At 39.7% G+C, this 71,758-nt stretch overlaps 1 protein-coding gene across 6 annotated transcripts; it reads left to right on the forward strand.

Moving 5' to 3' along the window:
* Positions 1-7,811: 7,811 nt before the first annotated feature.
* On the forward strand, positions 7,812-59,271 carry NEDD4 (NEDD4 E3 ubiquitin protein ligase). 6 transcript variants are annotated; one of them, XM_063169636.1, is made up of 29 exons: positions 7,812-7,873; positions 18,266-18,339; positions 19,820-19,898; positions 20,997-21,035; positions 21,478-21,531; positions 39,783-39,833; positions 40,641-40,702; positions 41,044-41,146; positions 41,799-41,968; positions 42,527-42,644; positions 42,784-42,951; positions 44,723-44,788; positions 45,377-45,496; positions 45,895-46,101; positions 47,197-47,274; positions 47,534-47,588; positions 47,675-47,733; positions 48,577-48,642; positions 49,885-50,114; positions 50,664-50,785; positions 50,884-50,954; positions 51,993-52,088; positions 53,112-53,185; positions 53,341-53,401; positions 53,971-54,030; positions 54,126-54,233; positions 54,830-54,926; positions 57,339-57,411; positions 57,489-59,271. In XM_063169636.1, the coding sequence occupies exons 1-29, from the start codon at positions 7,829-7,831 to the stop codon at positions 57,589-57,591; spliced, it is 2,709 nt and encodes a 902-aa protein (XP_063025706.1). In that variant the 5' UTR covers positions 7,812-7,828; the 3' UTR covers positions 57,592-59,271. The 6 variants fall into 6 exon arrangements, with proteins under 6 accessions (XP_063025706.1, XP_063025710.1, XP_063025708.1 ...); XM_063169639.1 differs by lacking the exon at positions 7,812-7,873 and adding an exon at positions 8,481-8,501; XM_063169637.1 differs by lacking the exon at positions 7,812-7,873 and adding an exon at positions 18,044-18,062.
* The last annotated feature ends 12,487 nt before the right edge of the window (positions 59,272-71,758 follow it).

Below are 71,758 nucleotides of genomic sequence, written 5' to 3' on the forward strand. Positions count from 1 at the left end.
TGCTTAAGATGTTTCTGAGTTGGGATCCACAAAATAGTTAACAATTAACCTGAGTGTGCCCAGGCCTGGGCTGTGCTGTCCTTGTGCTGTGCTGTGTTTGTCTCTGGCTGCAGGAAACCTTGGCCAGGTAGCCATAACAGGAGCTGCAGGCAGCTCCCCCTCAGTGCTGGCAGTGATGCCACTTGGGTGTCCTTGCCTTTTATCTCAAAGTGCAGCTGGAAGTTCTCATGTGAACATCCTTTCTGACTGACCTTTGAAGTAGTGAGCAGAGGTTGTTTTCTGGTAGGAAAATCCTGTAAAAACTCAAATAAGGTGGCCTTCCATAGGCAAGATGTGTGTGTGGATTGGAGCCCATTCTGTGCTGCACAGCTGAGGGATCTGAAGGGATGTGAGACTGTACTGTCCTCTCTTTGTAGTGCTCACAGCAAATGGCATTTTAAGCATTACTTCACAGGATCTGAGTGCCTTTGTTACTGCTTTTATAACAAACCAACACCTTCTACTGCATAGTTAACATTGCCTGATGAAATTGCAAATCTTTCTTTTGTTCTTCTTACCCAACTTGTTAAAAAAAGAGAAGGGGGTGACATACAAACTCAGGAAAGCCAGATTAATTAAGTCAGAAGTGAACTGAGGATATGGAAAAATTGTTTAGAAAGCATTTAGTGCTAAAAAGACAGCTGTTTCTTGCAGATTACAGTGTATAAATACCCCAAATAAGAGACTGTCTGATATGCAGAATACATAACTGAATTATTCTAATTCGTGATAGGTTATAACATTTCTGCCATGTGCTTTGGATATGTAGGAAATATCCTACCAGTGATGTAAATACTTGAAATGTGTTGGAACATTTGCATATCTATTCTCCAATGGCTTTGTCGTGCCTCCTCCTGAGTCTGTTCTTCCTGGGCCTGCCTACCCTTTTTCTATATCTGGTAATACCTCAGTTCTGAAATCATTAAAAGGCTCCATTTTTGTCCCTGTGGCTCATCTTTTCTCTGCTGTCAGCTTCCTTTTAAATAAACTGCTTTTATATGGATTATGATAAGTTATGTATCATTGGAACTTTGCCTATCCACACTACCTAATTAGATGATGCCTATTAGAATAAAATTGCAGTGGATCTCAGGCTGCTGGTTCAAGCAATGCTAGCAGTATCTACTGATCCAAAGCATGGGCTGCTGTTTGTGTAGGGGGGTTTTGAGTCAAATGTTAAAATTGGACTTGAAAAATTGGCCCAAGGACTGAAATGAGCCTCAGCAGCTTGTGAGCTTCATTTTAACCTACCTATGCATACAAGGAGACACTTTTTGATGGAAGTGTTTTTAAAGTTGCCTATATATTATACCAAATAAGCTAAATGTGCTTTTAAAGCCTTCATATGTGGTGAAGGTAGGAAGAAGAAGATACATGGGAAGCTGGAAATACATTTCTGTTTTTTCAGGAGTTGATAGCCTTATGTTCACTTATTAACTTGTTGTAGTGCATTTTTGTGATGACTAAACAGAACAGGGCATTACCTGCCTGCTGCTGGAGCTGAGTCCATCTGTAGGCTCAGGTTTTTGAAGCACTCTGTGGATGAGGTAGCTAGTGGGAGAACCTGTCCTTCAAGAGAAGCTGTCCCTGCAGCCTTCCTCAGGTAGCCAACCTACCTATGGCTTCAAATCAGTACTTCTCAACACACTTACTTTAGAGAGCTATAGGGCTCTCTTTTTCCAAATATTCTTGTGTTTCTAGTATGGATGGGAAAACACAGCACTGTAACTTATCCTACATTATAAATTAACTGATAAAGACTTGGTCATCTCCTTCACCTATCAAGAATATCCCTGAGTGTTCTATTTGCCTGCTCTCTATCAGTACTTCAAAAGGACACTTGTTCCAAGGGCTATGATAATCATTTCCCAGAGGGATCATGCCCAAATCCTCCTTGCTCTGAGACAAGAAGAGGCATTTTGAAATGTGTTGTTTAAAAAGCTGTGTATAAGCAATGATTAATTCTGACTGGAAAAAAATCTCCTTGATTCTATTTAAAATTGCTTTGAAAAATTAAAACCATCTTTCCTGCTACATATGTATGGATGAGAATGATGATGAAGTGCCTGTGTCTAAGAGGCCCTGCTCAAAGGTTCTTGGTTCTTGCAGCAAAAACATAACAAAAATCTGCTCTGACAAGGATTAATTGTGGACAGCAAAACTAACACAAGGGCCTAAAATGGCTGTCTCTGAAAAACCAAAATAACAGATCTCAGTGCTTATTAATAAGGAATTGCTGGAGACCTGTTATGAATTATCTGAGATTAACCTTTTATCAAAAACAGTAGCTGTATGATAATAGCAGGATATTTGCATTTCCCTTTGCTTTTGGCAGAGGTAATACTCTAATAATTAATAAATATCATTTTACAGCATGTACAAAGCTCTACATTCTTGTCAGTCAGCCTGGTTTTTAGGAGCACCTTCTTGTGGGATTACTGTTTATGCCAGCCAGACCTTAAGATATGTGGACATTTCTTGGATGGTGTGCTATTAAGTGTAGTTTGGTATTATCAGTAATTAATTCCCAGTGACAAAACTTTCAAGATCATTGGAAGCCAATCAGTGGACTGATTTTGGGACATTGAAAATCTGTGTACTCAAAAATATTTGAAATTAAAAACACCTCAGAAGTAATTCAAACCAACCAATAACAGCAATTATTTACTATTGCCATTTTCCTAATGAAATAAGAGAGAAACACTCTAAGAAGGAGCATCTTGTGTGAAACTGAGATGTGGGAAGATGAGAGTGCATTAGTGATGCTCAGTCACACACCATACCAGAACACAGCTTCTCCTGGTCTTAGCAATGTTTTAGGCACTGGCAAAGAGGATACAGCACATACTACTTCATACACATATGGAGAAGGATACTCTCAAGGTATTTAAAGAAGAAAAGCCCAAATATGTAATCCCTGGAAAGTTCTTACTTGTCTAACATTGCGATGGGTTGAGCTGTTAGCAAAAATATCCATAAGTAGTGTGTTAAACATGGGATCACCGGTGGATAATTAATCTGGGAGCAGTTGGCTGGAGCTCATCACTTCAGGGCTTCTGTTCTGGCAGCTCTCCTCCCCCTCAAGCTGAAAATAGAGAGAAGAAGATGACATCTGAGTGGTGGTGATTCAGACAAGTGTTTACCATTTCATTCAAATGCATATGCACAAAATGAGTGTGACATTCCACCTCCACTATAGTTGCTCTTCCTACTATGCAGGTTTGCTCATCAAGACAGAGATCTTTCCAAAAGAAATTGCTCGTAAACTGTTATACAAGTCAGAAAAATTAGGAAAAACATTTTTTATGTATTTCTCTTCTACCCTGTGAGAGTTGGAGAGCTCAGCATCTTTCCTGGGAGGCAGGGAAGAAGGGAGCTGGCCCAGAGCAGGTGTTGGTGCCTGGGGAACACAGGCCCACGCTTGGAGAGCAGTGTGAAATTTTGTCTGCAGGTTGCCCTGGAAAGGAGCTACTTGAGGAGAGAATTTCTGGTTCACATCTGGTCTGTCCCTGGGTGATGGTCGCACCTCGCTGTCATCCTGCAGGAGCTGCAGGGCTTGAGACTGCTGGAGGCAGGGCTTGGCTTCAGGCAAAGCACATGTATCCAAACCAAGGATATGTTTGCTTTTAAGGGAAAGCAGAAAAGCTAAGGAAAACAGAACCTGTGACTTTGGAGAACTGAGAGTGAAAAGGAGTAGGAAGGGGCTGATGAAAACCTGCAAATGAGCTAAAAGCAGCCCAGTTGCAATGCAATGCAGAGACAGCTGCCAGCCTGGAGTGACTACCAGACTGAAGAACTTGCATACAAAACATAAATATAGGCCTTCATGTTTGGATCAGTTTTGCATCTCGTTGTCATGGTGTTTGAAATCAGTATTAATTGCCAGGATCTGCCCTGCATTTAACAGTAAAGCCAACAAGAGTGTTAAGTCTTGGGCTCTTAACTCATCTCTGCATCAGTCTCTTTACTGAAACATTGCCTTAATAGTAAAGAAATTGAGATTATTAGAATAGCAATAGGTGTTTACTTCTCTTAGTCATAGCAATGACTCATGACCAGTATAATGTTTTTCTATGAATTCCCTGTTGTACAGATTTCCATTTACCTATCACTGTGACATTGTGAGTGGTTCATAACATTTTCTATTGTATGACTCAGTAGAACAAAAGACAGTAGGACAAAAATCTGTTTCTGCCATTTGCATCTGTTTTTTTTGTTTTATTTTGATTTGGGGTTTTTTTGTTGTTGGTTTTTTTTGGTTTTTTGGGAGTGGTTTGTTGGGGTTTTTGTTTATTTGTTTAGGTTTTGTTTTATTTTGTTTTGTTGCAGTTAAAATGACTTCTATTCCTTTGGTTTAAAGGAAGAGCAGCAAAGATAATGTATCCAGTTTGATTTAAAATCCTCTGTAGCAAACGTGTATCCTACATTTAATAAGTTAAAACATACTTTGCTGCTACTTGATGTCCTAGCTTTTATCACTTAACCATCACTATAGTTAACATATATTCTTAAATCAAAGGCTTTTGTGATAATCCTTTGGAATTCTGAAACAAATGTCCTTTATCCACATAATTTCCTCCTTTAAAAGCCAACACTGCTTTGTTGATTTTTTTTTCAAAGTAATTCAGTATTATAGTGTAGAGATTCTCTTTGGCCTAGGAAAAGCATTTATGATAAAGAAAGACACAAACCATATTACCATTAAATGTATATAAAATTCAAACCACAAATTGGATCTATCAGGATGAATGCCTTCAGCTTAGAGATGCAATTTTTTAAAAACTTTGTAAATTTTTAATCTTTAATGGGACTGAAGGTTAATTTAGGTGGCAAGAGAAGTCAAATTTGTTACCAGATAAGAACTCACTATTGGGATGGACTAATGAGATAAAATATTAACAGATTTTTAATGGTATGGATATACAAAGTGTTCCATTGCACTTAGATGTCCAAATTCAGGTTATTCTCTGCAACTGAAAATCAATTATTTGCTTTCAGAATATCTCTCTTCCACTAATAGTTTGTAATAGCATAACACCATAAAATATTAAATGCTGGAGATATATATCTAACATAAGAACTGAATGTTTGTTAACAAACATATCGTGGTTTATGTTCCCCCATTTTTAAGTAAAAGGATAATTTGGGTGAAGTGATAGATATCTTGCTGGAATATTGGAGATAATTATTGATCCCACTGAAAGTGCACATAGACCTTACCTTAATGTATGGATGCCTCTGGGTATCAAAGCCAGAAACACAAATTCTGTGTTTCAGACCTGTTCATGGCAGGTCATCTGCTAATGGATTTGGGCATTGACTGACTAATGCCTACTCTCACTAGTGGTCTTTCCACACAAAAAAAGAGTCAGGGCTGTGTTACTCTGCTACTTAAAAAATGTAATATAACAAAATGAGTATGTTAATGTCCTGTTGTAAGTTTCAAAAGGGCATTATTTTAAATTTCAAAGTTATTCAAATTACACATTACTTAAAATTTAATGTTTGAGTTTTGATGTCCTACAAAAAAGCCCAATAACTAAGGCATTAATAAAATATTCACAATAAAGCCTTTATTAAACAGGACTTTGGGATGCTTTTCTTATAGCCCTTACTGTACAGAAAAGCTGAGACTGAGACTGCAGAAAGGCAGGCAGAGTTCTGGATAGTGACAGTAATGTGTAGAAAGATATTTATAGGGAGAAATAGAAGAGTATCTTTTCATAGACTACAATTATGAAAAAAAAATACAAAAAAACTCAGCTGTAAGCTTTTGGGGCTCTGATGCCTTTTCTTTTACTTGCTTTGTACACTCTAGCAGAGCATGAGACAGCACTGCAAAACCCAGTGTTGGTGTTTGACAGCCACAAACCCACATGCCTTTTCTAGCAAGCTGTAACAACAACTTACTAATCATTGTTATAACCAATCCCAGAAAAACCTGGACCTGGAAGTCATGCCTGCTGTAACTTAGGCAGATTTTCCTTCCTTGGCTGTTACCCAGAAACTTCAATTGGGACACACTTCTAAACTTGAAGATTGATATAGGCAAAGCTGAGCCAAAGGAATTGGAAACTTTGGGTGTCCAGAGGATCTATTCAGAAACAGAAGAGGGCTGTTTATTTTGAAATACCCAAAAACTTTTCCAAAGCTTGGTTGGTCTTACAACACACATCTATCAATTCATGAAGCCACTTGCCCAATGCCACTTTTTCTGTTTGTAAGACATTCGCCTGAATTTTCATAGCTAACACCCTACACTGATTTTGGAACATGCACAAACTGACGTTGATATTGAGACTGTGTTTCCTTGGGGTATCTGGTCAGCCTCTGGAAGGAGAACATGAGTGTGTGTGTGTGTGTGTGTGTGTGTGTGTGCTGATGGGCACAGGCTTGCCTGAGTCTTTCTGAGGAGGTGTTACCTGTGTGTTCTGTGGTCTGCTTGGGGCACAGTCCAAAGAGCTGAGCCTGGGTCTGTGTTTGTTTTGGAAAGGGAAGAGTTTCTCATCAGATGATGGCAGAAATAGGTCACTCAGGGCATGAGGGGCCAGGTTGGATCAGTTGAAACGTGATGAAAGACCCTGGTTCCTTGCCAGTACAGGTGCTGCTGCATTTGTTTGCTGTTAGTGACCAGTGATTTTCAGCATGTTCATCCTAAGAGGGAAGTATGTTCTCTGCTCTCCCAGATGGTATTGCCTGGAGGAGTTTGGCCTAAGCTTGTAGTAAGGCTTATGGTTACAAAGCTCAGACTAAACCATTCTATTTACAGCTATTTCAGCACAGCTCTTGCTGTTGTCCTCTGCCTGCTGGAAATATGGGTGGTCAGGGAGGGATTCCTGAGGGATTGAGTCACAGGCTTGCATGGGGGGCAAGCAGATTTTTTTCTCAAGAAAAGTCTTGACAACCTCATTGTTTTGATTTCAGACATAGCTTTTACAGTTTATTTTTTTCTGTGCTCTGGCATCCTCCTCTCTTGGATGTTATGTCAGGTCATCTCCTCACACAGCTGGGACTTCCTTCCTCCTCAGAGCACCCTGGAAGGCAGCACTGCCTCATCCTGGCGGGGAAAGTCCTTTTTTCCTCTCAGTTTTCCCTAAATTTTTGCTGTTTCTAGTTCCCTGAATATGAGGGGTTAGGCAAGAGCTCCATAGTTTGGGCCTGGCCCTCCGGTGTTGCAAAAATAATCTCAAACTGCAGCAGGAGAGGTTTAAGTTAGTCATTTGGAGGAATTTATGTTAGACATTCTGAAGAATCATAAAAAGGGTGATTAGATACTGCCCAGGGAGGTTGGTAGAGCCACCGTCCCTGGAGGTGTTTAAGGAAAGACTGGTCATTTGGTGCCGTGGTCTAGTTGGTACGATGGTGTTGGGTCGTAGGTTGTACCCGATGATCTAAGGGGTCTTTCTCAACATAATCGATTCGGTGATTCTGTAAGCAAAGACCTCGACAGCGTAAAGCACCAGGAAAATTTTTAGAAAGGCGACGTTATCCCGCCGCGGCCCTGGGTAGGGCTGCCGAGGCGGGCAGGGCGGAGCGCGGCGCGGCTCCCCGAGGGGCGCTCGGGCTGAGGGCGGCGGCCGCGCGCCCCCTCAGGCTGCCCGCGCGGCGCGTGTCTCCAGGCGGGGCGCGGTGCGAGAGCCAATCGGAAGGCGCCGCCGGCAACCGGGTGGGCGGAGCCGAGGCTCCCCGAGCCAATCAGACGATGGGGAGAGGCGCGGGGCGGAGCCCGGGGCGGGCCCGGGGCGGGGCGTAGGTAAACACGGCGGCGGGGGGCGCGCGCCGTGCGGCCATGGCGGCGTCTCCTGCGGAGGTGCTCGGGCTGCCGGGCGAGGAGGTGAGCGAGGCCCCGGGCCGCCCCCCGCTGCCCTCTCCGCGGAGCCGGGCGGCGGCTTCTCCGCGAGACTGAACCCCCTGCGGGGCGGGTATTCCCTGCGGACCTGCCGCGGCGTGGCGCGGGGCGGGGGAGCGGGGTGAGGTGATGAGGGGGGTTCCGGCGGATCGGCGCCCCGCTGCCGGCTGCCCTGAGCCCCGGCCCGCCGTAAGGTGGCGGCTGCCGCGCCGTCTAGCACCGGCATTCCCGGCTTCTCCCATTGGAGGCTGTGGAGCCTCCTCTATGGACGGAGGGATCCGCGTGCCCTCGCAACTTCCTTGTGACGGAGTGAAGCGGGATTTCTTCTCCCCCCGCTCCCTTCCCGGTACCGGAGAATCGCGCCTTTGTTCCGGGCTTTGTCACAGCGGTGTGACAGAGCCGTGCGTGCATTAGAGCGGTGCCTGAGCCATGGGGCTCACCCCAGCATTGCCATCAGCGGGAGCGTGCAAACCTGTCTGCGTGTCGGTGTTTTTTGCATTAAACGCGTGGGTGACTGACTGAAAGTGACTCGTGCAGTGGCCTCTGTCCTCAGGTCGTAGTTCCTGAGCACGTGGATCTTTGGAAGGTGGCTGGGGCTGTACCTGTACTGGGTGTAAGTGGCAGACAGGTGGGGGTGGCTGTTGCGTTGTAACCGAGGCTTGTGCGTGGGCCGGATTATTATGGAATGGTTCACTTTATCAAGAAGAAGGAGAGTCAGGGGTTTTTTTTAAATTGCAGATGCAGGAAGACTAAAAGCAGCACCTCTGAAAGCTGTTTGGTGACCTGTGTGAAATGTCAGTAGTGTTGTCTTTGAGCCAACAGGATATTTTACCAAGATTGTCTTTGATCAGCTCTTTTTTGTGTTCAGGCAGTGATGAGCTCTGTGTCGATGTGTACTTGTTGCATCCATAATAGGAATTCGGTTTGTTAAAGCTCTAAAATACTTTTCCTTTTCTTGTTAGCATAGCTCTCTTTCTCAAGTTGTGCTTTATTTCTGGAGAAGTAACTTAAAAAGCTCTTGAATGACTTTTTTTTCTTTATATTTGAATTACCTAGGATTTCTAATACCAAATTAGCGCTCCATACTGCAAGGGTTGCATAACACTTCCTATTGCAAGATCCTGTTTTTGTTTGCTAGTAACTTTCTGAGGCTATGTAGCTCTACCAAAAGATTCCATGCCTTAGGCTCTCTACTTCTACATTGTTAAGCTCTGTTCAGTTTAGCTGCTTTGTAGCTTTCATTGCTATGGTGAAAATTTTTTGAAATCTGCTTAAAATTTAACAATTCTGATCTTCCATCAATCTTTTTGAGCATAAATGTGTTCCTTTGGAACTGGGGGAAGGGAGGAAAAAGCATGTACAAAATCCATTAGATCTAACAACTTCTGTAATTCAAAAGCTTAGCCAAACTTTTTCAAGTGACATATGTGAAAAGTGCAGTTTGTTTATGCTCAGAAACTTTAATACTCAGTGAGTACATACTGATTTGTGTGAAAAGTACTTGCTCAGTTGTCTCCATAGTTTTTGTGTGAGATTCTGCATGCGCAAATAACAAAACAAATGATCTTAGGGTTACAAGAAAACTACTTTGCTAACTGCTCTTGCCGAGGATACAAGAATGGAAAATTCTTTTGTCCTCACAGAGTTTAAGACTGTGTACACAGAAGCAGAAAAACACAGCCAGAAACCCAAGTCATATTGAAAGTATCATCAAGGACTTTTCTGTTGTCCCCCACGTTGTTTTGCAGTCTTGTCATAGTTGTCTGCACGCTGCTGCTTTCCCAGGGCTGCTCTGGGACCTCTTCTGCAAGATGGATTTGCTTTGCATGTAAATCAGAATTGTCTGAGAAAAGAAAGCAATGTTATCTGCAAAACCTCTGCAGTTTTTGGATATGATCCTATGGTAAATATAATAATTATAAATAAATTGTCATTCAGGAAGGCAAGTGAGGAGAAGTTGGTGTAATTGTTGAGGGAGTTGAATGCAGTATTAGTGTGGATTCCATCAAACTCAGGTTGGGCATTTATGATAGATTTCTTTGTTAAAGGAGTATTAATCACTTGGACTCAATAAAGGATTGCTAATATGGTGTTGCTGACACAAAAAGAAGCTGGGATAGAAAAGGTGTAATTGAGGTTATTGTGTATACAGTGGGTTTGTGTCAATGCTGTGTGTAGGTATCTGAGTTGAAGTGCCTGAATCTAGCAGGTGCAGTTTTCCTTAATTTCTCTGGTTCAGTTTTTCCTCTGTAAAAGTCTCTTGTCACCCACAGGACTTATGGCTTAGTTGAATATTGCAATAATGAGCACTAGTAAGGTCAACGTGGAAAAAACAATAGTTCTGTATTCAGAGCAAGGTCTTAGCAGTAGAGAAGTAAATCTCAAATGGTTTGGAAATAAGAACAACATGTTGCTTTTTATCACCCTAGTAACTTTTTTTAGAGGGGAAAGGAATGCGATAAAATGTACTTCCTCCTTCCCAGCAGGTCGGGCTCCTCAGGCAGCGCTCTCTGCCGCCGGCTCCCTGGAGCCCTGAGGGAGCGCTCCGTGCTGGGGCCCGAGGCGAGCCCGTGATGGGCGTGCCCCTGCCCCTGCCCTGCCCCTGCCCTGCCCGTGCCCCTGCCCCTCCCTGCCCCACCCTGCCCTGCTCAGCCCCTCCCTGCCCCTCCCTGCCCCTGCCCTGCCCCTGCCCCTCCCTGCCCCTCCCTGCCCCTCCCTGCCCGTGCCCCTGCCCGTGCCCCTGCCCGTGCCCCTGCCCGTGCCCCTGCCCGTGCCCCTGCCCCTGCCCCTCCCTGCCCCTCCCTGCCCCTCCCTGCCCGTGCCCGTGCCCCTGCCCCTCCCTGCCCTGCCCCTGCCCCTGCCCCTCCCTGCCCCTCCCTGCCCCTCCCTGCCCGTGCCCCTGCCCCTCCCTGCCCTGCCCCTGCCCCTGCCCCTCCCTGCCCCTCCCTGCCCCTCCCTGCCCGTGCCCCTGCCCCTCCCTGCCCCACCCTGCCCTGCTCAGCCCCTCCCTGCCCGTGCCCCTGCCCCTCCCTGCCCCTGCCCTGCCTCCCCCTGCCCCGCCCTGCTCCGCCCTGCCCTCCCTGCTCGGGTACACCTTCCTCTGGATGCAGGGCCGGTGATGGTTCGCACCCGCAGGAGCGGGCTGACACTGCTGCTGCTGCTTTGTCACAGCAGGCTTTTGGAAGAGGGGCTTTTCGAGTTAGTGTGGGGTCATCGACAGAGAACCCACCTCAGGCTCATTCGACTCGCGTTTGTCCGATGTAGGGGATGGCTGAGAATGGGTTTGTGGTTACAGTAGCCCCTCAGAATGATATTTCACCTCATGGCAGGACATACCCTACAAAGGCAGTTGCTATGAGGGTCAAGAGTAGGATGACTCCGACGGTTCAGGTTTCTTTGAAAGTTCAAAACTTTCAAGTTGTTAAGACTTGGATTTCTGTAGGTTAATCACTTTAATCAAGCATTTTCTAACGAGGTATTCACTTCCATATACTGTATTTTTGTGACAATTGACTGCAGTACCAAATAAAGTATTTTCTAACAGCAATTGTGGAATGCTCCTTCAAAGATGGAAGGAAGAATTGTTGGTATCTTAGCCAATGCACTGTTATTTCTTTGGTTACAGGAGGAATAATTTTTTTTTTAGAAATGTAATTTTTAGAGAGTTGTCCAGTATCTATTTCTGTTTTCTATTATAATACCTGCTTGCACGGTAGGGCTTTGGAATGGCATTCAATAAAACACTGTCTATATACATGTCTTTCATAGTTTAATATACAGATGTCTGTATGTCAGAGTTCCTGTACTCCCAGACTGAATCAAAGACTTCTTATTTTTTTTAGCTCTTTTTATGTTGCCCAGATAACATTCTAAGTTAGATAGGCTTTTAGATCTTTTGTATCTATTATGTGCAGTTGCTTTCAGGGATGAAACTAGAAATGGGAACTTCTCACAGGCAAAAATGCACTTCCTACTTGCATGCATTTGCCATTTCAGCTTGCTCAGTCAGTTGAGACCTGTCCTGTGTAGAACAAGCATTCTTGTTTACTGCAGCTTGCCTAAGATTTCTCATAGGCATATGGTATTTCATTCTGGAAAGCTTTAGATATATTATTATGTTCCTTTAGGATCTCCTGCTAGAGTAGGTTGTTTATGGTTATTTAGCTTGTATTTGGTGAGCTGAATGTCCAGGATACATTGTTTGTCTTCTCAGCTTCTGCACACCTTACCCCTCAACTCTTCCCATATTGCTGTCTTTTGAAGGTGATGCTGATGAGTTAAAACATTTCAGACATGACTTCAGACACTGGCATGGACTAATCTTCTTTTGGATTGCCTCTGACCAAACCAGTAATGTTGTTTGGCTCTTTGTGCTTGAGCAGCCCAGTGCTTCCATTCCTGTTCAAAGCCTGTGGTCTCCCCAGTGCCTCTGTTCAAGGTGTGTGCAATGTCTGACTGTTCTTATACAGGCACTCAGACAGAAAAAACAGACATTCGTGTCTCTGGGCTGTAGAAAGGCTCTCAGTTTTTTCTAGGCTGTGAGGAACTACCATTGCAAGGCATAGCCTAGAGTCCCACATATCTGGGTTAGTTGAGGCTCTTGTAATAGTGAAGCTTGCTGGCCTGTAGTCTTGAGAGGTTTCCTCATTTTGTTTGGAGTTTGCTTGCATTTTTTTGAACAGCAGTGTAATTTGTGTAGATCTGGTGGTTCCCAGAAGTTATTTTATGTCCCCCTGCTTGTTTTGTGTTGTTTTTTTTAAACCATTTCCTTTACACGGAACTAATAAACACTGGTATGGATACTGGGTTGCACATAGTGAAAAAGTGTTTGGGGATTGGTTGGGGGGTTTTGGATTTTTTAAAATTCTGTTGACAAATTGGGAACTCCATTAGTGGACTTCTGTTGTCTTGAATCTCTTTAATTTGTAGTCAAATGCAGATTGTAGTTAAATACAATCTGTAGTAACAGCCAGCATTTCTTAATGGATGAGACTTTTGTATTTATGAGCACAAAATGCTCACATGGTACATTTAAATTCTTCTAGTGAATTACTAAGACTGATCTGTAACTGGCAGAGGAAGTTAATGACTTTCATTATGTTTAAAAGATCAATTAATGTAGTTTTGTAATAGGAATCTTTGTGAATCTAAAACTTTGTTTTGAAATAATTTCTTTTAAAAAAATGGTTCAGCTCTGTTGGTCACTGTAGAGGGGACAGTGTTCTCTGGGTTGTGAAGCAATGGTCAGATGGGAAAGTCTCCCTCCCATTTTCCATCTCCTGGTGAAATGAAGTGATGATGCTAAAAAGGACTTGCTATCATTTGGATGTCACCTAACATGTGTGGCTCACTTGAGAGGTCTGATTATTGCAGGAAGTTCTTTTCTCCTAAGGCTCCCCATTCTGTGGAAAATGCTTTCTTTCAAATGAAGACTATATGCAGACATGATATGAATCTTAAGAAAACTTTAATATGTAGTTCCTGATATTGGCAGAATCTTTCAAGCTGATGCTGCTGTGCTGTTTTATTGTTGTAATAAGCTTTGGTGCTCTTATCTTGGCTTCAGTGGTAGTTGATTCTTGACCTATCTAACAGGAACAAAAGAATAACAGGATGTTATTGCCTAGAGGAATTGTTTACTACCAAGTGTTCCCTGTTAGACCACTCAGTCATTTTTATATTGGCTTCCTCAAAAAAAAGCTCTCTAGTAGTCCAGCAGATACTACCATTTTATGTTTTACATTAAATTAACCATCCTGGCTTTGGCTATAGTTACCAACATGTCACCATTTCTTGATCTGTGCCTTTTTTCCCACCCTTTCTTCCTGCTTGTATTTTTCTTCTGTCTTCTGCTCTCTCTTGGACTTCTATCACTAAGGCAGGACTCGTTCTCCCAGTTGTCTTTGGTGTTATTATTTTTCTGCCATGTGAATTTGGAAAGGATGGGATGAGGATGAACAGTTTGTTAATAGCTGTCCTTTGTAATTATTGACTGCAAACAATGTAAGGCAGGCAAGACCATTCCAAGGTTGTGAACAGGTTTTGAACTCCTTATAAAGTTGAAGTTTCTTTCCAAGTGCTGTTTTCATGTCCAAAATGAACAGTTCAAGAATGCCTCATCTTGATGTGCATTCATTGAACATAGGTAGTTTCATAGTGACTTTTTGTGGAATTAAACTGTCTTCTTCTACAAGTGCCACTTGATTAGTTTGACACTTGCTTTGCTACTCTGAGAACACATTGTACAACTATTTTAAGGCATACATAAAAAGGATTTCTGTTTTATTATCTGTTCAGAGAATCACAAGCTGGAAAGCATTGCCTTTAAACCTTTAAGTTACTGATTGTCAACATAGTGGCTCAGAAACCTTTTATTTAATCCCTTGTTACACAGTATCTGTTAGTAAATAGAGTCATTATTAGAGATGGTGAAAATGGTGTGGTTTAGTAGTCACAGCTATTTTGTCTAGCATCGTGAGCATGTACTTTAGAATATACCACTATGATTAACAATAAAGTAATGATAAAACCTGGAAGTTGATAGTAAGATAACTATCTTGCTGACTCAGCTCGGAAAAGGATGTTTTGTCTCACTTAATCAGACCAAGACATTTTGAATAGTTTAGTCTCTGTAATGTGTCTTAACCTTATTCCCCATCCCCATAGCTTTAAAATACTATATAACCCCTAAAAACAATTTAAGCCTGAATTTGTTGGGAGCAGCCTAACTCATACAGACTGTGTGCAACCACTCCTTGGCAGATTCAGTAGTTTAAACAATATTTCTTCGATTTGCTGTTTTTGCCTGATTCATATTGGATTACTTACATTCTCAGAGGGAACAGCTTAACAGTTCAGTTTTGACATTGTATTCTTTTTTTGTTTGTTTTTTTGCCTCCAGCCTGTGGAATGGCTGGCAGTCAGAAGTTGTCAAAAGCTGAAGGTCCTTGTTCCATCTGTACAAACAATCCCTGTGCAAGGCTGTGCCCAGAGCTGCTGCCTTTGAGGGCTGCTGTGTGCATGTCTGTGTTACAGAGCAGCTGGGTACAAGGGCACTAAACCTGGACAACTCCCTGTGTGTGCAAAGCAGCAGAGGATGCTCAGTTTCTTTAGCTGTACAGGCAGGATAAATTCAGATTGACCCATTCAGGTTAATGTCAGAAGCTTGAGTAGACAGTTATATCCAGGAAGAGACTCTTGAGGAGATAAATAGGGCTGAGAGAGCAGTCTCTTAGATAAACAGCAGTGCTGCTAGGCATTGCTGGTGTGTTCCTGTTTACTGGCTAGGTGCCTGTCCCCTCCTCTGCCACCAGAACCCCTTGAAGCATGGCAGTGGTGTAAAGGAGAAGCAAGGCAAGCTTGAGAGTGTCTGTAGTCATATGGAAGAGTCAAGGTACAGGCTGCAGCCTGTGTACTTTTTGGTCTACAAAAACACTCATATTGCAGCTGCCTGTGAATCTACAGGAGTTACTGATCCACAGTTTCTTGTATATAGCTATGAAAGAGCAAATAAGGATCTCCAGAGCAAAGGTGAATGAAGAGGATGAGATTCAAAATTGTTTTTCAAACCATGAAATTTTGATTTTGAATCTGTTCCCGGTGGGTGCCAGAATCAAGTATCAGATGCTTTGTCTCTGTGCAGAGCTTGCATGGCCTAATTTTTATCTGCATGAAATGATCTTCAAAAGGTGCTGGAGCTCTTTGGCTGTTCTCTGCTTTGTGGGAGCAGTGTGTTTGTGGCAGCTTTTCTGAGCTGTGGCAGCAGTTGCTCAGTAATTCTGCCATCAGTGAGTGAGGAGGAGAGGTTGTAGGGTCACAGTGCTGTATCCTGTAGCAGCTTTGCCTCTTCAGGATGTGTGGGGTCACAGCACAGTGGCTCCTTCCACTGTCAGGCCCTTCTGCCTGTGTTTGCATCAAGCTGGCTGAATTTCCCCTGATGCTCATGGCACACTGGCCTGACCAGAGACTGGGGAACCTCATGTGCTGTGATTGTGTATTGCCCTTGCTTGTCTGCATGGGTTTTTTTCCTGGAGTTTCTAGTCACCATAGCTTGGGAAAGGAAGTGGACTCTTCAGTGTCGCCTATCAGTTTAAAAAAGCCAAAAAGGGGTGTGGTGGCTTTTGGCAGTGAGAGTTGTTATTCGAAAAAGTGAAAGTGAAAATGGAGATCTGTTGGCAAGGTTGTTGTGAACAATTCAGGAATTTGTTTTAACTGTTTCTGTTAATGTAGGAAGTTATTTCTACCTTTTCATTCCTTCATGATGGTTTGGTTGGTTGTTCTGCTCAGCTAACTAAAATGCTGTAGCTGTCCTAGTTTGGCACTGACCCCAAATAAATAATAACCTTTCTTTCAGCAAGGCGTTTTTCAATCAACCTTCAGCATGCCAGCATTAGGTTTGTGGCTTCTAGTTTCCTAAGGCTATGTGCAAAGCAAATTGTCTTTTTGTAAAATAGCTTTCATATCTCTATTATGATACAAGTAAACAAACCACGTGATTAAGCCAACTTTAAAATCTCAGGGGCGTGGATCCTATTCTGGGATCACCCCTGTGTGGACTGCATTGATGCACTATTAAGGCTGACTCTGGGATGCCTTTGCCCAAAAGCATCTAATTGTCTTTGCTTTTCTCATGCTTGAATAATGGAGCAAACCTCGTGGTCTAAGCAACTGAATGCAGAGACAAGAAAACCTATTTGTCTTTTAGGGCCGTGTGTCCCACATCAGCCTTGGCTCTTGGTCTTTTTCTGAGAAGGAAAAGGTGGGGTTGATTGCCAGACTGGTTTCTGTCATTTGGGTCCCATGGGCTGTGACTGAGGACCATCCTCCTGTTGGAAGGGGGGTCAGGGTGCTCTGGTGCAGTGCAGAGGTGCTCAGGGAGAGGGGAAATGCACACATGGGACTCTGGAATCATCCCAGAAACTCACTGATGTTGAATGTCACTGAGGCCAAGTAATTGGTAGAAGATAAATTGGACATTGTTTTAGAATGTAAGATGGGTGGATATGTTAGGATATTTGTTATATATAAAAATGTTAACAAATAGCTCTTCTTAATTTGATGCCAACATAGTTTTTTACTTATGTTTTCTTAAATCTGGTCAGTTCTATTATCATAAAACACTTGATAATGTTATGTGCCTTAGAAGCCTGGTCATGACTAAGGATTTTGAAAGCTTAGGCCACTTTCAAGTGGTCAGTGCTGGGAGGGGCTGTCTGTTGGTCTTCCTTTTCTGAGCTCCTAGAGTTTCTAGTAGGAGACAATGTCCTTGGAGGTGAAGGCTGAAGATAGACTTGTGACTTGGCTGGAATTGACTTGGAAAATTGATTGTTTTGTCATTGGACCTTGTAGATGTTCATCTCAGTTCCCAGGCAATCACCTCTAACTGTAGAGAGTGGGAGAAACTCACTCACTTCATTATTTTATTTTTATTTAGGGGTCTGTTCTCAGTTGTACATTTTTAGCCAGTAATTCCTGCCTCAGTATTAGGATGCAGTTCTCTCCATTGGCTTTAAGAACCATTCCAGATGGGGTTGGTTAGGGAGTCTAACCCTGTGGTTATATGGGAGACATGATGGAGCATTCCTAGAGCTTGCTGGGACTGTCCTTTAGAAAGCACTTTGAATAGTGTGTGGAATTCAGGAAGGCCCCAGGGAGAGCATCTCCTGCTTCACCCATTGCTCTTGTATCTGTTTAACTCCTTAACCTAGATTGGATCAGCTTTCCTCGCAAGTGTCTCTGGCCCACCATCTCCTGCAAACAGCCCTTCATCTGGAAAGCTTTTTGCTTTCCAGAGAAACAACGATCATTTGTATTCCTCCTCTGATACTGTCACAGCTGTTGGGAATTTTATTCCCCTCTTGAATTCAGTTCCCTATCAGATGTTAGGGATATGTATAATGTGTAATTAAAATATTTTTTTATTTCTTATAAAACTCGTACCCTGCTGGCAGGTGATATCAGTAATCCTGATATTTTAAGTGTGACCTCTCTGTGCTGTTTACTAAAAATAGATGCAAGATTTTTTTTGTTACTACATTTCTTTCCAGAGTTTATTACTGTTTTATTAACCTATTTTGATAAATTTTTGATAAATTTACCCTTTTTGTTCTTCCCAGGAAATAAATATTGTCAGAGTCTATTTCCCTCCCTCTGATGCATGCCAAGATACCATCAGGTGAAAACTTCTGTGGTCCATGCAGATTTATCTGAGTGTTACTGATAGAGCTGTTTCTGTCAGACAAAGTAACTGTGTCATTAGTCTGTAGTTTTCAGTGGGAATTCAAAATTCTGCCCATAATTTCTTTTAGCTTTATTAATTGAAAATAGACCTGAAAAAGAAATCTGAATGCATCTTGAATATGTTCCTTTGTTTTTAAGGAGGACACACGAATCGTCCGGGTGAAGGTCATAGCTGGAATCGGCCTGGCCAAGAAGGATATCTTAGGAGCCAGGTAAGAATATGTTGTTAATGTATTAAGGGACAGCTGCTTCTTTATTGTCCTTCTACAGCTCTTTAGCTCTCAGTAAATTCTTCTGTGCCTTGTGGAAAAAAAGAATCTGAACTCCTTCAACTGGCAACTTTATAAAACTATTAGAGCCTATATAAACATGAAGATATCTGCTTTCATATCCAAGAGTGACTTGGACAGATCTTAAGTGTTGGCAAAACAAAGTAGAGCAATGTTTCATTCTCTGCATAACAGAATAGCTCTGCCATGGAGGATAGATCCAGGTCTGTGTTTCACTTCAGGTAGGCTGCAGCTCAAATAACTACAGTTAAAATAACTAGAGTTTAATTGTGGTCAGAGTTCTCATCTGTGCTTGAAAGACTTGGAATGAGCACAGTACTAAACACTGGTGGCTATGAGACTGTTTCAGCTCAAATTATATGCAGTGGCTTAAAATTTAGCAAAGAAATGATCAGACCTGTGAGTTGGTAATTGAAATGCTTTTAGGATCTTGTAGAGTTGGCAAGTGGCAGAATGCATTTAGTGCTAAAGCCACTTTTTCTTCTGGCCTTTGTACAAAGGGTCTAGAAAAGTATTGATGAGTTTAGTACAAGTTCTGCTGTCAGCTGCCTTGGCATATGTGCAGGAATGTTGTTATTTTAGCACAAAATTGCTGTGTGTGACATCAGTTTAGCAATAGAAAAAATTCTCTTGTGAAATTTGTATTTTTCCTAAAGCTAGACAGTCTTCCTTAAATTTTTGTTCACGTACAATTTTTATTTCGAGCACAAATTGATCAGCTTTTCTCATCATAACTTAAATATGTGAAAACCATATGCTCTTTTACTGTATGGCAGACAGTCTTGGTCACCTTTTGTTACTACTCTGAGCAATTGAGTGCTTTGATTGTTCATGAAAAGTAGAAATTCACATAATATGTTGGGTTTTAGTACCACAGGAAAGGAAAAGGCAGTAGGACATTTTAAGCAGAAATATTGGGACATCTTCTTTAACAGAAAAATTCAGGTTCAACTCAAACTCTGTCAAAATGATAGAACATTTAGTAAAATTGTTGCATGTTCTAGGAAGTACCTCAAATTCCAGGTGTTCTAAAGTTAAGATACTTTGAGATTTTTCAGTCATAACTGATTTTTTTCATGCTTGCTTGTTGAAATGTGAGAAGTTTTATTCAATCTGTTATCTTGAAATAACTATGAAAGAGGACAGAGTCAAATTGTACTGATACACAGAATGGCATAGCTAATATGATCATTATCACTACTGGTGTTTATATTAGTTTTATCTCTGAAACTCTGCAGGAAATGATTGTAATTACAAATCTCTGTGGTATTTGTAAAGTAATTGTGACCCCTTGATTACATAACTGCTATTAATTTAAGCCTTTCAAAACCTGACTGCTGATAATGGTGACCAAGAAGGGCATAGAGCAGTGTACTACTTGTTTGGTTTTTTTCCCTCCCAGTGACCCATATGTGAAAGTGACATTGTATGATCCAGTGAATGGAGCCCTTACCAGTATTCAGACAAAAACTATTAGAAAGGTTAGTCATCTTATCTGTGTGGGTGTGGTGGGGTTTGGTTGGGCTTTCTGGTATTGTGTTGAGGTTTTTTTTAAAACAGACTCCAGAGGAAAAGTGAAAGCTAGGGGAAATGTGAGAATTCATGTATTAGAGTGAATGGACGTGGGGAAAGGAGTGTTCCATGGTCTGCTCAGTTTCTCTGTTTGTGGCATTATTGTGAGATTTTCTCTTTAAAAATTTTATTGCAAAGTAGAGGAAAAACTGAAGAATATAAGGTGAGTACTGATTGAAAACTACATAATTAATGGAAGTACTGGATTGTTCTGATTTTTCTGAGACCTTTAATGATAGAAGAATCTTTCTTGTTTTACAACTTTTTATCTTTTTATGTTAAAAACACAAACCCACTTTGTTCTGTTTAAACATCAAATTGCACCATTCACCTGAATCATTGTTTTTCTAGAATTCATGCAGGAAAAAGTACTGCTAACTCAGTGTAACTAAAAATGAAGAACTGTATATATGAGAGGGAAAGCACCCTTCCAAATTGATGTACTTGGATAGTGGCTCGAACTTATGTTATGAGATCACTCATGCATATTTTTCATTCCATTTTGATAATTGCTACATTAAACTATCTGTAGTATTTTTTAAAATAATCCCAGTTCAAAGATGAGCTGAGCTGAGTGAGTTGTGCTGTGTTTGGCCCATCTGTTCCTGGTCTGTGTAGTTGATGTTGCTTAGAGATTTGGCATTTGCTAAGAGCTTGCATGTAAGTAATGTGGGTGTTGAACTGAGAGGAAGGCAGTGATTATTACTGAAGGGACATACTCTAAATTAACTATTTTCAGTGTCTCATGCACTTTCTCTGCATCCATGGCATAGACAATAGCTCACAATACCTGCACAAATTGTCTCCATTCTGCCCTGCATTAAACAGTACAAGATTCCTTTGATTTTTACCAGCAATATCAAGCTTAAAGGTACTTTTTTCTTAAGTGGATTGTTACATGGAATATAATGTGTAATACATCAAAAATTGTATATAATTGTACAGAATTATCAGTATAACTAATGCTCTCTCTTTTTTTTTTTTTTTTTTTGTTCCTCTGCACATAGTCTTTAAACCCAAAATGGAATGAAGAACTCTTATTTAGAGTAAGTTTTGTTTATAGCTTTATTACATGTTGGATATATTCCACATTGGGAAAAACTACTCACTACTCTCCCCACTTCAGAACTCTTCCCTAATTCAGAAAGAACTCCACAATTAATGTTCTAAAGGGCTCAAAAACTGCTTTCCTTAGAAATACTTTTGTTAACTCTGGGACAAATGTCAGATTTTCAGTCTTGGCGTTGCCTTCTTTATTCTGTGAATGTTTGAAAGCATGTGCATGGATTTAGAAATAGTTTGGGATAGTACCAGTTATGGTTTATTGGTTCTAGTAGAAATGCATTGCATAGTAGAATGGCAGCAGGGTATAAATTTGCTGTTTAATAAAGACCTTTGGTATTTCTTTCCAAAACACAGAGATTTTGCTAAAGACAAGTGCTGGAATTCAGTACCTATGTTAATTATCACTATACTTCTTTTTCATAGGTTAATCCTCAGAAACACAGACTGCTTTTTGAAGTATTTGATGAAAACCGTTTGGTAGGTCTTTTTGTGTTAATTTTGCAGTGTATTAAAGACTTGAATGAAAGCAAGTCCACCACGATTCAGTGTGGATAAAAAACCCACTCCAAACAACCTTAATTTCTATAATGAAACCTAAAACTCAAGGCAGACCTGATTATTGATCTGACATTGCCACACTCTTGAAGCTCTGAAGCACTTACATTATTACTGTAAACTTCTAATGTGCTTTAACTCATGAAAGCATCATTCTTTCTTAGTGCTGTTCACATGACAGGACCAAATTCTTTGGTGATATTGCAAGCTCTGCATTGGATGTTTATTTTTCCTTACAAACAAAGCAGTATTGAGAATGTGGTGTGAGAATCTTCTTCAGTGTGTGAGAAGTAGCATCAAAGAAAGCATACATGGATTTTCTTTGGAAAGCTCAAGAAGTGAACAATGGATTGTGATCTTGTGTCACTCTGAATGGAAGGTCACTGGTGAGATAGAGCTAGCTTGTGCTTTTATCTCAGTGAAATCAAAATTCCTCCTCTGACCCAGGCTCTCATTTTGTGTCCAGATGTCTGATTGCCTGTATTTGTTTGTGTGTTTCATTGTGAGTAAGCTTGTAGCAGTACAGTCATGACACTTGCATCTGTTTCACCGATGTTCCTTGTCACTAAGATAGGTACCTTTCCCCTCTGCAGGAGTCTGGAACTAATGGAAGGGGTTGAGTGCTCTTGCAGGCCAAACACAGTTTCATTCCAAATAAGGGATCTCTTTGTGCTTTGTGCTTTAGTAGTGTGTTGGCCATGAAAAACATTCTTTCCTAAAATGCACGTGTTCAGTAAACCATATCAAAGTGCTGCTCTTCTGAGGTTGGGAAGAGTGAAAATGTGTGTAAATATAAGTACAAACTGCCTAGAATAATGAGATTTAAGAAGGAGGAGGCTTGTTTCTTGGTTACAGGCATTACACAGTCCCCAGGCTGTTTACTGTTTAACTGATGATATTACCTGTCCCAAGTATTCAAAATATGAATGTCTCTTTGATTTATTTAAAAGCAGTGTTAAAGGGAATCACAAGCACTTGTCCCTACATGGGAGGTTAAATGTGGTTTTTCAGGATGCTCAGATTTTCATCTGCACATAGTATTATGGGCTGGAGCATATTCCTCAGCACGGCCAAGTACTCTGTCCATTGCATGTCTCGTTAGAGCATTGCTGCCACCACCTGGAGGCCACGAGGCGTGATCAGAAAGTAGGATTCTTGATTTTTTGGGGGAGAAGGCCAGTGTTTTCTTTGTGTTTTCCAATAGAACTCCTTCACATTCTTTCTATATCTAAATATATGAGTTGTTTGATCTGTTTACTTATGGAGAGGAACCAGGTAAACATTTTGTTGGTATCAGCTGGGAAAGGGTGCTTTGTTTCCCATGCATGATTATATTTGGAGATCAAAGTGTCATGACCTCATCAGTCACTCTATCGTTCTGTAATCAAATCCCTATATTTTCATTGTCTCCATCTCATTTGGTGAATGGAACACCCCATCTCCCTGTTCCTTTTCAGCTGGCTCTCAGAAACCATTTTTATCCCAAATGTCTTGGGTTGTTTTAAGTAAGACAAATTGTTGCCTTAGCTATGATTGTTATTTAGTGTTGACAAGCTCCCCCACTTTTAATTCATCCTCACATGTCACAAATAGGTGCCTTGCTAAGTAGCTATGATCAGAAGGTGTTTCATCTTCTGCTATTTTAGTATTTTATTCTGTTATTTTCAGTGTTCTTTCATCTGCCTATTGGATGAGTGTATAAAGTCTAAATGTGAGCAATCTGGTAAAACTAAAATATTCTTATATTTGTGTCTACCAATGGTTAATTTCCTCTTTACAAAATTTTCTCTCAAGTGCTTTTATTCCCTTTGACTTTTAGGGATAAATGGAAGCCAGAAATACCTGCTTGTTTTTAAGAAATGCTGTGTTCTTGAATACCAGCCTCAAAACCTTTCTTCAGAGTTTAGGTTAAATTTCAGGTCTTGCTGCATTGGTTATATCACCAGTAGTCAGAGTTTTGAAATCTTGTAATAGCTATAAAATTTTCAAAAATCACTTGTCTTGGATTTGGTAAAGGAGTGCTAAATCTAGTTTGTTCTTCTGACTTGCAAACCTGTGATAGAATAAAGGGCTTGAGTGATTTGCAGAGTCTTTAATTAAGATTATCTTTAAAAACACACTAGAGAAATGTCAAGAACATGGAGATCACTTAGGAGATGAATCAGTGAAGTGACCACACCTCTTGCTATCTGTCTTACAGTACCTTGCCACAATATAGGTATCTTGCAAAGTGCCTAAATCTGTTATTGATACTGAAAAAATCAATGATATTAAGCTTTGAATGGAACTATTGGTATATTTAAAAATACTGACTTTTAGTTTATATTTATGCCAACTCTAATTCAGCAACATTGAATTTAACACTTTAAAAGCCATTTGACATTGCCTGAGAAAGCTGCAGTTGGCTGGCAACACCTAATCAGGGATAGCTGAGGAAGAGAGACATGTTGAGAAATTTTGCTGGAATCTTAAGCCTTGAGTTACCAAATTATGTCAGTTTATTGGGTTTTTTAGGATTTCTTTAGTAAAATGGAACAAAACATTTCAGATCATCCACTGTGGGAGATGGTAATGCTTTTACTGAAAGAAACCAGCACCTCCAATGGTTGCCCTTCACATCACACCAACATGTTACAAACTGTCCACTAATATATTTGTTACTGGGGAGAGAAGAAGCCTTAAGAAATGCATTTTTTACTTTTTGCTCACATATCTTAGGGTCACTCGCTGATGTTTTTGGTTTGTGTTTGGTTTGTTTGATTTTATGGGTATTTTTTACTGTATTGCTTGAAGTACAAATGTAACTTTTTGAAACTGACCAAAAGAACCTTTCATGGTATTTTCCTTTCCTCTTCTTTCCCTATCCCAGTCCCCACCAACATATAACTTTAGAAGGAGTCCTGTTGGTTATAATGAAATAAATGAAGTGTTGTATTTGTTGGCTTTTTATGAATAAGCTAGTATTCATTTATTGCTGCATTCTAATAATGGAATTCAGGTAATGGAGGTTAAGTAAGCCCTGGAGTATAATTAGAAAACAAATTTGTTTCTTGCAAACAAGGTACTGTGAATTTGATTCTTGGCTCTTTTTTGGGAAGGAGGTATAAATGTTAATTTTACTGCCTTCTGGCTTAAAATACAGTAAAGGTTAAATAAATATGAAGCAGAAAAAACTCCTAGTAGTATGACCTATAAAAGTACAAATGGCCTAGTGTTCTCTTCTGTTTGTACTCTTTGAGCGGCACTAAGTAACTCCATGTTAGAGCAGTAGCATTCAGTACTACATCATAGATGGCTTATGTATTCAAAAGTACATTCATGGCCAAATGTTGGTGTTTTTCAAAACAAAACCCACAACAAAAATCCCACTTAACAGCAGGATTCAAGATTGTCTTTTATCAAAAGTCCCACTAGGTGCCAGCAAAGGGCCTCTACAGATTACATGAGCCAGTGAAACATTTTGTAGGAATTCTCAATCCCTTTACTCTTGGAAGAATTTACAGTATATTAATTTCTTGACATGCTGATCATTTTCTTTAAAAAATGAACATGAAAAAAATTAGTTATGAATCTATGAGGCAGTTTATGTGTACTTATAGAGAATAGCTTTCTTCTGTAATTCTGTTTGGTAATGCTTTTTATCTCTGTGCATACTTAGTTCAGTGTTCTGAAGTTTGTGTAGCTGGTCAGATATCTGCAAATCAAATTGAACTGTAATGAATGTGTCCTTACTCTGGGCTTCCAGCAAATAAGATGAGGTAGTTAGATTTGTAAGAGTAATTTTGTTTCTTTCTACCTTTAACAGCTGTAGTTAGAAAAGGTCAAACTAGAAATAAAAACAAATGCCAAATTATTAACCAGCAAAACTTTTTTTTGGCCCCTTTTCAGTTGCACCTCATTTAAAATTATGAATTAATAAGCACAGAGGGTTCTACTATGTGCAGATCTTTAGAAAGTGTGATTGCTTAGCAGCATTTGGATTGCAAGATAATGCCAGATTGCTTTCAAGTTTTATTTAAATAGTGCAGAAAAACATTTTCTTAAGGGGGAGGAGGCTTATTTCACTAGTTTGTGCATAATTCAGACCTCAGCAGTTTGCTAGCATGGTTACTATTTGGAAATTCAATCCTGGACTTGATACTCAATTATATGGGACTTCATTCCTACCAACTTCCTGTAATTCTAAACCTATGGGTAAAAATATTAGTAGTCATACGCTGCTGAGGAAAGTGCGGACACATTGACTCAGCTCGTGCAGCCGCAGCAGGCGTTGCTGCTTGCAGCCTGCAAGTTCTGGAAGCCTATTCTAGCATTCATTTATGCAAATTCCAGGAGGTGTAATTGCAACAAGGTCAGTAGTGTTTGTCAGTGTGTCGCAGCTGAGATCCTTGGAACATAAGAGCTTTTTAAATGAAGCCTTTCTGACTGCAAGCAATCAACGACGGTCCAGAAACTACAGTTCAAGGAATGGCTGGCTTATTTCAAGAGGTACTTTCTTTTAAAATGCTAGTATCTTGTAGAAATTAGGACAAAGACTGCAACTTTTATGGGCTTTTACTGTTGCAATGTACCAGCTCTGGGTTCTGTGCAGCTGCCTGTGGCCTTTCTGCTGAAGGATCTTTGTGGTTTTCATTTGCTAACATGCGTGGAAATGAGAACAAATGGCACGACGGTTAAGATTGCATTTTGCTACCCAAAGAAGCAACACAGACCCATTATCAGAAACCTCTGAAGATTTTTTGGATAGGAATAATTGTATGTACTTCAAAAAATCGCAGAGTTCTGCACCTAGCTTTACACAAGTGAAACTAATTCCTAGACAAGCTGCTTATGCACCTGTAGTGCAACAAGTAATTAATCCAGAGAAAAGCACGACTATTTCTTCACTGCAAATCAAAAAGAGCAGTTCACTGCACATTTCCTTGCAGTCTAGGAAGCAGAGTGGATGTTCTAGGTTTGGTGATGCCGTGGCTGCTGGTGAAGACACTTCATTCATTGGTGTTGGTAGCGAAGGGAGCTGCGGTGCTGGAGCCGTGTCTGACCATCGATGCAATGACAGCCTTCTGAGCAGTGCTGCTCTGGGCAGAGGCAGCCTCAGCAGCATTGCAGCAAGTGACAGTGGCTCGTTCAGCAGTGCTGGCAGTGACTACGGATCATGTGCAAGTACCACAAGTGATGGAGGTTCATATGCTAACAGTGTCATCAGTGACAGTGGCAGTGGCACTCTTTGGACAAGTGACAGTACTTTCTGTGGTAGTGCTGCACATGGTGACTCTTCATATAGAAGCACTGGAAACAAATGTAATCCCTCCAGGAGCAACTCATCTCAGGAAACACTGTACAGAAGTAATACTACTTTTGACCAAGATGCTTTGTCAGTGAGGAAGAAAACTAAAATTCCATTGCGACGTTGTTCATCACTGGTTATTTTTCCTAGGAGTCCTTCCAGTACTCCTCCAGCTTCTCCAGTAAGCTCAGGTCAGCTACCACACAGAGGCACCTATCAAACATCTCATAAATTAATAATTTCTCCTAGTGAGCTGGCACAAAAAGATGATCAGACCATTTCCAAGGGATTCCTTTCAACAGCAGTCAATGGACTTAGGCTGTCTAAAACAGTTTGCTCTTCTGGCGAGGTCAGAGATATCCGCCCACTTTATTTGAATGCATCATTACAGGACAAAAGTCAAATTTTGAGTGGTCCTCAGCAGGCAACTTGTGAAGAAGTACCTGATGGCTTCCCATGTGTTTCAGTTCATCTTAATCAAAGAGCATTTGCATCAAGCAGTGAAATGGTTAATGGCTCTTGCAGTCCAGAGTTAAATCTGAACTCTGGTACAAAATACCCTCATTTAAGACTGGAGCGTAGCACATCTGCTTGTCTGCCCTCAAAAACAGATTCAGAATATCAGATTAATATAAATGAACTAGGAGGACCCAATGCACAGATGAGCAAAACTCCCCATATTTTGCAAAGAAGTGTTTCCTTGGAAGGATCACGTCAAAAAGTTTCTTGCTGCTTATCCAGCCTTAAATACAAGTGTCATAGTGCAAGGACGTCTCAGTTGCACATACAGTTCAAAGCTGGGAATGAAGGAAAAACAACTGGTGTTAGGAAAAGATATGGAACCTCTAAAAGGGAAATGTCTAGCGCTTTGTGGAGGCCCCAGAAGGTGAGTGATGTGGTTTATAGAAAAATGTGATGCTATCTTAGAGTTGAAATTTAGCTGGAAAGTAGTAAAAGTGTGCAACCAAGGCTTAAGTGCAGTGATTTCAGAGTTTCCTAATGGTGTCAAATTGTCACCATTAGGAAGTTAATTTTTTAATTATCTGTAACATTTGGGTTTTAGATTAGTTTCTTAGAATATGGGGCATAGGTAAATAGGTGTTGCTGTGAAATAAATGCCTTTAATAGATTTTAAAACAATAGTTTGCTGTTTACATGAGCTCAGAGGGATTTTCTTGTCTACTTATGGAGACATGGGAGTCATTTGAACTTCAGATGAAATTTTGTAGTTATAAACACCTAAATTTTCAGTAAATTAATAGCAGTTACTGAAGTTTGCATATAAAATGGGTAAAAATGAGTGATCTTTTAGTTTTATTTCAGGTAGGCTTTGTTTTACAGAACAGTTTGTTGTATGTAGAATTAAAGATAAGTCGTATTTGAGCAGAGAAACTGTAAATACCATTTGTTTCTGTATACACCCTGAACCACAGGAATTTTCAGTTTCCTCTCACTCTTTTTTTCCTCCTTCCAACTACTATTTCAGCCTGAGCAGTACTGAGTAACTTAATACCTCTTCCAACAACATTGCTGTTCAAATTACAGTACTTGGGTCTAGAAGGCTTATATTAAATATTTTTTTTTTTTGTAATGAAATTCATGTCCAGCTAAACTGCTGGTAGAGGTGTCTACTCTTATTAGCTCTTGAGGCAGTTAGTAAAGCATAGGCCACATGGAAGGTAGATTTTAAGCCTTTAAGGTAGTTTAAATAACATTGTGAGGATTTAAATTATCTGAATATTTTTAGTTATGAATGCTGATAAAAGTGCAACAATTGATGGTTAGTAAAATTGTTTTAAGAACTCATTCTCATTGATTTGACACTACTACCATGTAACTAATGTGTTTATTTAGGCAAAGGGCTTTTTGCCAAAGACCTTACAGTTATGACACTCCCTATCTAAACTAGTAATTTACCTTGGAGGTGTTAGCCTGGAATTTTCAGTCTTTTTTTGCCCTTAGAGCAGTGCTTGATGATTTTACACTTTGACTTTCCTTCTTGGGAAACTGTGATTTATGCTTAAAATTCTTTATAAAACTCAGAGTGGAATAGATAATCATTATATATACTGTTTGGTGATTCTTTTTCCCAAAATCTCACTGTAAAGTGAGGGGTAAAATCCACAATAAGCACAAACACATTAGATCCAGACTAATTGAATTGTGTCAGTTATTTTGAAAGTATATTGTGAAAACGGAGTTGAGTCATGCACTTCAATTATATTTCTCATCAACTTGCACTGCTGGTCTCTGTGTTTAATGGCAGCTGATATGAAAGATAATCTGTATTTTAATCCAAGTTCAGGATTGGATTGTTAGCTAACATTTCCAGCAAACCTCCTAGGACACTGGGCAGGCAGTAGTTTGTTTCAGTTCCCAGGAGCAGTGTTTACAATGGATTGACACAAACATCGGGTACAGAAAATTTTCAGTTCTCAAATGGCTAGTTTCAGTTTTTATGTAAAACCAGTAAATAGGTAAATATTCTATAAAACATGTTATCAAAAAATGTAAAAGCTTCCTCCACCAAACCAAGCAAAAACCATAGCTGACTTCACAGCAGTTCAGTAATTGACTGGAATAAAATAGATAAATACCATTGTATTTGTTATTAGTCTTTGTGACCAATACAACAGATTCTATGGCAATCATTTATTTACGTAGTCCACTTAATTATCATGGTGTATTGTGACTCATTTAAAAATAAACAACTCCAAAAATATTTCTCTTGACTCCAGTTAGTCTGGCCTAGTATATTGATATGCTGAGTCTGGGTTCAAATTTAACAAGTTGATACTGGAGTAGCATTTAGTAATGTCAGCTATCTGTACAGGGCAGCCATGAAATCAAATCAGTGCTGTGGTCAGAGACTCCAGAGGCTGAAGCAGCAAAAGGTCTATGCATTCTTTTCTTCCATGCCTTGCTACCAGCCTTCAGCCACCTCAGATCACATTTGCTGCTTTCCATAATCAACAGCTTGTTAAAGGCTGGCTTAAAAAAAATCAACACCATTTCTATGACAACTGGCTTTGGATTCATTTTAATTAAGTTACAAAATGGGGAATGGTGGTGGCCAGTGTGTGACTGCTGATCTTTACTGGGAACTTATTGAAGAGGTTCTCTTACAGATACTGGAATTTCATTTATGTGAAGCAGGAGAAAGAAAGAAGTCCATGGTTACAGCATTGAAGGTTGTCCTTGACTATGTATTTCTACTTTAATGTTTTGAGGTTTTTCATTATTGTTTTGGGGATTTTTTTAGTGCATCTGTCTCTGCTTGGGGTAGAAATAAATCTGCAACTAAAGCATTTTCACATCAGAGATGTGGATTGGGAGGGTAGGAGTGAGAAAGGGAACAGGTTATTTGTCATCATACATACATAAAGTCCAGGAGGTACAGAGGAAGGCAGAAATAGTGGATACAGTTCCAGTCCTTGTAGAACATTAGCTTCTAAAAAATTACAAGTTCTGTTAATCTCTTCTACAAGTATAAGATCATGTTGACATCCCTGTTGACATTAGTTATTCCTTCCCCATTAGTATCACTCTCTATTGGATATGTGAATATTGTAAATGTACTTGCAAATCTATTTCAGCAGCTGTATACCATTAAAATAATTTCTTATACAATTGAGGGAATAAATTGTGTTATAGTCCTTACAAGTAATTTTGCTTGAGTTTTGTCTCTAGTTATTGAAATTACATGTTTTGAAGCAGAAAAATCCCCCAAACTTCAGAGATGGTGTAAAATAACCAAATTGTTTTTCTACTGTCAGATTCACGTAAGAGAAACCTTTTAGTTGGAACTCTTGAGCTTTTTTCACTGAACTCTTGCCTTCATAAAAGATGCTATTTGAATCTTGCTGTACTAAATTTAAATTTAGTAAAACAGTAATTTGAGGGGGCTGTGTGTGAGGATTTCTCTCTGGAGCAACTTCCCAGCTGATCTGAACATGCTGAGGAGACCAGAACCTGTGTCTGGAAGATTGTGATTCCCTTGATAAATGCTGCACCACAAGTTAGTGCTGGGTAGTCTGAGGTTGTTTTGTCTCTTGCATTCTGCTTAGGTGTAGAGCTTCTGTCATGGCATAACTCCCTCCCAGAAAACATTTATCCAGGCAGGGAGAAGTGCCAGGAGAAGAGAAGGACAGCTGTGGCTCAGCTCCAGCTTTGCACATGGAGCAAAGGGTGCATGTGTATCAGTGTCCCAAATCTGTGCAAGGAGGTGAGGTGGAAAAGGAGCAGCAAAAGCAGAAGATTATGGAGCCAATACAAAGCAAAGCACAAATTGGCAACACTTTATGCTACTGTGCTATGGTAACCTCATAACCTAACACTTTCATATTGTTCAGTATTGCATATCTGGGAGGATCACATTACAGGAGCATGTGGTGCATTGCTGTGTCATGGTCTGTCAGTTCAGTCAGGGAGAGTTGGGCTTGAAGGGAAGGTTGTGTCTTTCTGAGGAATTGTGGGGGTGATTAAGTTAGACTTCAGTCACATAGGAGTGTATGTGCTGTGTCTCAGACAAATTTTGGAAGCTGAAATATACATCAATACATTGAAGGGAAGACAGTACAAACTGTATTAATCACAATAACGAACAATTTATAATTAGTTGTAGGTAATTTCCTGCTTCTGTGCTTTAATCACCTGTGGTGCTTTAATAGCTGGTACTAATTTCTTCTGGTTTTTGTCTTCCTCAAATGCAGAGTTAGTTACTTCTTCTCTACCTTTCTTTATGCTTCAGCTTTTGATTAGCAGTCCTCCTTCAGGGGCACAAAAAGATGGCACACAAAGGATGGGATAGATATTAGAGCCTGCTATGTGGATGCATTAGGAAAGTGATGGAAAGGAAGTGATCAAATAACATTATTAGGTAATAACTTGATCCCTGAAGTTTTTCAGGTTTCACAGGTTGCATTTGTCAACTCTGAGCCATATGTAACTTTCAGAATATCATCATACTCTAGGGAAGCAGATATTTGAATATACCAGTATATTAAAGCTCTAGCAATTTGCAGTCCTCAGCAAACGTTACATGTACATATTAAGAAGTTTTATTTGATTGTGCTCTGTGGAGATTATGATTAGCCTAATTCTGTTTATAGTCTGCAGCTGAACTGAATTTGGGCAGGTTTCTCTTGCCAGAAAAAAATGGGGAAACTAAAACTGCAAAACCATGCAGAGCAGGCCTCCTGAAACAGCTTATGTAAATATGTAATTATCCAGCCTTCAGGGTGATTCATGTCCTTTTAATCTTCCATGAGAGAGTGGGTAGTGTTGATGCTGTGGCTTCTTTAATGTTGCCACAAGCTATAGTTACTCTGTTTTTTTGAAATGTGGTATCCCTTCAAGAATCCGTTAAAGTAAAACATGTTCACAGGGCAAGCTAGAGACATTTTTCCTTTACTCCTCATTACCTGAAGAACTTGCAGGCTTTTAGATATGAGACAGGATCATTGCTTTAATTTAATTTTTTTTTTCCAAATAGGCAATTTGGAAATCAGTGTCAAAAAATGCCAAGTATTGCACACATGAAAAGCAGCTAATGATGTACCCTTGGTGATGGCCTGCAATACTGGTCAGGAAATGGTTTGTGTCATGGGGAAAGACTTGCTGAAAATGCCAGCTCAGATCTTATTGACAGGCAAATAAAAGCTTAGGATTTAATAGGGAAGAAATAAACTAAAAAAATTAAAACCACCATTATGGAATTGTACAAATCATAAGGGCATGGCATGTATTTTTCTAGTGGTCCTTTTTCAGGAAGCATGGATAACAGAACTAAAAAAAGGTGTGCAAGATTGGGGTGAGCTTTATGTGAGGGGAAACACTAAGTAGGCCAGGGGTTTTTCAGCTTTGGAAAAATAAGGTGGTATAGAGGGAATTTATAAAACTATACTTTAGAGGAGGTGAATTTTTCCATTCCACTTTTTTAGGAAGATATTCTTCTATATATTACTGAGCAAATTGTCTCAAGATCTGCATATCAAAGTAGAAATGGATTTTAAGAAGTTAGGTAAGTTGAAGAAAGGTCCATCAAAGGGTATTTCCAATATGTATTTTAATGTCAGGATCAAGAGGTCCATGACCACTTATTTATTGGAAACTGGGGGTTGTATCAAAGGAAGTACTGTTCTTAATTGCCACTGTAATTATTATTCCTTAAGCATCTGCTCTTGGCCATTCTGTGGAAAGGATACAAGGCTAGGCAGAGTGTTAATCTGACCCCCAGGCTCTCTGGTGCCTGCTCAGCCCTTGCAGCCACAGAGGATCAAGTTGTAGAAGTGCTCTCCCCTCACCCTTGGCAGAGTGCTCTTCTGCTCTTCCAACACATGTTTTCTCATCTTCCAGAAGTGGATGAATTTCACAGATTAAGCAAGTAAGCAAAACTGAGTGGCCTTTTCAGTCATTTGCTTATGACTGACTTTCACCCTTGTCTGAAGGGGACTGCCCTGCATTTCTGTGAAGTGTCTCTGTTTCAAGTGTACTTTTTTCCTTACTCCCTGTGACAAACAGAACATGCTGATTTGGGAATGCAGCCAGCAAAATGTTTGTAGCTCATTGCAGTGTTAGTTTATGGATCTATAATCATCTCTGTTTCAACAGAGTGCATAATTCTTTTTTTCTGTCATGATAGTTTACAATAAACTGAAAACTCTACAGATAGCTGCAATTATTGTTTGAGACCTTGGGCTGCTTTCAGCTGTATCAACTGTAACATAAGCAAACAGGATTTAAGAAGGACATCAGCAAGTTCCTGGCTGAAATTACATACAAACTTGAATTGGAGTCATTGAAGTTAGGGCGTATTAAAATGCAAATGAGACACTCCAGCTACTCAGTGAGAGGAATGTGGTAAGAAACATAGAACTAGATTCTTTCAGGCCTGGATGATTTCTCTGGCAATCAGGGATTTTCCTAGCATAAGGGAGATGGCCTCTTTGGTAATGTCAAAGTGCAAGGGCTTTTTAAGGAAAAGGAATAACAGCATTTATTATGACCATTACTTATTTTTTCAAAAGAGTTTCTGCATTAGCCAGTTATTCTACTATTCATTGTTGCTAAGTTTGTTTTGGGGCAAATATTTAGCTTATTAATGAGAAATCTAAAGTGGCTAGCATCTGGCAAATTATAGGCTAATAAAACAATGTCTGAGGTGGGAAGTGTAATATAACTTTGGTAGTGTTGTTGAACTTGTCTGAAATAAACTGTAATACTGTTTTGTTGGAAAAGTGATTGTAGTTGGATTATTTGTGTTGTGGTCACCTTTTTTTGTTAGAGGTTGAGGCATCCAAGGTCAGTTCATGCAGACTGATTTTGGATGGGTGGGATTTATAGCCTGAGCACAGCAGGCTTTAAAACAAACCCAACCACTGAGTTCTGCTCTGGCCAGGTGCTGTGTCTGCCCTTACACCTGGCAGCAAGAGGCAAGGTCTGAGGCCTGAGTTGGTGTTGATGCTGCATTTGCATCCACAGTAGACTTAGGAATGCTTTTAAAAACTGCTGGACTGACTTTGGAGCAGGGTGAGGCCATGGAGGCTGCATCCAGGCCTGCTCTGGGCTCATGCACTAAGAAGTGGCCAGGTACCTGTAGATCCCTGATAAAGTGATTTAATTTAGGGCTGAAAAGCAGCTTCCAGGTTCAGCCTGACTTTGTGGCTCTGTGTGATCCTGAACTGGGTCAGCGAACTTCATAGGAGTGAGACCAGGATGCAGACATGCTCCAATTGTCTCCATTTTGGAGAAAAGTAGTTTATCTTATTTTTAATTCTACTTCTTCCCTCTTGCTCTGAAAAGCAAAAAGTTGATTGACTGTATGAAGTCCTTCAGCTGACTGTGTTAATAAGCCACTGCAGTAAACATCTGCTATATCTGGTTTATATGTTGTTACTTCTGGGAGCAAATTACAGATGCAGTTTTAACATTTGATAGAGTTTGACATTTCTGTGTTTTAAGCTTTATAGTCTTAAATGGAGAAGGTGAAAGTGCAGCTGGAATTGTTACTACGAGAGTGTTTTTCAAACTTTCTTTGAAGTCTTAAGATATGGCAAAAGAGCTTTCACAAACAAATGCAGGAGTTTTATGCTTTAATACTATTATGAAGATAACTGATTTGATGTCAGAAATGACTTGTTGAAATAGTACCTAATTAAATATTTGGTACTGTTTTCTAATTTTTTTGTGGTGAATATTGGCAGATTTAACACAGGAGAGCAAGTCTGGATTGGCTTTTGACTTTTCATAAAATGTAATGTATCTGTTTTTTATATGGTAGCTTGTTTGACACATGCATACATCAAACCAAAGGAACTCAAAGTTCTGATGAATAAAATCAATACATTAATAACTTTTGATATATTCTCTGTTTATGTTGTTCTGAAGTATGCTTTGGTTATATTAGACAATTTGCCTTCCTGTGAACTGTGTGGGAAAAAAAAAACTATCTTAAATTTCATTGTTAATAAACTTTTAACGACAAGGCAGCCCACATTGAGTGGACTGATATATGAATGTTGTTGTAAAAGTACTGTAAACTAAATATGAACTTTTAAGGAAGTGGTAAGATTTTGGTGCCATATAAAATGTGTAAGCTTTAAAAGAAGAAACAGATGATGCTTTTACTCTGGTCTTTAGATAAGCAGTTGTCTGAAAGTATCTTTGGAAGTGAGAGAGAGAATTAATGAAAATAACCTCAGTGTCATTTCTAAATGCTGTCTGTTAAGCAGATGGTAAAACTGCTGAAGCATGTTGTGCTGACACCTTGCTGTTGAAACAGCCAGCAGGCTGAAGGGCCTGCACAAGCACATGTTGTGTAATAACCCTTGACCTAACAGTATGTATTCTCCCTATTTTGAAAATGCTGATAGGGTCTTATATCTCTCTGTCATAGATGCCAGCTCTAAAGAAATGCCTACGTGTCACAAAAAAAAAAAAAAATCTCCTCACAATCCTCAGGTCCCCCTTAAAAATACAAGAGACTGGGACTGTAATGAATTCCATGCAACCAAGTATTTATTGCATTGCAAGATAGAGAAAACATTACTCGTGGAATCTGTGAATTTGGTACAATCTTCATGTCATAATTGAATCTTGTTTTTTTGAAACAGTAACTTTTTCATGATGAATAGCATATGCTGGCAGTATTTTATGGAAGAAAAAAATGCTCTCATTTTTTCAATTTAGAGTTTAAGAGAACCAAATAATACACTCAGTGCAGCATGAAAAGAAAAATACTTGAATTTGTTAGTGTAGCTCAGGAGAGTTTTTTTCATTCTCATCAAGCTTGTAACTAATGTTGATGTTTGGGTGTTTAAGCAAGAAGAATGTTGGTTTTATAAGGCATCTATTGAGCTCATGTTTTCTTAAGCAGCGATAGTCCAGATCACTGTTTGTTTTTTCAATTTGAATTGATACTTATGTTCCCTCCAATAAAAGCTGTATGCTTTCTTGTTTTGCCATACAGCTGTGGATTTCTGTGCAGAGACCAACCTGTGCACAACTAGCTGCCTGTTTATTCAGAAAAAGACTGGGAATATGCTTGGATTCTAATTAATGCACTAATACCTCCAGACATTTGGTACAAAAACTGGTAGAGAAAATACTTGTTATTTCAACACCCTGGTCTTATACAAGAGCTGTTTCAAAAGGCTGTGTGGTGAATCCAGTAATTAAGAAAGGCATTACATTCAGTGACCCATTTTCAAACACACTAAATTTTGGGATATGTTCTCAGTACTGCTGTTAAATGTGTGACTCAGATAAGCATGTCTGTTTAAAATCTACGTCAGTTTCTGATGGGAGTTGCAGAAAAAAAAGTCCAAAACCTAAAACTCAGTAAGCGTATATTCATAAAATAGATGAAAATCAGTTTTGAACAGAATTACTGTCTTTTGGTGCTTTTCCTTGAATGCTTTGGCATTGCACTGGAGTTCTTCAGATGAATTGTGTACAGCAGCTGTCTGTCCTCACCTGTTTTTAATAACTTTCTATAGACTAAACCAGTGAATCAGTAAAATACAAGGCCTCTCTGTTAGTGCAGTATATCATTAATTGAGGTTTATGCCAAGCAGAAAGTTTGAGTTCTCTGGCTGTTAAGAAATTAGAAGTTGACAAGAACAACTGACCCACTTGTGTGTGTTGCCTGCTCTGATGAAACAGAGATCCAAACAGTTTCAGCTCGGCTGGCATTTAGTTGTTCCTGTGTGCAGTGTCTGTTGCTGCTCTGGCACCTCTTGGCAGGCAGTTAGTCAGCTTGTCATGGGGGACACATTGCTGGAGATCATTCCTGCTATCTGATTTATGTCTTAGTTGTTTGGAGGTCAACAAAAATCTCCACTAAGGGTTGTGCTTTCTGGCTGGAGGAGAAAGTACTGTTAAAGAGTTGGTTATCGAGGCTAACTCTGCTAAAAATAGGAGAGACAGCAGAATAATAAAGTGAATAGCAGGAGCCCACACTCAAATTATGCTGGTAACAAACACAATGTTCTGAGGGTTTCTAAAATAGAGCAAACTTTTGTCCCACATTCCAATAATTTATTTGGAAGGCATGTTCCACTTGAGGATTGCCAAGAACTTTACAAATACTAAGCCTTTTAACATGTCTAAGGTATGTGCTGTGCCATTTAAAAAAGAACCTCATAGGCAAAAATGATAACTAATTTTTTCCAGAGTCCTGTGGTCTATAAAGCACAGAAAGTGTTCCTTCAGTAGTTCAGGGAAGCCTCCACAGGTATGAAACCTGTTGTAGCTTTCTGTCTCAAATAAGTTTGTGGACTAAAACAGTGGATGTTTTGTATATATTTTCATTTTTGTCCCCTTCAGATCTGAACATGGCATCCACACTGCAAACTGAATTTGAAATGACATAGCTCCAAATTTCTACATTTTATCACCTATGACAATCTAGTTGTGCTTTTTGCAGGTGAGAGAGACACTGATTCTCCAAATACATGTATAACTCAAAAGGTTAAATGGATGAGCTTAGGACAACAGAGATAAGGAAAAAAGGTACCAGAATTACTAAAGCAAAAAGAACTGCTTCAAGAAATACCTGTACTTTGATGTCAGAGGGAACAAAAAACTGATAGGATTGGGCTGGAGTTTTAAGGCTGTAAAACATTTGAATTGAAAATTAAAGTAAGTTTTCCAGAAGAAAATTGGAACACATGGTTTTGCCCTGAGGTGAAGGAAATAGATGTCAGCAAGCTGCAGAGCCTTGTGGTGAAAAGTTTTATGGACAAACATTAAAATTCTGGAGTGATTGGTTTGAATAAATGCAACAACAGATTTAGGAAAGAATGGGCACCAAATTTTTTGTTAGCTAGAAAAACCAGGAAGCCTGGAATTTCAGAGGTTGCACGAGGCACAGAGTTGAAGACTTTTACAGCTCCTTACTCAGTCTGTACAAAAAAATGTAGTCTTATTGTAGTGTAGGGCTTTTTTTTTTTTTTTTTTTAAGCCATAAGCTTATATATACCTTCAAAAAATTCCATGCTGACCTGACTTTATTCCACAGGCACTGATATGTCTTCATGTTAAATGACCCTTATATTTTTCCTGCTTTTGTGGAGGTTCACAAAGGTTTTCAAATCACGAATTAATTTGAAGCAACTTAGCACGTGCTCCAGTAATCCAGCAAGAAGTCAAGTACTGCTGGTGGTGATTATTGGTGAATACAGTGAATACTGAAATTGCCTGTGTAGATTTCTGAAATTGTAATTTCTTTGGCAAGCAAAAATCCTTGATGAAAAGTCAAGTGTGCAGTGATACTGTGTGTTGTCAGTCCCTGCCCTGGCCTGACAGCTGCTGTGTTCATAGTCTGGTCCCAGCTGGACAGTCCAGACATCCATGTCAGGTAAAATCTTGTGGATGGTCACTGTTAAAACTAAACTCTGCAAAATGTGTAGACAGAAGGCATTTTTTCATAGTTCTGACAGATTTTCATGCCAAGCTTGGGATCACTGGAATTGCTGGGACTTCCAAAGCACTTACCACAGATTGCACTTACTTTTGCTTCTTGTTAGCTTAGACAGTAGCTGTATGATTTGGAAAAGAAGAAAATGTTTATACATGCCTGTTTGAAACAGCTGCCTAGGTTTATGGAAATTGTTGGGCTCTCCTAGGAGGAGGGTCCTTTAGGACAATGTTTCTACTGGAGATACTGACAGTCTCAGTCTTGATGCTGACCAATTCTCCTGTTTTGGTAACATTAGCCTGTATAATTTATTAAACAGCCTAGATCTCCCCTTCCAGATCCCTCAAATTTTGTTTTGAGGAAGGCAGAACTGTCCAAGGCTCAGAGTGTTGGGTCAATCAGAACTTGCTTATAGTAAACAAGGTGACCCTTGAGCAGGGAATGATTGGCATCTGACTCCATTGATTCACAACCCTGAGCAATTGCTTTATTAAACTATATTATATTACATTATACTATACTACATTAAAGAGGGACTATACTACAAAGAATACTAAAGAAAAACTTGTGACTGTCTTCAGACAGCCAGGACACAGCTTTGAGAGTGGCTGAGGAAACAAAACAATCTTCAGCAGAAACTAATTGACAAATCACTTCAGGTAAACAATCCTCCTAACACATTCCACACATGCAAAAACAACAGGAGCAGCAAGTAGAGATAAGAATTGTTTTCTGTTCTTCTCTTTCTGCTTCTCCAGGAAAAAAAACTGTGAGAGAGAATTATCTCTCTGTTCAGAGAATGTGAATGCCACACTTGCTCTGTACAGAACAAGTTATTGCCTATAATTCAAAAGTGCCTTCAGGTTCTAAGAAAGCATTGGTGTGCTATCAGGGTGTGGGGGACAATGGTGTTAAAACACTTTGCAGCTTCCAACTTTCTGTGGTGTTTGTTTTTGTTTTCTGTAGACTCGAGATGATTTTCTTGGACAAGTGGATATTCCTCTTTATCAGTTACCGGTTTGTATTTTTTGTTTGTTTTTAAAACTATGAAAGGGAAAAAATATTTCTATATGCACTCTACTAGTCATCTAAGGAAGTTAACAATACTGTTAATAAAGTAAATAAATTCTCCTGCTCTGTGGGTTCCTTGTTTTATTTTGTAGATCTGTTTGGAGTTTTTCAGTGCTGATATTTATAAAACTGTGTAGGTTACTTTGTTTTTCAATACTGCAGTGCTTTTAGCTTTTCCATAGTTCTACAGTCTTAAAGATAAGAAGAGATTGTAATTATTGTCATGTCTTAAAATATTTCTTTAAAGTCTGTAAATTTATTTTTACTGTTCCTTATTCACATAAACAGATACAAAAAGGAGGGTAAGTGGGAAATAGAGCAACTGTTGCTTTGGTCAATTTTTGTCTGTTTCTTGTAATCCTTTTGCAAGGCAGATAATCAGTTTTTAAGAAATATCACTAAGAACATTGAAATAAATAAGCTTGTCCATTTTCTTCTGAAGTTTCAAAACATAAGCAGATACTAACAGATTTATCAGAAACTGTCTTAAAAACAGGGTAGCAACCATGGCAAACCCTTTCCAAGAGCAGGTGTTTCCTTCTGTAATGTGCATAGACACTGAAAGGTAATTGTTGTTTTCTTGAACCAGTCTTACTGCTAAGATTAAAGCTGTTATTGCTGTTACTGTACCTGAACCTGTAATTTAAGTTTTAAGATGTTGTAAGGCCTTTAAAGAAATCAACTGGAAATTTCTGATAGTTTGATTTCAACTGCTTGATAAAGATTTTTCTTGAAAAAAAACTCTTATTCCAGACAGAAAATCCAAGTATGGAGAGACCATATACATTTAAGGATTTTGTTCTTCATCCAAGAAGGTCAGTAAATACAACATGGAAATTCTAATTTTTATATCTAAACAATGCTCTTAGGTAATTAGTTGTAACTACATATGCATTTTCTAAGTTTTTCTGTTTCCATCAAAGAAATTTGAGTAGCCATTTCTAAGATATTGATGTTCTACTAAAAAGTCAGCATTACTTTATACTTACTCTATTCAGAAGTCTGAAGCCTTAATGCTATTATAGAACTTTATGAATGTAAATTATAGAAAGTCAAGTTTGTGTTGGAGCACTTAAGAATAATCCTCTTGCTGTGCTTTTTCAGCTATTTTGTTCTACAAGTGCACAATAAGATCATTATGTTTTCTCTTCTGCAGTCATAAATCAAGAGTCAAAGGCCACCTTAGATTAAAAATGACTTACTTACCTAAAAACAATGGGTCTGAAGAAGAAACCACAGAACAAGCTGAAGAATTAGAGGTGGGAAAAAATGTGTTTATTGCTGAAAAACGCATGTTAGGAATCACTAAGCTATAAATAGTGTTTTAGAAACAAACAGTTAAAAGTGATTGCTTGTATTGTGCATATAATTGAAGGTGTTGAAGTTTCTGTTGTAGGTACTGTTGAATTTTTTTTGACTCCAGGCAGACACTAACTTCTCTCTGGTTTTAGAATTTCAACTCTCTCCAATCCAGAGGGACATTTTGATCTTACCCACCATGTATATATGATCTTTTTAAGCACATCCACTGTAGATTAATGGATTTCCTTTCCAGAGTTAACTCTATTTAGCATTGCCGGCTTTGCTGTAATTGCACTTTGTTCCAGAAGAATGTGTTCACCTGCCTCATACATTTGCAGCATGTTATGAAATGACAACATTTAAGCTTTTAATGTATTCTGTGACTGCTGTTTATTTTCCTGGAATTAACAACCTCTGGTACTAATGTATTTAAAGATCTTGAGTTAAAAATAAGATTTCTGCATGCGTAATATGCCCTGTCATTTTTTAGAAATAAATACACTAAGACCAGAGTCAAATTTACTGGCTTAAGATGAACTACACCTTAAAAGGGGGAGTGGCTTGAAAAATTAAGATATGTTTTTTCAACAGTTCTATTATATCTTTCAGCCTGGGTGGATTATATTGGACCAACCAGAGGCTGCTAGCCAGCCACAGCAGCAGCAGCAAGAATCTCCTCCACTGCCTTCAGGCTGGGAAGAGAGACAAGACATCCTTGGCAGGACCTACTATGTCAATCATGAATTCAGAAGAACACAGTGGAAAAGACCAACTGCACAGTAAGTCTTTTAGCCTGCTAATTCAAGTCTTTTATTAGCTAGTGTAATACACCCTAGTTACATTGAAAGCAAGGAGAAATAAAATGTGAACAGATTGAAAATTAAGTAGAGAGCTTTCTCTCACTTCACTTGGAAGCCCTCATGCAGTGGTCACTGGCTAGTGATCACTGTGACTGTACTGTGCTCTGGAAGTATGTGTTCAAATAGGAACTGGTTGTAGCTGGAGAGATAACAACTATAGGAATGGAAGCTAAATAATTTTTCAGTTTTCAGCCTGTTTTCTTCCTTCCATCAGGGCTTTTTAAAATTGTTTGCCTTTTTTTTTTTTTTTTTTGTTCCCCCCCCACCCCAGAATGCTACCTGTTTCTTCAGCTTACACTTCACATTGACATAAATGCTTATTCATCTTAAACAGTTTACATTAATTTATATCGTCCAGACTGTTTCTTTTTCTTCTGCCAGAATGACTGTGATGTATGCTTTTGCTGTTAGCCTGGCTTACTGTTGAAAGACAGACTCAGGCTGCTGTGAGCTGACTTGTCCCACGCTGCCCTGCAGGGACAGCGTGGCTGTTGCAGACCTTGGCAGCGTGCAGCTGGAGGCGCAGCACGTGTTCACTCACCGGCGACAGATATCCGAGGATACCGAGAGCACCGACAACAGGGATTCCCCTGAGGTACAGCAGTACAGCTCAGCTGATGTGCTTCTGAAATGCAGCTGCTGCTTTCATCTAGCCTACTCAGAAAGCTTGTCTTAAATAATTGTAACTTGCAACTACTTGTTAAAAATGTTTTCCCTTTGTTTTCCTTTTAAAGAGCTGGGAAATTATAACTGAAGATGAGGCAACAATGTACAGCAATCAGAATGTTCCAATACCTCTCTCACAGAGTAGCTGTGATATACAGAGTCATCTTGCAGAAGAATTGAGTAACAGACTTACTACCTCTGGAAGTCCAGCTACTGGCCAGTCAACAGCCTACACTGTAAATTATTTTTCTACTTGTTCTGATAGAATTAGATCCATAAATACTTTATTTAGGAATTATATTTTTAATTTCATCTCAAATGCACACACTTTAAGAATAGTCTCTTTGCTGTAGAATCCCGTCTAAGCAAGCATTTTCTTCGTCTCTGCTTTGCTTATATGGAATTCTGTCTGAGGTTAAAACAGATGTGTGTGAACTATTTTTCAGTCTGTAAATCTACCTCTTGGTCTAGTGTTGTAGAGTGCTGAAAACTACGAATGAAAAATCTGTTTCTTGAAAGCTTATTTCTAAGGGAGTTGTACTATGTGAGTTACTTTTCCAATTAGAAAAAGTTCAAAGATTGACCATTTTTCATTCTGAATATTGGGATAAGGTTTTATGATTGGGTTGTGTAAATCTGCTGCTTCCTTAGCAGCAAAACAGGGAGCTTGCTCATACAGTTCCACAGCCCTTGTGCCAGCTGTGGAACTTGCCAGACCTCTGCATGAGACTGTTCAGCTTGCTAACCCAGCAGGAAACTGCTCTCTTTTCCCCAGCGCTGCTTTTTTGCAGTTTGAACAAGTGAAACAGCATGCTAGATTGTCTGACAAATGCTACAGTAGCAGAGGGAAAACAGCAGGAGCATGTAGCCAGGGTGAAAACTCGACTTTTTGGTGGTGTGGTAGCAAGCAATTAAATAAGCTCAGCTGTCCTGTGAAACCCGAGCTCCACAAACAGCCTTGTAACCTGATATGTGACGTGAGAAATCCACTGTCCATTGAGGAAAGCCTTTAGAGGTGACCCAGGCCATCTAGTCTGTTAGATTTTGGTATTGAAATAATCATTAGCTTGTGTGATGTTAAGAATGCCCTTCCAGGTGTAAATTTGGAATTGACAATGTTTATCTGAGTTTGTACAAATGTATCACTAGTGTTGCTGGAAACAGTCAAGTGAAAGTAACAACACTTTACTTCACCTCTGCTGTTCAGCATTCAATGGGTAGCAAAGAAACTGTTATTTCAGCTTGCTTGGGTGGCCTGAGCAAAGAAAGAAGCAGATGTTCAAATTATTTGCAAGAGTCAGCTAGAATGGTAGTGTTGCCTTTTTTCACCTGCATTACACCACTCCACCACCAAAAACCCTTTAAAAGTTAATAATGTTTTTTCTTTGAAGTACTTCAGTAGTATGTGGATAGGGAGAAATCCTTCAAGTAGCTGTGGAAATTCTGGAGCAAAATGAAATACAGGTGTCTAATGAAGTAGCAAATGAGATCTAAATTCAGCTGTGGGCAGGAAGATGGGCACTTAGGCAAAGTCTAGGGATTTAATTGCTCTTGTCAAACTGATTATCTCAGACTCTCATGCTTTTTCATTATTGACTTAATTTACTCTCTGGAAAGTTGTGTTAGCTCTCTGGAAAGTTGTGGTAGCTCTGCTCTATGATAGACTTTACTGACTACACAAAAAGTTCTATACTGTAAATTCAATTGTTCTGTAACTATTTGTAATTAATGTTTTACATGCCAAAACATCTATTGCAAGAGTAGTCTGAACTTTCACAAGCCTCTGTCATTCTAAGATTATAATAGACTCTGTGAACTTGATGTTTCTAGCTGTTAAAACAAGAGGTTGAAAAATACGATATTAAATAGTGTTTTGAAATAAATACAACACTTTGCTCAGGATGGAAGCTGTACTAGCTTCAAGTGTGATAACCATTGCTGGCTGTTTGCTGCCATCCTTAAAACTGCAGTAATAGCTAATGTGTCATTCCTCTCCACTCCTTCAAGAACCATTCCAGCAGAAGAGGTAGTCTGCAGACATACAGACTTGAAGAGCAGCCTGCACATCCAGTGGTAAGTCATTTTTCAAAAAACACGGGCTTTTAGCTGTGTTAGCTGCTGACATCTCAAATGAGGTTTGGCCTTCCTTGCCCAGCAGCTGTCCTGACAAAATGGCCATTATGGGTCTGGTTCAGCTGTAAAGCTTCCACGCTTCAGCTTTGTTTAGCATTATCTTGATGCATAGCCTGCAGAAGGAAGTAGCCTTGCCCTGATGATATGAGTTTCATTTTTCAAATGGCTTGCCTTCTAATTGTTTACTTCTAATTAAAAGCTATACCACATTCCATTTTGCTTTTATGGTGACACTGCAAACTGATCTCATAGCCAGAAGTACCAGGCTGGATCAGCCTAAACCAGGTATATAAATGAATCCTTTAACATGAGGAGTTTGAATTTTGTATAAACAAAAAAATAAAAATCTGTTACTTCATACTATTTAGAAAGGACTTAAATACTTCTTATCTATTTTATCCAGCTCATAAAAGTCATGAACCTTCTGAAATATAGTTTTGTTGTTTTAAATTAACAGAGGAAAACCTTTTCACAGTAAGGTTCATAGTTTGCTTAATTGTTTTTTGTCTTGTTATCACTAATATTTAGTTACTGCCTACTTCATCTGGATTACCCCCAGGCTGGGAAGAACGACAAGATGAAAAAGGAAGGTCATATTATATAGATCACAATTCTAGAACCACTACCTGGATAAAACCAGTTGTACAGGTACTGCCTGTCTTCAATTTGCTGATGTTTTTATTCATTGAGCCTTTTAAACATCTTGTGTAATAGAAGTGGGGATGGCTTTGAAATAGAACGTGCAAAAGGCATAGACTGTAAAGTACCACATAAAATAGCTGAGAGACTGCGCAGAGTTAGCAACAGTAATGTTCATGGCAGTCATTCTCCCTTCTGGAGAGAGGTAGCTGACTGAGGAGGCTGGAAAGCTTCTGTAAACCTTCACCACAATCAGTGATTGTTAGTCAGTGTGGTTGATATCATGGAATCTCTCAGGGACTTGCTTTATGAACCTGCTTTCATCAGTCAAAATACAGGCTAATGGAAAAAAGATATTGCTTTACAGGGCTTTGATTTGATAGGATGCTTTTGATCATTTACCTTAGATCGCTGCGGAAACAAGTCAGGCATCAGCTGCACAAAGTATTTCTGTAGCAAGACAGCCACAAGCAACAGCAAGTGATTCATCACAACAGTCTTCTCAGCAGCAGCCTGAAATGGAGCAAGGATTTCTCCCTAAAGGCTGGGAAGTTCGACATGCACCCAATGGGAGACCATTCTTTATTGACCACAATACCAAAACTACAACATGGGTAATGCAAAACTATTCTCATGAACTGGAATTCTAGTTCCTCTTGAAGCAAACTTGGCTGCTTTCAGCAAGCTTCCACATGTTTCTTTAGTGCCAAGATAGCTGTGTCTGTCTGTTCAGGAGCATGGTCAGATCATGGTGCTAATAAACAGTCCCTGTACAGGCCATGGAGATGGACTCCATGTTCCTTGAGGGTCCCTTCCAACCCAAAATATTCTGTGTGAGTCTGAGTGATCTATAATAAAAATGCCAAGTTATAATACTTGTCATGGATAGAAGATTATCAATTTTACTAATTGTATTGGTACTTGAAAGTTTAGCTTGGAAGGAGGAAAACAGGAATCTGCTTTGCAGATCTAAGCCCCTCCTAAATGTCATTGCAGAACTATGGTAGCTTATAGGTGGTCACAGAAATGAGTTCAGTAAATATACCTTCAACAGGAAATCCATTACCTTGAATTTATCACAGGGCACAACAGAAATTTCTGTGAATGCTTAAGAGAGCAGAGCAGGTGCAAGTGCCATATGGATGAGGCAGCTGTACAGCTGCACTTCCACAGAGGGGCACTGCACACCACTGGCAGTGCTGCTACATGGGCTTAAGCATCTCCAGAATCAGTCAGTGTTACTGGCAGGGGAAAGGGAAAGAGAAATGCATGAAATTGATTCAAAATGGGTATTCTTTTCTCCAGGCAGACAAAAAGAACTCATATAACACAACCACCTTCACCCTGGCTCCCACAAAAAACCCCAACCTATCAACCAAACAACAAAAAACCTCACCAAACCCAAAAAGTGTAAGGTGTGTCAGAAATGGTGTGGAAAGAGTAATTCAACTCAATTACACAAAAATTGAGTTGAATGAAGGATTTATATGTATGTAAATAAAATAAAGTGAGAGGTTACTAGAAGATGATTGTAAATTACTGGAGGATTGAGAATCCACAAGGATTCCTCTGGCTGCAAAATAGATAACCATTACCTAATTAGTACTAGACATATTCTTGACAAAATTATTAATAAAAACAAAACAAAAATTAAAAGCAAAACAAAACAGCAAAAAGATTTTAACATGCTGCTTGTTTTCTTTTCAAAGGAAGATCCAAGACTGAAAATTTCTGCTCATCCAAGGAGAAAGACTTCCCTAGATCCAGTTGACCTGGGCCCATTACCAGTAAGTAAACCATTTTGTACTTGTTTTGCAGATGAAACAGTTTAACTATTAAAGTTAGCATTATTGAAATTTGCACATGAGAAAATGCAGCCTGCTTTTTTCCTACAAAAGATACTGTTTTGAATTTCAGTGCTGACAGTAGATGGGAGAGGAATACCCTCAACTGCTCATCATGTTTAGTTCTATGCAAACTATATGACCAGAAATTTATAATAAAAATGTAATAAAAAAGCGTAACAAAAATGTTGTCTTTTTACAGCCAGGGTGGGAAGAGAGAACTCACACAGATGGAAGAATATTCTTCATAAACCACAGTATGTACAATGTAGTGTTCTTCCCTACTTATTTTATTTGTGACCATTATTTGAATTAATGGAACTAATTAAAACATCTCTTGCAGATACAAAGAGAACCCAGTGGGAGGATCCTCGACTGCAGAATGTGGCAATAACTGGACCAGTAAGATTTCCTAATGCACATTTTCATATTTTGCAGAAATAATGTTAATAGAATCCAAATAAACTCTTGTCATTTATCAGTTAGTCTAGAAAGTGAAACTTTCAGGGTGTCTGAACAAAGCATTTTTATTTTATTTCTTTTTAAAAACTGTTTAGAGAGCTTTCTAGGGAAATGGTCTTTAAATGCCAGAAAGAAAAAGCAGTTCCCATGGTAGTAAGAAAGTTTCCTTATAGACTGGGGGGAGGGCTTTGAAGTCTGTAAGGAAGTCTTATTTATTTCTTGTCCACACTAGCTCAATTCATGATGTAAATTTGAGAAAGAAGAAAAAGGGAAAAAAAAAGGGCTTCAAAAGGAATTAAATTGATTTTCAACTGGAAAATAATTATCCAGCCTCAATACTTAATCTGTAGTGTGAAATTACCAGAACTAATTGCAAAGATGGTTTACATTTTAATTATAGATGGGTTTTAGTGTTCAGCTGATATCTGTGTTTATTAATAGCCTGCATTTGTAAACAACCTTCCCTGTCCATGGAAAATAGAGGTGTTTGTAGCCAGGTCTCTCATGATCCAGCAGGGAAATGGACGTCACCAAAGGCATTTTGGTCACTTTGATCTGGGCCACTCAGGGATCTCAGTGGTTCCATCAGCTAATGGGGAAGTACAGCAGGAATTCTGTGGATCTGATCTGAACAGAGAGGTGCTTTTCATTCCTGGTGTTTATAAACTGGAAGTTTCCCCTGGCACTCAGTAAAACATGTATTCCTGTTATCTCAGAGTTTAAACGGCTTGTCTGTGTTTCACAAGACACACAAGACTTTTTTTCTTTTTCCCCCCCCCAAAGGCTGTGCCTTACTCCAGGGACTATAAGCGGAAGTATGAATTCTTCAGAAAGAAATTGAAGAAACAGGTCAGTAATCAGTAGGAATCCAGCAGAAGGTTATGAAACTTAGGCCCCTAAACAAATTTACAGGGAAGATAAATTTACTGTCTGATCACAAATACATTTGTGAAGCACCAACTTCATAACAATTAGCATTTGCTCTAGCAGCAGGGTTTGTGATTTTATGCACTGATGAAGACTGTAAGCAATCTAATTTAAAAAGCAGAAATTCTCAAAGATTAAAATGTCATGACCCTAAAAGTAAGACTGCCAACAGAAAAGTTTGGAAATCACTAATCATGCATGGAATAGTTTTTGAAAGTCAGAATATGGAAAGTTCTCAGAATAGATTTTAGTCTGTCTATGTAGAAATCTCTACTGTCATCATGATCATTCTGGATGACTGCAATAAATTGTTACAGCCTTAAAATCTGAAGTTTATGGGTCTTGTTTCCAAACTCTAGTTTGAAGTGGCAGTGCCAGGTATATTTATAACATGTAGCATAAAAGACTGTAAATAGCATCTGGACAGCCAGTTAACAATGAGTCTGCACAAGTTCAATCAAATTTACATCCTTGGGAGGTATTTTACATATATAATAACCTTTGGGTTTAGATCCATGCTTTGCTTTCTACCTGCCAAGTCTGCCTGTGCACTTTGAGCTGCATGTAAGTTGCACACAATTATACATGCACCTCGATTTTTGTGTTCCTAGTAAAACAAGATTGACATTCATTCAAATGTCAGTATCTTAATCTGAGATAGAGAGCTCAGCCACACAAAACAATTGTGGTAGTGTAAGAATTAAATACAACTGTAGATTTTGTCTCAAGTGAGAGAACAGGATACCTAGGCTCATAGGATATAGAACTACAAGGTGAAATAAGTCAGGTAAAATGGTTCCAGATAATTTTATGTGTCAACTGTGAGCTGTTTTTAATCAAGTGTGTAATATGATAAATGTCCAGTGTCAGAAGAGACTCCATGCCTCGCTGCATGCAGAGCAACTGCCCATATGCTGTTACTAGTGAGAATTTTAACTGTATTTTCTTAGCATGAAATAGAAGTTAGCATCTAAAACTCTTTGCTAGTTGAATTGTAGATAAATGGAGCCTGTTTTCTATCATACTCTGTTTTGTTTCCAAGTGAAGTAAGGAAACAATTTCTGTGCTCTCTTGGTCTATTTTCAGAATTTGCATGTACTGCAAAACTCTTAAGATGCTGGGGTTTGTTTCATTATTCTTTGTTTTCATATTTCTCTTTTTTAGAGTGATATTCCAAATAGGTTTGAAATGAAAATTCATCGCACAACAATCCTTGAAGATTCTTACAGAAGAATCATAGCTGTAAAGAGAGCAGACTTCCTTAAAGCAAGACTTTGGATTGAATTTGATGGTGAAAAAGGTTTAGACTATGGAGGAGTTGCCAGGGAATGGTTCTTCCTTCTCTCTAAAGAAATGTTTAATCCTTATTATGGATTGTTTGAATATTCAGCTACGTAAGTAATACTGCTCTGGATGATGTGAAAACTTATGAGAAGAAATTGTATTTCTTGTACCTTCTTTAAAAATGGGGTTCCTGCTGTCCTTGCAAATGTACCAGAGGGTTTAGTTGATAATAACTGCAATAATCTGCACCCAGTTGCTTGCCAGAAGAGTAATGTGGAGACAATATTGTGGGGTTTTTGTACAGCAATCCGAACATAAGCCATGGCATTTTTGCATGGACAAGCATGTGCTTGCAACCATCTCCTGCATGCAGAAGAGACACTATATAACTATAATGCAGAGAATGTTACTCTGCTTTAAAATGAATGGGAGTTAATCCCTTCTCTTTGGTTTATCTCCAGTTTACTGAGGTAGTTCCTGGTGGTTGTTTCTGACACACTAATAGTCTTCTATTGTGTATTGTTTAATATTAGATATCATGATGAAAAGCAATAACTGATTTCATAAGTGATGTCTTTCAGATCTTCAAATGTGAGATTGATCCAATAGTACATTTTTGTTTTTCTTTCTCTTCCCTGTTCCCTCCTTCAACTCTTCAGAGATAACTATACTCTGCAGATCAATCCGAACTCTGGCCTTTGCAATGAAGATCATCTCTCTTATTTCAAGTTTATAGGTCGTGTGGCTGGAATGGCTGTTTACCATGGCAAACTTTTGGATGGTTAGTATTTATCTTATGTAATGGGATATTCAGATTAATTTTGCATGTGTTTTGAGTCCTAAGTTATATCTGTTAAATTTATTTCTTCTTCTTTAAAGCCTTTTTTATTCGCCCTTTTTACAAGATGATGCTCCAAAAACCAATAACACTACATGATATGGAGTCTGTGGTATGTAATTTGCTTTATCATGTTGACAAATCTAATGTTAATTTATAATTTTTATGGATATATCTGTTTATAATATCTACATATCTATAATCTACATTTTGAAGGTTGAAAATGCACAATTCAAAGATGTTTTAGGCTACATCTTTTATAAGTCTGTAAGTTGTGTAAGAATTAAAACTTCTAATGAAAATCCAAGACCTAGACTCAGGTTCAAGTCAGTTAAGCTGTATTGGAAACTGGAACCTAAACTTTCTGTGATGTTTCCTTAAAGTGTTTTAGACAGTGAGATTGTTAAAATGGAATATAAATACTTTCAGGATTCCTATCTTAAGCTGTTTTTTATTTTTTTTCTTTGATTATAAAAATTAATAATTTTCAGGGACTGAAAATTGAGTGATACAATGTAACATTTTTAGAGGAAAAACACGTCCATTTTCTTGTTTGGTTGGTTCCCTGATAATGGCTCTTATCTAGAATGCTCATGGGCAAAGTGATTTTTATTTTGTCTTTTTAATCTGTTACTGGTTTTGCTGCCCTTTAAGATTACTGCGTGTAATTGCTGTCTGAGTAATAGATTTATAGATGTGTCCAGATTTTTTTTGTTTTGATTTGGTTTTGTTTGGTGCTCTAGAATGATTGGAATGGTTTGGGTTCAAGGCAGGGACACCTTCCACTAGAAGGGTGTAGCACCAAGCCCTGTCCAACCTGTCCTTGGACGCTTCCAGGGATGGGGCAGCCCCAGCTTCTCTGGGCACCCTGTGCCAGTGGCTCACCATACTCACAGGGAAGAATTTCTTAATATCTAAGCTAGATCTGCCCTCCTCATCCTTCACTTCACTCCCTGATAGAAGGACATTTACATAGATTGCTGAGCAATCAGGTTTTAAAGGTCTTCAGAGCTTTGTACCACTGCAGTGTCTCTGTGTCCAGTATAGGATTACCCTAGGCAGAAGGGTTCACTGGGCTGTCATGGAACCTCTTGCAGTTTATAGGGTGGCTACTTTATTTAGCACTTACTCTTTTGTAATTTTCTCTCAGGATAGTGAATATTACAATTCTCTGAGATGGATTCTTGAAAATGATCCAACAGAACTGGACCTCAGATTCATAGTTGATGAAGAACTTTTTGGTCAGGTTAGTATGTTTATGTAATGTGGAATAGAAAAAACATGGAAGAAAATACTTGTCCTGTGGATTTAGGGGATTTTATGTGTATGGTGTTAAGAAAACTCCTTCACTCACTCAGCTCTTTCCACTCATGTGGTGAGTGCATTTCAGCCTGCTGTGATAAAGGACTTGGAAATAAGCAGAGCTTTAAAAAATTGCTTTTGCTTTTTTGCTGAATACTACTTGCATTGAAATGTAGCTGTTGCTGTGAAGGCAACCAAAACTAAGATATCCATAGTCCATGATTTGATCTGCAGTAGAGGTTGGGTTTATGTGATTGGCTGGAAAGGATGAGTTTCTCTGGAAAATGCAGGAATTGCTGAGATGTAACATGTTTCCTTTCTCTTAAGATGTACTAGAAACCTATAGAATAAACAAGTTTGTTAGTGCATACAAAGCTGTTTAAGATAAGTCATATAGAAATACTACAGATCTTGAATAAAATTTCCAAACTGCAGTTGCCAGCTAGATCTAAGGATAATAACCTTTATGGTCTTGTGCAACAGCAGTGAGCCTGAGAAGAAGCAATGAGAATGTACATCAGTGATAACTGAAAGTGAGATATTTGTGTTCTGAGGTTCTAGCAGTATAAGTCACTTTGTAACAGAGATGTGTATTGATTCACTTACTGGGATGATTGCTGAAGTGGTTTCTGTAATTCTTTTTCCTTGAGCTTTGGAGTGAGGGCTGGGTCATGGAATATGCATTTAGAGAAGTGTGCCTTACTGTGAACCTGTGTGCAGTCTTGGGTGGTGTGCTGTAGCAGATCAGACAAAATGGAGGTTTCCCATTGCACCCCTCAATAATACATCTTTTTTTTTTTTTTAATGTACCACATTCTATTTATTAGGTGACCTGTATGGCTGGATCTGTTTCTCATAGTTCTCAAATTCTGCAGTCTTCAAGAGTTGTATGAATTATCTAATATTAACATAGGAATTCTGTTATATATTCACCTTGTTTAAGACCTGTTCTGTGCATTGCATTTAGACCCATCAACATGAACTGAAAAGTGGTGGATCAGAAATAGTTGTCACCAACAAGAACAAGAGAGACTACATTCAGTGAGTAGTGGCTGCTGTGTGCAATGTACCTCACTGGATTGCCCTCTAGCACAGGGGCTCTGTGTTAGCTTTATTTACAAAAGGAAGTTGTTGCTTTGTATGTAAATCACTTTTATTTTAAATGTCATTTTGTTTGGGTTTTTATTTTTTTGCAGTCTTGTAATTCAGTGGAGATTTGTGAGCCGAGTACAGAAACAAATGACAGCCTTTAAAGAGGTACAGTTCTAATTACAAAATGCATTCTTCTAAGGGTTTGTTGCGTCTGATATTTTTTGGACACCCTGAAGACTCACTAATCATTTTGTTTAAAGTATTAGAAAAGACAGTGATACTGTTTGTAGTGTCAGCTTTGAATTATTTCAGAGTTAAAAATATTTTGGTATGTTCTTACTGAAGTCTTTAATTCATCTTGAAAAATTGCTTATTTCTCAATCCTGACTGACAGCTTTAGCTGCAGAGCAAACCATTTAATGACCTCTGCAGAAATTAAACTTAATTTAATTATATTAGTTTGATTTTAAACTAGGCAATTTACCCTTTTCTGTACCAATTGTATTACATAGATGATATTCAGACTTCATACTCATCACTCAGTGTTGCACAATAAAGATGTGAGAAATCAATTAAAAGTACTGTAATGAAACTGAGGACTACTGGTGTCCAAACATCTGTCTTTGATATATTGCTTTGGCTGTGTTTACCAAAGCCTCTCAATATCCTTCTTCTTAACTAAAAACTATAATAATGTTGCCTTGATTTTTACAAACTTCCCTCATCTTTTTTAGGGCTTTTTTGAACTAATACCACAGGATCTGATTAAAATTTTTGATGAAAATGAGCTAGAGGTAGGTGTATCATGGAAAAGAGAACAAATTATGTTGAAACTTTAGTTTACTGACTTAAACTTTGGTGTTGTTTGTTTGGTTTTTTATCTGTGTAGTTATTAATGTGTGGATTGGGAGATGTGGACGTGGCTGATTGGAAACTACACACAAAATACAAAAATGGCTACAACATAAACCATCAAGTAATACAGTGGTTCTGGAAGGTACGTGAAGTTCTAATATTTTCTTCTCGAAAATGTGTTCAAAAGCTGCTGCTTTTCTGCTAGTTTATAGTTTGATTCATTAAAAGGTTAGGTAAATATTATCTGACCATTAAAATTCCTGAGAAAGTAAGAAAACTAAAGGTGAGATGCATGGTAAGAATGTAAATGCAATACTGATGATTGCTTTTTCAAAAATATCCCTGTCTGGCTGGGGTTAAAAATATATTTGTGTAGGTTTTCCTGGCATGGTTACACTAAAGAGGTGTTAAACTGTTCTGTTTAATAAATTACAGGAATTTGGCTTCTAGTTCATAACATAAGAAACTTCAAAGAAAGTAGGGGGCCAAATCTTCAAGGGAAGCATTTTAACAGCCTGCTAAGCCAGTAACCATACTCTTGTTACAGTGCCATTAAAAAATTGTTGACTTCATAGCTTTAAGCAATAGGCAATGAATTAGACTGTGTGTGTCTCTAAGAAAAATGCATATGTGTTTCATAGATAATGATTTAGAGGTAGATACTATTTTGCATAAATCTATTAGCTTAAAGCCTTAATTTAAAAAGAAATATTTAATTGTATTCATTGTCATACATAGGCAGTCTTAATGATGGACTCTGAAAAGAGAATAAGATTACTTCAGTTTGTTACTGGCACATCACGTGTTCCCATGAATGGGTTTGCTGAGCTCTATGGTGAGTACTTAAGATTATCTTCACAATTAAGTAACAAAGAACCCGGTTCCAACATTGTCCTGATGCTTGACTTCAGACATTGTCAATTTTTTTTCAAATTTTGCTTTAAAATTTAGTATGTACTGGCAGTTATAAGAAACAAAGTTAGAGAAGAGTCACTTACATCACGTTTCCCATGTACTATATGGGAGCATATTGGTCTAATTCTGGTTTTGAAGTTTTTAAATGTATAGGAGTTCTCAAATGAATGTGGATTTTTAAAGTTCTCAAGAGCTGCAAAAATCCCTGTTTAACACATGATTGAGCTTGAAGAAAATTCTCAGTTATCCAAGATCTGATTACAAAGACATGCTGGCATCAGCAGTTAACTTCAGTTCCACAACTGCTTTTATCTGCTCACAAGCCATGGTTGTACAGATGCAGTTGTTTGTAAGGATATACTCCAAAAGGGACCACTGAAATGTCACGAGTTAAGCATAAAGTCAGAAGAAAAGTACTGAACCTACAATGCTGAGACTGAGACAAGCAGAGGACAGCAGGGAGCAAATTTCAATAGCAAAGCCAGAAAAGCCACTGTGGGCAGGCAGATAGAGCAGCCCACAAAGGGTGGGGATGCTTGGCTTAGGGGAGGTCTGTTCTCAGCTGCCATCAGCTATTATGTTTTCTGCTAGACTACTTTATTAAGGCCAAAAGTGCTTGAGATGCTGTGCAAATGACTGAATAGTCTAACTTGCCTCTTTGATTAAACATTTCCTTTTTATAAACAGGACATTAATTTGTTTATAAAACAAAAGGATTGTGAACAAAACCACCCGTCTTGTGTTACCATTTCTCCATGTCTTCATTTTCATTATAAATCACAGAATCACAGAATAATGAGGTTGGAAGAGATCTCTAAGATCATTGATCCAGCCTATGCCCTAACACCTCAACTAGACTATAGCACCAAGTGCCATGTCCAGTCTTTTTTTAAACACATCCAGAGATGGTGATTCTCCCACCTCCCTAGGAAGAGCATTCCTGTACTTTATTATTCTTTCAATGATTTTTTTTTCCTAATATCCAACCTATACCTTCCCTGATGTAGCTTGAGATACTTGGTTTATTTTTTCTGTTCCATCAGTAAATGAGTTGTGAGTTGCAGTGGGAAGAGCAGTGTGCTCAGCAGGCTCAGCCATGTGTCTGCTGCTGCACCTGAGCCTTGGCATTGCTGGGGTTACAGCACCTGCTCATCACAGGGGAACCCAGTCAGAATTGTGCTGCCCCAGGAGCTCTGCTTATTTGTGTATGAACACTACTAGAGATAGAACTAAGAATTGATACAGGGGAAGAAACTGCTGAAGTTCTTGGCTTCCTTCTGCCCAGGGATTAGAATATACTCGAGCAGTTTTCTGTAGTTGTAATCACTCACTCAGTAATGAAAAATTCAGCACTGTATTGCACAGTGCTTTGTTTGTTTCTCCTACAGTTATTTCTGCTTTGCTGTGGCCAGCATGCCGTCCTTACCAAACCGCAGTAACAATGACATTTCCTGTACCTTGTGTCGCAAGAGCTGTACGTGGTTTCTCAGTGTTGTGCCGCTGCCGGGCCGTTCCCTTCCCCGCCCGCCGGCAGCGCTGGAGCCGCTCCCTGGCCGAGATCTCCCTCTCGTGGCTCCTCTCCTCGAGGGCTCCCAGCTCGGGAGCGAACCCAAACGTGCTGGAGCTCCGGCACCCTGAACAGACGTGCTCTGACATAGTGCAGCTTTTGTCTTCCTCGTTTTTTAACTGCAGACTTCTCCCAGCTTAAGGAAATGGTTATAAAATACTCCTTGCATCTGCTTGGTGAGAATTGAGGATGCTGTAAGACAGTTCTTGAAGGATACAGGGAGCTGCAGCCTTTTTTGCTAGCCAGAAAATGTTCTCTCATGTGCATAAAAACATCCTGGGAGTACACATATGATTGCCATATCAAAAGTTCTCAGTTACTCTATGTTTGTTGCTGTATAGGTGCATTGACTACTTCCTAACAGCTTATAAAACTTGGCACATGGTGATAAACATGTCTAAGTTTTTACATGGACAATTTATAAAAGTATAAAAAAGTATAAAAACTTATAATAATAAAAACTTATAATACTTATAAAAGTATAAAAACTTCAATACCAGCTACTATGCATATACCTTTAGGTCTTAGGTTTCTGAGCTGAAGATATAAAACTCTCTTGAAACTGAGGTATAGCAAGAGATAATTAAAATACAAGGGAATTGGGATTATTGACTATTACTTTCTATAGTCTGTATTTTATTCATATAGATAGCTCCTTCAGATGTCAGCCCTGGATTCCAAAACCCCCAAATAGGTCATCATTTGTATCTCTGATTATAAAAGGATTTCATAATAGGGTGAAAATTCATGTGTTCTTTTCTTCAGGTTCAAATGGACCACAGTTGTTCACAGTTGAACAGTGGGGTACCCCTGAAAAACTGCCAAGAGCTCATACCTGGTGAGTATTTAATTCAGATAAATTATGACCTCTAGTATAAGTGATAAAATACTTAAGAGTTTTCATCTGTTTTTCAGCTTTAATCGCTTGGATTTGCCTCCGTATGACTCGTTTGAAGATTTATGGGATAAACTTCTTCTAGCCATTGAAAACACTCAGGGTTTTGATGGGGTTGATTAAGATACAGACATAAATTATGTTGGTCCAGTGCTGCAATTTCATTTTAAGGGTTTACAAACAAATCTGAATTTTCCAGGGACTACCATTGTATTTAGTCACATGGCTATTGACTCTTCATAGGGTGTAAAATAACTAAGTATTAAAAATCACTAACTTTTGAAAATGTATTTTGTCATTTCCATAGTTTTGTGTATTTGCTATACATGCAATATACACATTGGATAAGCCAGTGCCAAGTAAGTAAAAAACTAAAGTGTTTTTAGCAGTTGCCTCTTGTACAGTATTTGAGACTGTCCTGCAGTAAACTACTGAAGTAAAGCTGTGAAGAAATCTTTGCAGATGATTTAAATTTGATTTGCTGATTTAAGAGAAGCAAATGAAATTGTTAAACTGTTTAAAAAAAACCCCACCCAAACAAAAAAACCCCAACAAACGTCATGTATTACAATATCATAATTTGTGCTGCTTCAGGCTTTTTGCAACGGATCTGCCCAAAGCACCTTATAATTCAGCAAATTAGATACCACATTGGAAAACATTTGTTTGCAGAACACTGACTTGATACCGTTGTTAGACTTCTGTTTCTAACTTGCTTTTGCTAAAACAGTGTAACAAACCCAAGATTTTTATACAAAACAGATAAGCAGCATAATTCTGACTTTTAATGAGAAATTATATCCATTTTTTGTTTATATACTGATGTTGGTTTATTGAGTGTTCATCACTATTTTGGATAAATTTGTAGTTGAACGATAATATTTTCAATTCAGCCTTTTGCAACAAATCAATCTTAAAATGAAATTTGTATGGATATCACTCAGTATTTAGTTACTGATAGTTAGAGGCCTTTATTATCCAGTCTTGCAGTATTGCACTACATAACAATAAAGAACATGTTTACAGGGTTTTCTGGGCCAAATTCAGCAGTCTGTTATGTGCAAACTCCTAAACTGCATGGAGGTTATGCACATTGATCAGGTGCAGAATTTGGTTCTGAGATATGTTTACAGGTTGCTAGTTTCTACAGCTGCATTTTTATATTTTTTTCTCCAGTGTTAGTCTAGAAACCAAATTTGTTAATACAGTATAACCAAAGTCATAACCAACAATGTGCAATTTATTGTAGATCAACTTGTCATATATAAATATTAGTTTGATTTCTTTTGTAAATGTGGGTCTTTTTTGTATTAATATTAACTTTTTTTGAGCAAGTGCTGGTTAAAATTATTAGCAAAGTTGGTTCTGAAAGAAAACAAATTGGTTTGTATACCTGACTTGCTCAAATTTTATCATTTTATTACCAATATGATCTGAGGAAATGACAGTACCTAGCTTTGACCACCAAATTTCTGTTTAGTCACAGTCTTTATAAATATGCAAGAAGGAAGTGTAGCGCATCTCTCTCTGAAGATATGTAAATTATGTAACAAATGTTAATGGGTCTTAAGGGATATTTAAAATCCCACTTTGTTTTATCCTTTGACTAGGTCATTAGAACTGAGAGTATTACATGTAAATAAAGGTAACTTATACAAATTTCCCAAATCTATATGCAGTTTTGTAAAACGTGAATGATATATCAGTAAATCTGTATAGATTTGAATGTAGCAGGTTTTGTTGCATACTTTAAAGTATAAAATAAGGATCCTGAAAGCAGTAAATAAAAGTTTATTCTAATAAGTTGTGATTGAGTTCTTTGAAGTGCAAATCAGTAATCTTGAAATAGCAAGAATTGAGTCATTTTTGTACTCCTAGGTAGGCCACGGCAGTAGTTCCACCACAACATGCTGCTGCTTTTGCAGAGCAGTGAAGATGCAGCAGTGCTGTTTCCTGGTGTTCTGCTCCTGAGATGTGCAGCCCTGCAAAAACACACATTGTGTTTTTCTAGAAGCTCTGGGTCACTGTCAGCCTTCAGTGCATGGCCAGCCTAGAGATGCTGAGGCCAGTGAGCAGGTGAGGCAGGGCCAGGCTCCTCCCTGCTCTGGTGCACAGCTGGGTGGGGAGTGGGAGAGGGGCCCTGAAACCCTGCCCCAGCAGCAGGGAGTGCCCAGCAGCTGCTCCTTTCTCTGGGCTTTAAACTAACTTTGTGGGGGAGTGGTGATGGCAGCTTGTGCTGAAGTAAAGGAGGGCTTGGTGGTGCTGAGTATCATAGAATGGCCTAGGTGGGGAGGGGATCTTGAGGATCATCCAGTTCCAATCCCCTGCCATTGGCAGGGACACCTCCCACCAGGCCAGGCTGCTCAGAGCTCCATCCAACCTGGCCCTGAGCACTTCCAGGGATGGGGCAACCACAGCTTCACTGGCAACCTCTGCCAGTGACTCACCCTCCTCACAGTAAAGAAGTTTGTCCTAATATCTAATCAAAACCTACTTTCTTTCAATTTGAACTCTGTCACTACATGTGCTGCCCCATCTATCCTGTAAGTTCCCTTTTGGTATTGGAAGGCCACAGTTAGGTCACCTTGAAGCCTGCTCTTTTCCAGAACAATCTCAATTCTCTCTACCTTTCCTTAGAGAGGTGCTCCAACCCTCTGGTCAGATGGGACAGGGTGATGGGAGTGGGACAGCCTTTGTGGAGGATGGCACAGACTGGAGGGGACCTGCCTTGTGTGCCTGCACACAGAGGCAGCCAGGGAAAAGCCAGGGAGGAGTAAAAGACATGGCTTGAATTGCTGGATGGAGTGGGGGCTGCAGAAGGGCCAACAGGCTGGTGGGAATATCCTGGTCAGGCCTTGACCTAGGCTGCTGTTTGTCGTGAGGAAGGAGCAGGGTGGGTTTTGTAGCTTGTCAAGGAATTCTGGAATTGTAAACCCTGGCTCTTAGGGGAGACTAAATTCCCTCAGGTCTGTGGGCAGGGCAGTGCAAGGGGGAGCAACCTGGGAGGCTTCTGTAGGGGGTCATGGGCAGCCAAACAAGGGTTAAGTCTTGGGCAATCAGGGAGATGCTCTTGGGATCTGCTACATGTCCCTTTGCACTTGTATTTTCTGCACATAAACCTCTGTATTCCCTGAAGCTCATATACAGAGAGAGGGTAGAACTCCAGAGATGCTCCTATGAACACCCATTTTTTTCACCAGAAACACAGTTCTGCATGCCAGCTGCAGATTTCTTATGTGCCATTGCAGAGGAGAGGTTAACAGCTGCCAGCAACCAGCTCAGCCCCACTGATTTCATTGCTCTTAATGCCCAGCTGAGGTGCCAGGTGAGGGGTAAGGAAGAAGATTTTCTCAGGGAGGTAAGAGCTAATCTGCTGGGGAAAAAAATGGATAGAGGGTTGATGTTTGGTAAGAGACTGTGGATCTGGTTAAGAAATATTGATCTATGAAGAAACAGAGATGAAAAAGATCATCAGGAAAAATGTACATTCTAGGGCAGGGAATAGATCACAACAGGAGGCAGAGGATGACTGCAACAGGAATCGTTTTGCTTTTCTCAGCTTTAAAAACGCCACATTGAAAATTCAGGGGAGTTTGTGATTGCAGTTTTCTGGGCTGCTTGAAGCTACAGAACTGTAAGCACAACAGTTCCCTCCTGTTGGTTGTGCCTTCTGCAGCTCAGTGCTGATTCCAGCAATCTTTTATAGATCCTGGAGACTCCAGTGGAGGCTCTGCCTGGGATTTGGACTCTTGGCTGGGCTGGGAGTGGCCACAGGACCTCCCTGGGCGCTGGAGATGCCTGGGCCAGGCCCCCTGGGACAGTGGGTGATGGGGCACAGCAGGGATGTGAGCTGCTGGCACAGGGTTAGATGTGTTAGAATGGTGTAAAACCTCTGGGAAATTTTTTAGGGGCTGAACTTCCCTAGGAAGGTAAACTATTCCTATTGCATGTTTAATAAGGCTGCTGGTGGTGTTTTTTGTGTGTTAAATATTACCATTATATAGTAAAGGGTGTTTGTGAATAAATGGTTATGATGCTTTTGAAGGGAATTTATGTAGCCTAAAAAAGGTAAGTGTATAGATTAACCTCAAAAAAGACTTGAAACAGAAACTTGAAAATTTCTCCTTTACTCTGAAGGTAATGTCTGTGTAACTGCTCTGCAGTCTGGTGGTAGGGAAATGAGACTTTAGGCATGAACAAGACACATTCAACACTCACGTGAATGTTTGGGGCAAGGGGTGTTGTTGGTTTTTCCCTTCAAAGTGAAAAACAGTAATTTCTATAGAAAGTGCCATTGAGTCTTCACTTATGCAGTTTGAAGAACACATGACTGAAATTATTTTAAATTGCTATTAAAATATCACATCTGTAGCATATCAAACAAGTTGTTTTGTTTTGTTTATTTTTTTGTTAGAGACTAGGACCAATGCATAAAACCTGGGCAAAATACATGAGTGTAAACTACTAATTTTCCTTCTTTGTCCTGTTTCTCTAACCTCACTATTTCATGCATACACTTGGATTGTAAGCTATCTAGTGCCTTGACATTTGATTTGTTCTGTAGATCCATAGCACAGTTTGGTGCTCTTTCACTAATTGATGACATCTTTACAAAAATCTGCACACATATCCTTGACACGGCTGCCTCTGGCATACTGTCAACATGGAACATGTCCTGGATTGGCACACATTTCCTTTTTTTTTTTTCCTTGTGTACTTTTTTCAGTGCAATTTCAGCATTACTTACCAAATACATGATCCTCATCAATTCCCTAGAGTGGCAATTGCTAAAACATTAAATACCTAAAACTGAATTTGTGTACTTTTAAATATTGTCTTCATTTTACTAGTTTCTTGTGGGGTCAAAAATAATGTCAGTTTGTTAGGAGACAAGATTCTTCTGTTATTTTTCATGCTGTCTGTTCACATGTGGTTTCTGTTTCTCATTAATTAGTTTGTTGTGGTGCTTGATTTCTTCACATAGGATCTTATGATATTATTTTTCTATGAGATTTTGCTTTTTATCAGGCAGTTTATTTTAATATCTCCCCTTTTTATGAACCATTAGAAGATTCACTCTGTAGTTATGATGTGAACTGAGAGGAGCTCATTTATCTGCAGTCTGAGCACCACCAAGGAGCCATACCTCTGGTGGCCTAGAAGCATGTTTTTGAAATGTCTATTCATTTAAAAGACAACCCACATGTACCATCTTCCATGGTTATAAATGGGAATTAAGCATTTAACAGCTGCCATTTTGCTCTGTAGCATCACAGAATCAGTAGGAGATGCAAGCACAAGCTTTGGTGCTCTTATACTAAATAATTTTTCTTTGAAGTGGAGACTTAATTGCTTTTTCTCTGTGGAACATATATCACTAGCACGCTAATCAGAATACAAACAACTCACAAAGGGGATAATGAGGGAGAACTTCCATGTAATGCTTGGTTTATTGTCCACGTGATTCTGTAGAAAAATGTTTTGTTTTGCTGAGCTGCCCTTAATTTGAGGTTTCTTGCTTAATGAGACTTCAAACAAATTTTGCATTGTAGGTTTCAGGTTCTCATCCCAGAGAGAGGCTTGGGATTTTGGGGAGGGGGAGGCCAAGTGGCTTGGAAAACCTAAACAGATATTAAGTAAGTGAGCCTGCCTCCTGAGGAAAGACAGATAAGGCAGCTTTCCCAATTGTGACAGAATGTAAAACTTCCTGTTGCAATATACCAAAGTCTAAAAACATCCATTACAATTTGTTTTTCCTAACCTATTTTGAGTTTAATTCAATGGCAAATGTTTTTGTAATTGTTAACTTTTCTGATATTTTCTACAAATATTTTCTGAAATTTTTCTGATTGGGGTTTTGCTTTGAGGGCTGGGAAGTATGACCTTTCAGAGGCTGTGAATACACCTCCTTCTATGCACTGCAGCTTGGGAGTATGCAAAATGCTAAAGGTTTAAATCAAATTGCCCCGAGGACTGCTTACTGACCTTTTGAATGCAAAGCTGTCAAAACCTTCAACTAGACATCAGCTAGAGAAGAACATTTAAGGCAGATCAATGCAAATAGAAAACAATGTGGTTTTGACTTTTGGTAATTCCTAGTCAGTGAAAAACAGTTCCTGTGCTGCAAGAGCTGCTGGAAGCAGCACACTGTGAAGGAGTTGCTGTGAGTAACATGTAATAGTTATTTTTCAGGGAAAACCTTTTATAATCTGCTTAAGAAATTAGAAGTTTTCATTAATTGCCAAATCCTGATATAGTTATCTGAGCAGGATGCTTCATTGACTTCAAAGGGATTTTTGTCTACTTAAGGAATGCAGGGTCAGGCCCTTAACTAGTGATAACTTTCTTCAGTGGGTTGTCAGATATGACAAACTATGCCACTTTAATAGAAGTTACCCAGGCCAGACCATGCCATGCCATCCCTTTGTCTGGAAAATCTGCTTTCTGCCTTTGCCCAAGTAAAGGAATTTCTCTATTGAAGGTATTAGAAATTACTCTCTAGCTGTAGTTAATGAGAATATATTTTATTTATGATGAACAGCTACAACACATTATTTTCTAGTTATGATAACTATATAATAAATTCAGTTTCAGAAAGTGTTCAATGGAGTTATGAGCCCCTCCATTCTATGTATTGCTGCCCAGCAATTAGTTGTCCATCCTTAATAGATTTATGTCTAATTAGTTGTTCATGCATTATTGCTTGCTGTAATGCAGCGTTTTAAATAAATGCCTGCCTTTCTATGTAGACCTACAGAAATGGGCCCAAAATCAGGAGACTGAGAGGTTGTTCATTTCTATTATGGGTCTCAGTCCAGTAGTTAGAGACATCCTGTGCTGAAGACTCACAGAATAATTATTTCACAGGTTAGTAAAAAATAATCCTTTGTGCTTTATCAAATCGTTATAAGTGCTTTTCTTAGTATAATTAAAGGTTAGCTATCAAAATGTGAGGTGCTGCTTCATTCAATATAATATAATTGAGCTCCAGTAATATGTAGCTAAAAATTATTATTTTGAAAATTAATTAATTTTGTTATTCTCTGCACTGAGAATTTGGCATCTGACTGTAAGCCTTTCTAAGAACAGATTTTCATTTATATAGATGTCTACAATTTTGTCAAGATAAGAGGTGAAATTGAAATTTTGCATGCTTATGTAGACCTGAATTTGAACAATGAACAACATTTCGGTCACATAAATGCTTTTCTGTACTGGAAAAGGTCCAGCTATTTTATTGACTCTGAAGGTGCAAACAAGCTGGATCAGTTGATCTCTCACTGGAGAAAGAAATTAATCTTGATCAGGCTGTATGGAATTGAACCAGCTCAATCAGTTGTGGGGCTGCAGCTGGGCCGTGGTGGGAGAGGGCTGCAGGATGTGACTGGGGGTGTTAACGGGGCAGGCTCCAACTGAAGCCAGCACGATTTGGAGGCTGCTGTGTGTGCGCTGAAGGTTTGCTCTGGTTAGGCATCGTGTTTTGGGTGCTGCAGCTTGCTGAGGCTGGGTGGGACAGCCCCAGCTGCTCCAGATGAAGCTTCCTCTTAGTGACTTGCAGTGGCCTGGTCCTCAGTGAGCACATTAGGCCAATTTAACTCCCTAACTTGTAATCACCCCACACACATGGCACAGATACTTTTTTTCCCCTAGTTACTTAGCATGAACATTTTGGTATATATTCCATATGCGTATTATTTAAACAATACAAGTTCCATAATGTGCCACCATCTGGCCTTTGTGGTCTTACAGAGGTATCGGAATGCAAGTAACAGCAAAATGTTATTTAGCATTTAGCAAGCATAATCCTGGACTAATGATTAGCAGCACAGATAGCTGGATAGCAGCACAGTTACACTATGAGCACCTTTAACTGCTTTCAGGTTGCTCTCCTGATACATTATGCAGCCATACCTAAATTGAATCAGGGAATTAATTCCAGCAAAACAAAACAAAAATAGTTGTAATTTGCCCCCAAGTTATTTCTATCAGGATTAGTTCTCTTGATTCCTCACTTGGCCACACAACCTCTTTGCAGCTGGCAGTGCCTATGCTGAGATGGCAAGTGCGGAATTGCATTAAACTGAGGGCACCCGGGGATGTGCTTCCAGCAGAGCTTCTGATCCCCTCCTGTTCTGCTGTGCCTGGGCAGAGACCAGCTGGAGACCTAAGGCAGGTTAGTAACAATGCAGGGGAAGGAGAAATTGGGGTGGGCTGCTTTGTTTCCCCCCAGTCCCTTGGGCCACGCAGGGTACTGAGATCCAGCTGTGTCTCCTGCCTTCATATCCCGTGCAGCAATGGGCAGACAGTTCTTCCAGAGTCTTTAAACAGGAGAGATCCCCACAGGCCCCCAAGTGACTCCTGCAGCCCAGCTGAGATAAAACCCCAGCAACTGCAGCTGATGGAGGCAGCAATTTGGGCATCAAAAGAAATCACCCCTGCAATGCCCAGCTTTTGGCTCCCCTGGGCTCACCCCCCTCAGCTCGCTCCTTGCACCTGGGTGTTGCCTTTAGCGGGTCAGCCCGAATTTCAGCAGAGCCGTTTTGGTGCAAGTCACAGCTTCGTGTGGCCCTTCAAAAACATCTCGGTCTGCATCCCCAAAGCCGCCTTGTGCACAGGGGCATTTGCAGGCCGAGCCTCTGTGTGCATGTGAGGGGGAGGAGGTGGTGGGAACATGCCTTGAAGGCTTCAAATCTGTTTATCTTCACACTCCTGAGAGGCGATCGCTCTCCCGTGACAGGGCCGCGCGCTGGAGGGAGCAGCGCTGGCAGCGCCGAGATAAACCCGTGGGGCACAGCCTGCTTTGGCCAAGTGGCCTCTCCCTGACCAGCAATTCCTTATGTCTCTGGGAGATGAAATGGGACAAGAGCAGCAGGAAGCCTCCCCCAATCCTTCTTTTTAATAGTTCCTTGGGATAAATTGTAGATAAGAGGAGAGACCGCGTTGTTAACATGCTGAGAATGCACAGACAAAGGAAAGACAATCTTTCACAGCAAAAATAAATAGGTATCTGTAGCACAGTATATTCAGCAGTATGTCCAAGTGCTAGCTAGCTTCTGACTTGCCTTTTCATTTATTTTATTTCTAATATTTGTTTTATCGTTGTAAACATATAGAGGGAAAGAGGAAGAAATTATTTGCCTGTTTCCTGTTGTAACAGCAAAATGAAGGTAACATATAGGGATGAAAGGAGACCATATTTCATGCCTGTTGCTAAACAAATAGCTGCAGAACAGTGGGTTATCATGATAAGCATGACAGACTAACAAAAAGCTGCCTCTGAGAGATTCCTTTGTAGATTGAAACATAGAAAAGGGTAACCTAGGAGATACTTTCTTTCTGTTGAGTTATTCTTGGTCTGATACTTATTGTATCAACCCAGTGCCTAAACACTGATTTATGGAAGATAACATCAGAGTACAGTACTGCAGCATTTCTAAGATTTTGTTTGTTTCCATATTGGGGAAAGGGTTGAGAGAGGGGACTGTACTGAGCCAATTAAAAATATATACATTGCAAATGCATTTTATGGGACAGCTCCCATAAAATGGGAGTCTCCACTTGCTGGCCATTCCTATGCCTCACAATTTCTACATATGCATAAGCCCTTTATGAAAATATTCTGTGTTTCAGTGTGCAAATTCCATCTGCTGCTGCTGCCAGTCTGCTGTCACTTTGGTCCCATGCCAGCCAAGTGGTGAGGACTTTCCTCCCAGGAGTGCTGAACACCCCTGAGCTGAGAGGAAATAAATGGTGCTTAACTCCTAGTTTGGAAGCCCAAGGTGGCATGGCAGAAGTGTGCAGGCTCCCTGGCCTAGGAAATGTTCATGGTGGTTTGTCTGATCTGAGCCACTGTCCCATACTATTGCCATACCTTCTGCTCCATGCTGCAACCCTTGGTGTTTCTACACCTAAGAGCCAGGTAAGGGAGATTACCCAGGAAAAAACAAGCTCTGCTGAAGAACAGAAAGGCTTTTCTGGCAGGTTATGTCTTCAGAGAAATTCACTGAAGCAGAGGAGCATCAGCTGTGGCATGAAGGCCAGAAGAGAGAGCTTGGAGCTGCAATAAATCCAAACTCCACACCATAAAGTCTTTACACTGTATGTGAGGGCAAGAGTGCATCTGGGATCAGGTATGTCCCTTTCTCTGAAGCTGTACGGTTTGTTAAAAGTACCAACAAGATCTGGTGGCTTGCATCTAGGAAACAGCAGGCTGACTGAACAAAAATTACTATTTTTGGTATTTTTCACACCTTCCAGTAGCAGCAAATGGGCATGGGAGAACAAGGGAATGCACTTTGCCAGATCCCTGTGAGGTTGCTCTTCCAAACTGCCTGTGGTTACCTCTGGCAGCAGGGGAGATGATGATGGGATGTCATCCATCTCCTGCTGAAATTCATGGCAGGGTTCCTCTTTATTCTGGTGTGATGAGCCTTCAAGGGTGGGGGTAAACATCTGGAGGCTGCCTCTGGGGCACTGTGAAACAATCTGGCAAAGGTAGACCACTGATTTGGCCCAGTGAAACACTGGAAGGTTGCTGGAAGGGGAAAAATGCTAATATAGCAAATAATTTTATTGCTTTCTCTTCGTAGTTGTTTTATGATGAGATGAGAACTGTGTTAAAATCCCTTTGTCAAGGTGGGCTTTTCCTGTACATGAAGGCTGCCTGGAGAGAAAGTTCATTAGCATCCCAAAGGCTCAGCCCAAAGTGTCCTTGCCCATCTGCTCATGGAAGGAGTGAATCTCTGCTGAGAAGGCAATGGAGATGGTAACTGTACACAGGTTGAGAATGAAACAAGAATCTATTAAGTGACCATATGTGCCAAAAGTAAACATTTTTATGGTGGGTTTTGATAGAGTTAGTGTAACATACTTAAAATCTGGGAATACAGTTGTAATTGGGTCAGGGGTTTGGCATGAGAAACAAGAAAGTGTCTAAACATGCTTACAATTACACCAGATCAAAAACATTCAGAGCAAGAACTGTAAGGACAAAAGGGGCTACCCTGAGAAGAAGAGTTAATGACACCCTGCCAGGAGTGCAGCGTCGTGGCAGCCCCTTAGCTGGGCTGTGGGGACTCTGTCTGAAGGCAGAGCTGGCTGCTGCAAATTGCAGTAATTCCCCTGCAATTAATGGGTTTCTGGCAATTACCACTGCTCCCAGCCTGCCCTGGGCTGCAGCTCCTGTGCTGCTACAGCCACATCAGCTGCCTGTGCTGCAGGTACCCTGTGATGCCTGCAGCTCCAGCTCCCTCCACACCAGCAGTGACACCAGCAGCTCCCACCACCAGAGCTGGAGGATGAGCTGGGACCTGGCACTGGCAGCTGGGAAGGGCTGAGCCTGTGGGGGACCAGGATAATGATTATATGTCTGTTTAAAAATGGATTTGGGCTCTGGGACCCCACTCCCACATCTTATGGGCTCCAGCTAATTGAGGATAGTGATTGGACATATTCCAGTGGGGACACTTGTAACTGCTGTAAATAACTCTCCCCACCTCTAGTTTGCCACCCAGATGTGCTCATTCCTCTCCTTTTTTATTCCATGACATTGTGGTGTTAGAGCACAGTCATATGAAGGCAGAACAAGAGAAAAGATCATGTGGGCAAAGCCACTTTTCCATTTCTGAGCTTGTTAGATCAGGTGGGATGCAGCAGCGTGTGGGAACCCAGCTCCATCCATGCTGCTGTGACAGCTTTTTCCAGACCACAGAGATGAAAGAGCTAACATGATGCTATTCATTTTCTCAGATAGGGGTGAAATGTTCAGTGCAAAACTGACCACAGACTAAACAGGACTGCTTCTGGTTTAAGTGGAAGGAGTTGTAAATGTTCTAACATCAGAAAAATTATATTCTGATGTGGAAATATCTGCATTCTCCATCCTGGGTTTGGGGCTGCAGTGAGCTCATAAATACAGAGTTCACACTGGGAAGGTCCCGTTAGTGAATTTCCAGCTTCTTTCCTTTTCCTGAGGCTGCTACATTCCATCCCTGGGAAGACTCCTGGCTATCAGTTTGCTTTCTAGACATGTTGGGAGCACTTTAGACCAAGCATATAAGCAGCACAATCATGAGATTTCATTCATGTTTGGAAAATCCCACTCTTTGGTCCATAATAGTACCAAAATTCTGGATTTTGTAGCCCTAGCTCAGTTTAGCAGTCCTGGATGTATTGCCAGCTGCCCATGGAGCAAAACATTAAGTCAGTTCTGTTCAAGTTAATCTGATTTTAAAAATCTTACTTTCCAGGAAGCATATAGATCAGTCTGGCCAGGGCTGAGGCTGAAATGCAGCATAAGGTAAATCAGATTATTTACAGACAGCAACCTTGACAGCATGTTGTTGTTCCAGCAGTTGATAGCACTTCAAAGAGAGTTCTTACTTTAAAAAGAGTTTCAAAAACTGGAGAAGTTTGGATAACCAAAAGTACAGCTTGAGTCAAGCAAAAAAATCTGTGTTGGTGACAGAAGAAAAATTGCTAACTTGCAGCAAAGTAGGCATGGCTTTGTTTATGTTGGCTGCAAGATCTTGTGCTCCAGGACTGCCTTTCTGTCTTCCTCAAGATAATGCTTCTGAAATGGTTGGCCAAGTAGATAATTGTGTTCATTGGCTGCATATTTACAAATACAGTGTATTTGACAAAGTTACAACTGGCAGTGCCTTTAAACTATGGTTCAGTGAGTTTATCAGTATGAATTTAGATATGTTATCACAAGTCTGCACTATCTCTTTCCCAATTAATTACTGGGAAATGTGTTAAAATCATGAATCCTGGCAAATTAAAGAGGGAGAGTTTATACTCATCTAGCTATTGAACTGCTTAGTTCTAGTAAGAATTGCATTACTTATTTTGTTAAATAGAAATGTGAAAATTAAAATATTGGTGTTTGTAGCTGCCTAGACACAGGCACAAGAAGCATTCCAGAGGGAAGCACTTGCTTTGTTAAGCCATTTACGACAAATATTGCATTTGATCTCATGAGTCAAAATCTCCTGCTGGCACAGTGTAGTCTGGGGAGATGGTAAAGCACTTTGCTCATCACGGCAGAACACAGCAGTGAGCACAGATGACACAGATAAGGACAGGACTACAACTCGCTGTCTCTTTGTTGGCTTTTATTTTGTCCCCTGGTCAGCTCAGACCAACTCTTCCTTCATAAAGGGCTAGTGAACAAGGAGGTGTTCCCCAGGGACAGGTGGGATGGTGTCCAGTGCTGGGCAGTACAGCTCAGCCACCTATTCATGCCTGCAGGAGGCAGTGCCAAGGTCTGCAGGGAAATGACCTTACATCTCCCAGGGACAGCTCCAGCCACTCCACCAACTGACTGAGGCATCTGGCATAGAAATGTTACTGGATATTGCGTTCTCTACTGTGGTTCTCATGTAGGTGGGCTGAGCTCCTCTAGTAAATCTCAGATTTACTGGTCACACTGATGAACCAGAGTTTAGCATGAGCAGCAAAAGAAAGTTGTGTGTTTACCATGAGAAAGAATGAATGTTTAGTCCTTAATGCTCAAAAAATAATATAAACAAAACTGATTGTGATTCTTTTTCACAGTTTTCTGATTAGATAAATTAATACACTGAGCAAAATTGAAAACTATTTGGCCAAGTGGATCCTGTTGCTGTATTTGGTCCTATTTGGACACCAAAGCAGTGCATGTACAGTTCTGCTCTGCAAAGTGAAGCTGTCTGGATGCTTTTGGGGTAAATGTTTAGCATGTAAAGCAAATATTCCCTAATTATCTTCCCTGAAAAGTCTGCTTATGTATTTTTGATAAGTGAGGAAGGTGATGTAGATCAACCTATGGCTTACATCACATTTTAGTAGTTCCGACTTTCTCCCAAAGACTTTCAGAGGAGTCAGTGACTCAAGCTGCAGCCAGTCCTGGTGATGATGCAGCAGAAGGGGCTGGTTTGGCTGCCAGCTCTCAGCTCTGTGAGCTTTGCAGCACTGGCAGGAACAAAAAGCAGTAAAAACTTGCCTGTCACTGAAGTCAGCAGCTCTCACAATGAATGCAAACATAGGGCAAATCTGCTGAGTAAGAAGATGCCTTCCTACGCGGTAACTTTAGAAACTAGAAATCTGAACAGACAAAAAAAGAGACTAGAAATTGCTGGCTGCAAGCATGGAGTAAATTCAGGGGTGGAACTGAAAGCTTAAATGATAGTGGCAGCATCTGATGGTATCTCCCCTACACATTATCCAGAGGGTGCTGATAGCATAAATTCTGAAGCCATGTGTTCTGTTTAGGTTGCATTTTTGCAAGTAAGTTTACATCTGCCTCAAA

The sequence above is a fragment of the Melospiza melodia genome, chromosome 15, assembly GCF_035770615.1.
Source record: "Melospiza melodia melodia isolate bMelMel2 chromosome 15, bMelMel2.pri, whole genome shotgun sequence".
Taxonomy (NCBI): Eukaryota; Metazoa; Chordata; class Aves; order Passeriformes; family Passerellidae; genus Melospiza; species Melospiza melodia.

Excerpts from the sequence above, each read along its gene's own strand:
- NEDD4 (XM_063169635.1), top strand. The coding sequence starts at position 26,271 with ATGGCACGACGGTTAAGATTGCATTTTGCTACCCAAAGAAGCAACACA. Across the intron at positions 42,645-42,783 it reads ACAACAGGGATTCCCCTGAG|AGCTGGGAAATTATAACTGA; the intron begins GTACAGCAGTAC and ends TTCCTTTTAAAG. Across the intron at positions 57,412-57,488 it reads CTGCCAAGAGCTCATACCTG|CTTTAATCGCTTGGATTTGC; the intron begins GTGAGTATTTAA and ends TCTGTTTTTCAG.